Below are 72,089 nucleotides of genomic sequence, written 5' to 3' on the forward strand. Positions count from 1 at the left end.
GATAAGATTACCTGTAATGGTGCAGTTGAAATAACATGCAAGCTGTGAACCCTGGTCTCCAGGAGCTGGTGACTCTGGGTACGTCTGCACACAGTGGTTGCACAACACCAATCCTTAGGACATGTTCTGCTTGGTTTTTACATCAAGATGCTGTTGGGTGCTTTTTTTCTTTTCTTTTTTTGATAAATGTTCTCAGGTTTGGTCAAAAAGGAAAATGTTATCCAGTATAATTATACTTATTACAGTTACAGGTCTAACTGTAAAAGTGTAAACAAGTGTAAGCATAAACATGCAGTAAATAAGTAAATAAAAACAATAAAAAAAGAAACAAGGTCACTTTTTTTGGATTCCGGCCTGAGACTGCTGCCCCTTCACACATCACTGTGCTGATGAAGCTGGAATAAAGTAATGATTCACTGAAATAGGAAGCTGCTCACGTCCACAAATATAGCATTACTAATCTTATCTCTTTAGTTTATTTTATCATGACACAATTGCTTTAGCACTAAGATAATATCTTTTATTTAACAATAATCATTTAAAGGGAATAGTATGGATTCAGGATAAGAGGAAAAAACAGCTCTTTCCCAGTGCACTCAAACACGTTCAGGCCAATCCATTCTGGCAAAAAGTCTGTGAGAAAAATGTAACTTTGGGTGAGAAATGCAATAGCTCAGAGCAAAGTGAAGACGAGTCCTGGCTTGTCCTCTCTCTGCAGGAACAAAGTAGCTGACCTCTCTCACAAATACTTAGCATGGCATAAAAGAATAAACAGTGACTATAAAAGTTGAAAGTGGCCTAAAAGTCATTTTTACAATGATTTCGTTTTGAGTCTTATTGAGCAGTAAGTCTACAGAGGCTGTTATTATGTATAGAAATGTTCAGCTAGTAAAAAAGACTAGACTTTAGACTTTTTTATTGTAAAAAAAAAAGGAATAGTAATAATGGATTAGTGTGTAGTGTTTTAATCAGCATATTTTAGGAAGATGGACAACATTCTCTGCTCTACCACTGACATGTCTTTTTGATCGTTAGGCTTTCCTTGAAAACTATTATATGACAACATCAGACAAGAATTAACAAGCATATTAAATACTTCCGACTGATGTCACTGAGAACTCCCGACTTGGAAAATCTTCCCGGCTTGACAGTTTCCATTCCTGACAAATTTTGTCAAAAAATCAGGAAATGCAGTAACATACAAACCACTTTTTAGAGGTTGAGAAACGTTTCTCAGAAGGTTCTTGCGAAATATAAAGTGCACATTCCTCAACCTGTTGTCTAATTGTCTGCGAATCATCAAATCATATCAATTCATAATGTGTCGTTTCTTTGACCTATGACCTTTAAAGTATTTGACAGCTCATCATGTTCCCACACAATACATATATAGGAGGTGTGTGTATATACATATATGTGTGTGTGTGTGTGTGTGTGTGTGTGTGTGTGTGTGTGTGTGTGTGTGTGAGTGTGTGTGTGTGTGTGTGTGTGTGTGTGTGTGTGTGTGTGTGTGTGTGTGTGTGTATAAATGCATATTCTTGTTATATAGTCTATTACTAGATTAGCAACACCAGTTGTTTTATCTGCAGTTGAATGAAGAGGCACTGGAATATATCCCTTCTCCCTTTAATCTCAGGCAATGATAAGACCCATCTGGACATTGTCCTGCTTAACCCTCAAGTATATGGAGGTACTAGAACAACCTTACAAGAACTTACAAGTTTAGTGAAGCATTTGGAGCTACTGACAACGTGACTGACTTTTAAACCGTATTGAAATCACCAGAGAAATCTCTCTGGTTCCTTAAGGAGACACATGTTTGCTTCAAAACACTGTTATCTGTTATCAGGACCTGGGACAATACCACTCACATCCTTCAGGTCACAAGTCACCGGTCTCCCCCCGGTCTCCCCTGGTCTCTTAGGTTTATCTGCTCATTCCATCGGAGACTGTACCCAGACTGATTATTTTCTTTTACACGCTTTACAACTGTATCAAGTCTCAGGTTAGTCTAATTTGTTCGGTCTAATTTGTTCAGACAATTTACACAATGTGTAAACCAGTGGTGTTGGGGAGGGACACGCAGGGCGTGCATTCAGGGTGTGGGAGGTGCCCCGGGAGGTGAAATTATAAAATAATGCTAAAAGTTTAAAACAGACCTCCACCCCTTCCATTAGGACAACAGTATGTTGAACTACGTTAACATTATTTCATACTTACACTGCATTTGAATCTGATTTTTTAAAATAGAATTTGAATGAGTAGAGACTACATGATATGCTTCACTATATATAATTAGCCTATAATTAGCACTTATTGTAATTGGTAGGAAAAATAGTAACGCGAGTCAAATTTGAGCAAATTTCAGTAATTCTACAATCATTATAATGGCACTGTCCTGAAACTTTGCCTGAAATTTTGTGCAACTGCGCAACCTCAGGAGAGGTGCAGAGGAAAAGCATAATCTGGCCTGATGCCAGTGGTAAATACACATCCGGATGGCACTTAGCGTGGTACTACGGGCTCTGATAAGAGTCTATTAGACACAGACGGGCAGAACCGGTAGAATACAGCTGCGATACAGTATACGTTATTAAAAAAACAAAGACTAACCAGAAACACGGCGACAATGAACCTGGTATTTAGAACTTGGGAGAGAAGACGCAAACACCAGCAAACCCAAACAACAACAGCCAAAAGAAAAATGCGGAAAGGAATGAACCCCATTGATACTGGCAGTCCTAATTACGGACTGGGTTAGTCCTCCAGTAAAGCGTCTGGACTCATGGAGTAAGATCGTTGTGAAAAAAAGTGGTGAATTAACTCATACAAAGTTAAAGTGAATAATTTTTAACCTTGTATAAGTTAATTTAAAACAGGAAGTTTTACTGTGTAAAAGAAAACCGAAAAGGATTTTCCCTGCTGGGCGATATCATCTGTGGGATACTTTGTGGGATCAGGTTTCAGAATATTTTAGTAGAAAGGGTTACTCTGCGGTTTATACCCACGAATTCGCTGCAGTACGGTTGGTAACATCAGTAAGAGAAAGGCTATGGGAAAGGAATCTGTAGAATGTCTTACAAAGGCACAAAATCGTTACGTGGTAAAGTCGTATAAATGTGGCATTCGTATAAACATCCCCTAAAAGAATAAGGTCTGATGATGAAACTAATAACCGTTTGATGAGTGAACTGAAGCAAACCATAATTATCATAATTAGTGCAACTGCCACGCTCCAGTTTGTCGGCGCAGTTGTCATATTGATCCTGATGTGTAAGGCGCGTTGCATTTACGGATGCTGTGCACGTGTCAATGCATGCCATCACACAGCAAATGGCCTACAGTGCTAAATTCTTACACGGTTCGTGTGTATCCAGCTGGACTTATATAAACACAGCAGATTCAGATCGGCATTCCGTGTCGCAAATATCAATCCATCTCTTGGACGTGCATGAGAAGCCCACTGAGTGACGTGTATGAGAAGTATGGATGGTAGAGGACTTCGACCCCTGAGCCACAGAGGGGAATTCCTTGGGCGCACACGTGTGCCTCTTCGCCTGGCGCACTGAACGTAGCCCTTAGTTTTACTGTAAAAGATTGTCTCTCCGTTGAGTTAATACGTACACTGATCAGTGAACCATTTAGTAATTACGCTGGTACATACCACGACCCTGCCTTTTGCGTTTCATATTTACGTTTTACGTTTATGTATTGAGTTAAATAATAGTGTCCTTCCCGCTTTGATACGTTTTGTTTCCTGTGGGATAATTATTTTTGAACTCTTCACAAGAGTTGTATTTTTTAACCTTAATGTGCATTAAAATATGTTTATTCAACACGATCCCTTTCCACGCGAGGAATGCGTTTCCTGTGCCGTTTCCTGGAGTATCCAGAACACTTCTTTTCCTCAGCGCTGTTATACATTCACCTGCGACGCTTAGGCAATGCTTATATCCCAGGCCTAGTGCATCGGGACGCATAATCTCAGATGCATAACACAAGTAGCGTAGTTTTCAGTTAAAAAGCTGAATTATTAACTATCATGAATTAAATGATTAACAAAAGCTCAATTTTTAATTCGTTAAAACAAATGGTAAGCTAATGACAATTTTCCTGATCTATTCGTCTTACATGATCATGATGCTATTCGAATAGCGATACCAGCTCTCGAGAGTTCGCCGGGTGGACATGGGTCAGAGTCGCAGGGTCCAAATTCACCAGCTACCAACTGTAACACAGTATTATGAAAAATAGTATTTTATTGAGAAAAAAAACAAATCATTTGTTCGTAACTGATATTAACAAACGTTTTAAGTTCTGTAAAACTAGTTTCTTACTCCTGTTGCCATGGCACGTGTGACTACTAAACCATGACCAATTTACTCGTGAGCTCTACATTTTGCTAAAAGCTATTATCAGATGATTGTTTAATCAAAACAATGAAATGGTTCATGACACTGTAAAAACCGGTAGACAAACTGGTCTTATAGGTAGCACAGTTCTGAGCTTGAAGAATCCCTTCTACAATAAGTGTCTTCCCCGAAGGAGGAATAAAAGCAGTCTGAGGCGCCGTACGATGCGTGCTCGGAGGCCGGCACGCCATCCTGCAGACTGGCCCAGTCAGACAGGCAGAGGCAGTGCTGGAAGCTGCAGTGCTGGTAGTGGTTGTGCTCTGGACCAAAACTAGAGCTCATGTCCATCCGCGTGGGAGAACTGTAGCATGATGAGGAGGACGAGTGGGAATCGGGGGACGAGTAACTGTTGTAGTCGACTGGACTGGGTAGACTGAAGGAAGGCGGTGGGGATCTTGAAGTCTGGAAAAAATGACGGTTTAGCTGAGGAGTCATGGAACTGACATAATAAACATCACTGTATCAAACGACGAAACAGCATCTGGTTAAATCAAACCCAGCTCAAAGTTTAGCGGTTTAGTAGTTTTAGAAATACGTACAAAGGTGTTGTTGTAATAATCCGTGCACGAGGGGATACATTCGTGCGGCCACTGCGCGGAGGCGGCCGGACACGCCATGTCGCCGCACAGGTTCTCAGGCGCTATCATGTTCTCAGGCGCTATCATCAAAAGTTGATTATCAAATGTGTCTTCCATCGAGATATGTACACTGTCAGAAAGCTGCCGAGGCTGGAAATAGAAGTCTTGCGCCGACCTCCCGGATAAAATATCTAGATGGGCCGCTGGAAAAATGGAGAGAAAACAGATAAGCATAGGAGGGTATTTAAATTGGGCTTGTAAAGACTTGAGATGATGTCACGAGTCCAACAGCCAACAGCTAAATCACATTTGAATAGAAGTTTATAAAAGGAGTCCATACAGATTTTAAGGAACCTTGTATAGTGTATGATATCTTTTTTTTCAACTGAGGTGTAATACAGCTGTTCTGCGTGACGATCGATGAAATTGATTTCATTTGGGGGTTAGTAACTAATCACATTTTGCTTTGATTGATAATCAGATATCTTTATAAGAATTTTTGATCAATAGTGTATAATTACTATATTTAATGGTACTTGATTTTTCAAAAATGTTTTTGCTTTTAGCTTTGTTAAGCAAAAATGTCTGTGTCACAGTACTAAGATCGAATGAGCGCTAATGATTTGTAGTGGTATTTTGTTGGTTTGTTTGTGGGGGTTTTTTGATGCAAAGAATATATTGGGCTGAGAAGCTGCATGTCTATTTCCTAGTGTTTGGACGTCGGTTAATTCGTTGATAAACCTACCAGTCAACGGCGCAGGACAGATGTCGTGAGGGAGCACAATGGCTTGGGGATTCTTTATGGACAGGATCCGTCAATAAGAGGGGGAGGGCATAGGAGAGAGAGAGAGAGAGAGAGAGAGAGAGAGAGAGAGAGAGAGAGAGAGAGAGAGAGAGTGATTAGTGTCTTTGACTTTTAACATGCGTAATGCCTATTACACTGTAAATAAATGTCAGCTAAGATCATTCTTTTCTCATCCTGCCCCTCGTGGGGCGGGGCAACGTTACGCTATAATTCTGTGCAGCTGCAGATTGAACGTTCCTGTCTGAGTGTATTATGGAATATGTAATATGCGCGAGAATTGACAGCTGCGCGCAACCGCGTGCGATTTCTTGTAAAAACGTGTCTCACTCTCAATTCTGCCGCCTGAAGGGCTCTGCGCTTCTGAAGTAATTCTTTGACAGTGGTCTTCACCCGAACTCCCTGGTACACTTTAGGTTTGTCTGGAGGGAAAATGTCAACATAATCGCAATATTTAGTGAAGATACGCATGTTTATTTGTTTGTAAACATGCTTGTTTTATTATTTATTTATTGGGGGATTGCATTAATGACAATTTAGTAGTTTTTTTCCGTAATGTTAAAACAAGAAATACCATTGATATTGCACACCTCATATTTGAAAACATACAATTATACAAGTGAGTCAAATATCCAAAATCCTAAACAATACATTGTTGCGAAAGTGCGGTTCAACCCCCTGTGGCATTCATGAGGGAACAAGTTCCCTGCGTGGCCGGCAACGAACGGGTTAGCGTTCCGCATTACAATAGGCGACGAAGAAATGCGAGGAGAAAGATGCGAGGAGAAAGATGCGAGGAGAAAGCTTTGTCCGCTTGGTGCAAAGCGACGTGAGACCTAATTCCGTTGTAGAATACCCAGTTTACACGAAAATAGCCTAGAATGCAAGAGAGCCGAGTTCGCCCTCAGCTCGGACAGTCGCCTACACTGCGAGGAAGGTTGCACGGTTCCTGTGCGTGTGCGAGCGTTTAGGGGGAGCACTACACACACCCAGGAAACAAAGCAAAATAGAATTCGTGTAGAATGGAAAGCAGGAGAAATCGGAAGCGCTGTCTGTAGAAATCTCATCACGTTACGACAGTAAGTAGCATGCACTTTCGCACGCGCTGTAAAATGCATCCGAAACAGTGTGAGCAGTTGCGTGAGATGTGTCTGACTTCACGCGAGCCTGTTTAGCTGTGCTCTGCCGGTCCGTTCTGTGGCCAGACTAGGCGTCAAAACCAAACGGGTTTATTCCCGCTCGCCTGATAAAACAGCTACCTGTTTATGTTGTTTAAGCGTGAGAATCGTAACATATCTATAGAAAAACATTCACCAACATTGGCTAAAATCGCTGTAAACGTTGTACACGTCTGGAATAGTTTAGTTGTTTGAAAAGCCCTATTCATAACAAGTCTTGTAGTTTTCAGTTGTTGAGATTCAGCTCGTGGGCGGCTTCTTGATATATATATATATATATATATATATATATATATATATATATATATATATATATATATATATATATATATATATATATATATATATGTATGTATGTATGTATGTATGTATGTATGTATGTATGTATGTATGTATATATATATATATATATATATATATCCGAACGACTGAAAAGCTCCCGTAAAAGGCCTGTAATAAAACAACGCCACGCCATGGCGGAGGTGATAGGCGCTCCAGGAGTGGCGAATTGGCACTGATGTTGATAAGATTGCGACAGGTCCTTCGGCGGAGTTTGGTGGGCTCGGTTAACTGCCACAGCGATCCTCAGAACTGCTCATAAGGCTTAATGGGATCTCAAATCCTACTAATTTACGTTTAAAGTACTCTGATTAACCTGCGCTCAGAACACAGGCAGGTATTCAGAAAAGTCATTTGTCATAAATGAACACATCGAACCAATTAAATAGCAAACTAAGAACTGACACTTTCATCTAAACCATTAATACACAAGTAAATGGAGGCAGCGTGTTTTAGGCTTAAAAACGTCTTTAAAAACGCCTGTTTGAACTCGATATACTGATCCCCCCAGTTTAGTTGTCATTATCAAGTGCAACATCCGTGCTCCTTAAAACATACTAAATACTTTGCTAATATTGAACGTTAACTCCCGAAAACGGATGTCTGCTTTTGAAGCAGTCTGTTGTCAGAGGCAGGCTACGGGTTTAGTCAAATGGTAAATCGTTCCTGTTATATCATCGTTTATAATTAAATCTCTATTTTCCATGTTTTTCAGGTCACTCAAGATAAGAACAAATCAGAAAAAGGAAAAGATTATTCACTCACCAGACATATTGGCGTGAAGAGGAAAAAGGACTACAATGAAACACCCAATGTCTGTTCTTGGCTCTGTTGTATGGGCAAGAACGAATTATTCATAAAAGTATCACAAAGTCTCAATAAAGAACTCTCACAACACTCTCACTATATACAATTATATAGTAATATAGCTAGGGATGTATTAGTTTGGGTTTATATGTCCTCATCCCTACTATTTAAATCCCCAAGAACTCAATGATTTGACAATGATTTGATTGCGCGATACTTTCAATTTGAATATTCAAAGACTTCGTAAAAATACTTATTTCTTAGTGATTTTCGCTATTCTATTGCATGTATTAACATCTCTTTTAATAGAATATTACACCATTTCACACTTTGATTAAAAACAAAAATATATTTTTAACATTTTATCATCCTTTTGATATTGGTGGCAGGAGCTTTCCTGTGAAGCTCTCATTCCACTTCACAATAAAGTAGGTGAGATTAATGTAATCCCACACAACACATTATGTCAAATATATATTCTACAATTGATAATCATTTTTAAAAACGTAAATATAATGTTGTGTGGCCTGGTTTAAACTCTTTTTCAGTAATATAGGAATGGTGGGCGTGGCATATGGTAGCAGCCATTTTTGCCGTCAGAGGCTGTGGCGTTGTGTTCCTGATCCCAGACACTACACGTGCAAAACAGCCACTGCGCAGCACATGTATGCCTCATACTCATACTCAATGACCAATTTTATTTTCTTTGCAATATTTAGTAAAAGTGTTCTTTATTGCTCATTTACTGATCAGGTGTGCGTTGTAATATTCAGATTTTGTCCACCCAGTAAATGAGTGCGTTGTTCAATTTTTTTTTAATCACTCCACGGGAGCCAATTTATATAAGAAGGAAGTTGAATATAATGTTAGGAAAAGAACTGAGCAATAATATCAAAGTTTGGTCACGGTTTATTCTACTTTTTGCTATTGAAAATAAAATGAAAATGTGTTATTTTACGTAATGTAGGTTACACACACACACAGACAGATATATATATATATATATATATATATATATATATATATATATATATATATATATATATATATATATATATATATATATATATATATATATATATATATATCTTGTGTGTATGTATGTCTACATTTATACATTTATACAGCTTTTTGTTTCTAAGTTTCTGTCCAGAGATTCGACAGGTAACTTTAGATAAACCTTATATATGTGCTTTAATTTGTCGTTATATATATATATATATATATATATATATATATATATATATATATATATATATATATATATATATATATATATATATATATACATACACACACACACACACACACACACAGACACACACACACACACACACACACACACACACACACATATGTACATATAACACATACGCATGCACATTTTTTAGGCGCATTTGCGCTCGAGATTTAAGGTTCTGATCAGCGGGGAATTAAGATTATTTGAAATCCACATCCGTATATTCATAAATATAAGTATATTCAATTTGAAGATTTTACATTATGACTTTATTGACTTACGAGGCGTAAACCAATATCGTAATTCTACGACCCCGGAAACAAAAGTGACAAGGAAGCCCTCTCGTTACCAAATAAGTTTAAGTATATACGTTTATGCGCTTTCAATAGTTCTTTGAGCGTTTGAAATCGTTAGCTAGTATGGTTGTGCTCTGGCGTTATGTCTCCACCGCGTGGTTGAAATGTGACCTGCAGGTCAACCGCGAGTAACAGCGACATACCTTAGTGAAATGGCACCAAACTCTGCTTTACTTAGAGAGCAAATGAGTTATAAAGTTACAGCGTTACTCATAATTTCAACAAGGCCAGATTACACTTTGCCCTTTAATAAAACTACTCTAAATGAAACATAATTATGAGAGTGAAATGTACTGAAATAGAGAGATGTATCCTCTTTATTTGTCATGCAGACAGTGGTGCCATAACTGACTCAATAGTATGCACTGGCATTTAAACCACAGATAAGTGTACACATCAAAATATTTCATTATAATTCTCTGCTGAAAAAAAAGGAAACTACAAGAGATTGCAAAGCAAAATCTAGTCATCTTGATAATGTAACTAATATATTATTAGGGTATAAAATATAAATTATTGTCATCGTCATTTAAAATTGCAATGAAAACCTAAAATGTACAAATGGAACACGTTCTGTCCCTTCTATATTAGACATTCAGCGAACAACGACAATACAACTAACAATAAAATAAGCAGTTTAGTTTGTATAGTGCGTTTCACTAACCCAAGGACGCTTTGCATTGGGAGGAGGAAACACCCAGAAAGAACAAACAGCAGTAAAGAGGGAATGTTTAAGTTGATTTCTAAAGGAAGACAGAAAAGAACAGTGGTGGGGAGACCATGGCAGAGTTCCACACTTCAGGAGCAGCAGTACTGCAGGATCTGCCACCCACGAGTGTGAATCGACTCTGTGGGACAGCAGTAAGACCAGAGCCCAAGGAAGGATGAGGGACAGCATGCAGGACTGAGTTCAAAGAGAGAAGTAGAAGCCAGACCAGGAAGAACATGGAGGTTAGAAAGAAGATTTTATACATAATCCCGTAGATAACAGGGAGGCAGTGCAGCTACTTAAGGACAGGTGTGATCTGTGATCTGACAGGTGTGATCTGTGATCTGACAGGTGCAATATGTGATCTGACAGGTGTGATCTGTGATCTGACAGGTGTGATCTGTGATCTGACAGGTGCAATATGTGATCTGACAGGTGTGATCTGTGATCTGACAGGTGCAATATGTGATCTGACAGGTGTGATCTGTGATCTGACAGGTGCAATATGTGATCTGACAGGTGTGACCCATGATCAGACAGGTATGATCCATGATCTGTGATCAGACAGGTGTGATCAGTGATCTGACAGGTGTGATCTGTCAGGACTCTAGCTGCAACTGTCTGATTAGAAATATGAGCCCAGAGCCTGGAGCAGTTGATAGATTCTTCCAGTCGGAAATGCATCAGAAAGCTCTCCTGATTTCATACTGTGACCAGGGCCCACTGCTGGTGTCCTCCCTGACCCACGGGAATGTGTCACTCAACAGTGGTGGATTCTCAGTCTCAGCTAAGGACAGAGCTGCTGTTTTGGTGGTGGACTGGCCGGAGACTGCCGTGTACGTCGGGTACACGAAGCCACCGGGCGCAGGCTGGAAGGGGGAGGGGTAGTGCCCATCCTCTAGTGGGTGCAGCGGGTAGAACTGAGAAGAGGGTACGACTGATCCCTTGGAGGAGGCCCGGTACTGTCCCGGGCTGTGTAGCTCTGAGCCAGACAGAGAGCCCATAAGCGGAGCTGGAACCAGGCTGTCAGCGCATAAGCCTTCCATGACCTCGGTCGCAGCAGTCTCCCAGGAATCCCTCTGCAGCAAACACAAAACGAGACTCAGATTCCCAGGATCTCATCGGAAAAAAAGGGAACATTTAGCTTGTGATAACAGCTTGATTGTACAAGAATGTCACTAAAGTGCTGAAGAGATTTATCTGGAGCTATGAATAGAATGAAAAGAATGCGGTTTCAAAGAAAAAAGGACATTTTACAGTCATTTTTAATCCCTCTTCAGTTATAAATGAATTAAGCAAAAGAAGACCAGATATTAGTAAAGATTTAATCAAATTGAATACAGATCACGTATAAATATATATATTAAAGACAAGAATGGACTTGTTATTCATGAAAAGTGGAAATTCCTGGCAGTGATATCTTAACGGACATAGTCTGTTGTTAGGGACCTTACCAGCACAAAGTTGGAGGTGTCTGCAGGGAGCGAGGGCAGCAGGGTGGACAAGGTGGATGACGAGAAGATGGTGCTTCCTCCACCCGCAAGGCCAGCACCGCAGTAGTCGCTGAAGGACTCAGTGTAGTATCCATCCAAGAGAGACTGGTACTGGATCGGCACTGGATCACATGACACAGACTTCCCCGTCAGTGCTGATGAGTGAACGTCGGTGGAGAGCTGCTTGCTGGAAGTGGAGAACTCGGCTTCGGAAATGAACGGCCTCCTCATACTGTAGTATCCCGGCAGTGCATGAGAACCTGAACACAGGATTCCTCCTGGGTTACTACTAATCTATCTCTTCCTATATTATTTCTAATCTAGCTCCTCCTGGGTTATTAGTAATTTAATTTCTACTGGGTTGTTGCTAATCTAGCTCCTCCTGGGTTATTACTAATCTAATTTCTACTGGGTTGTTGCTAATCTAGCTCTTCCTAGATTATTGATAATCTAGCTCTTCTTGGGTTATTACTAATCTATCTCCTCCTATATTATTGCTAATCTAGCTCCTCCTGGGTTATTGCTAATCTTGCTTTTATGAGACCTGCACCTTTGTCTCACCGTTGTGGCAAAAACATTCATGGCAACAGTGATGTGTTTGTCTATAAACACCTGTCACAATAAGTATCTTTGCTGTTTTATTTCTTAACACATCCGTCCCTGTGTGTCTGCTGAGGGTTAACAGGTTTGTCAGGAGATCAGGTCTCACCTGTCATTGGTACGAATGGGCTCTGAGGAGCTGAGATCCCCTACAACAAAGAAAAGCTCAGTCAGGGTGTGACAGAGATGCACTCACTGTCCCCCACCACCTCTGATTCTTTCTTTCTGACTCTTTCTCTCTGACTCTAACAGTAATTGCATGTGTGGTACTCACTCTGTAATTATTGGGTGAATTTTCTTTGTAATCTGATAAGAATCTGCAATATATTTACACATCAGAGTATATCTTTCACTCTTGGGTCATGTGAGTAATGGGTATCTTCTGTGAGATGGAGACTTTAAAACTCCAGTGCTATGACTGGAGCAGCAACTCTCATTATGGTTTAAGCAAATACACTACCTTTGACTCCATTGAGGACTAATGACCTAAGAAGGAATAGGAGGCTCATGGTTATCTATGAAACGACTGTCGTCATCACACATCAGCCACTGGCTTCCAACCTTCAAGCAAAGAACAAAGTGCTACACACTCTTGTTTCATTTAGGTATAGTGTACAGGAAAAGGTGTCCAACTGGTAACAAAGGCTTTTAAATTGGACAGAAAATATGAAGTTAGTAAATTAAGAAGCGTCACAGTGATGACGTCAATATAACAGGCAACAGCATGTAAAGGACATGATGTTAGCAAAGTGCTCACGGCCTCTGAAGAGACAGGGCAGAGCACAGAGGGCATTATTAATGCCAGGATGCTTCTCACATATTTGCATATCACAAACATGAAAGAGTTTATATCGATGTAACACAGGCTGGAAGGCACACAAATTTTGAGGCCTGGATTTGAATGTCATTTGCCCATCCCAAGACTTCCCCATAAGTCTCTGTTTCTGGTTGAGTGCATCTCTGAAGGCAGCATAGGGAAATCAGACTGCCATCAGATCACGAGGCACCAGGGCGAGCAGAGCTTGGCTGGGGAGGATGACAAGGTCACAGAGGAGGTGCAGCTTCTCTCACCCTGATCACGCTGCAAACACTTCGTGACCTCCAGTCTTACTGGAAGTGTACCAGTGTTTACAGAAGCATTCCAAGCTTGGACTAATGCCTTTCCATTATGTGGACAATCTGAAAATCAGGATAGTTCCCAGAACATTCACCCACGAGCTGAGGGTTCGCGGTCATTTGCAAATTTTTAAACATTAACAAACCATTCTTTTATGAACCTTAATAAAATATTACATTTAATGTTTCGTGGTTTTTGTGACATTGAAGAGATTATATTTATTATTAATACCTCAATTGTCTTTTGAAAACATATTCTAATTAATTTGTGTAAATTTTGTGAAATGTAAAAATATAAAATGCAGGTAAAGCTGAAATATTTTAAATTAGAGACAGTCATAACCTTAATAATAAAGAGATCGTAACATAATAATAACGCCTTAATGATAAAACAATTTTGTGAGAAATTTTGTGAAATTAGTGAAAACAAAGCTCTCTAACCAAATGAACTCCCTCCACAGTTCTGTGGAACAGGTGTGGTTTGCACACAGCATGGCCATGTTTGCAATGCCTAGTTTCTTTTTTTACATTTGCAGAAAGTCTTTTCAATCACACTCTTCCTTACCGCTGATTGGCTGAAGGCAGAGATCCCACCCTCCCCCACACATCTGGCTCTGCCTTTATAATTCAATACACTGATTATATTTGTTTATATAATAGACACTGCAATGTGTAGCTTCAGCTAAATGCAGGATATTAGCCTTGTAGCTAACATGCTGCTTGCGATGCTTTTTTTGCATGTTTGTTTATCATCACAAGTGTGTGAAATATAAAGCCCCCATAAGACCCTAAAGTCATATAAAGGATATTCTAAAGGATATATAAAGGACATATAACAGTTAATGCATGTCACCCAAAGGTGACTTCAGTTAAGTGAACTGACAACTGGTAAAATGTATTCAAGCACCACAATGAGCTGTAAATACTAGTGAGCGAGGAGCAGGGTTCTCTGCTTCCATACTTCAGTGTGTGGTCCGCAGAGAGGAGAGAATTTCTGAATCCAGTCCACTCAGCCTCACTAACAGTCGGGTGCACTACACGACACAAGTCACACTTTCATAACAAGCGCAGCCGTCGTCTCCTGTACCACATGACATCCTCAGAGAAGATGCACAAATAAAGTCGTTTTTCTTCTTGAGGCAGCACAGTCCCATGGAGAGCTGTCAGGGTCACAGGAAATCACCCATGTGAATGGGCACAAGCTTGGTGTTCATTGAACAGTGGTGCCTGTTTTTACATCCAGCACCTGAGAGCACTGTGGCTGATGAGGAGAGGCCCAGCAAGGAGGCCAGCCACCTCAGAAGGTCAGCAGAGTCATGCCAGGGGGAGGAGAACCTGAGCTCCACTTTACCACTTCAACAAGAAGAGCTTGAAGATACCTCCAGCACCTCCACACCTGTTTACAGCACCTCCGCACACCTGTCCAGCACCTCCACACCTGTTTACAGCACCTCCACACACCTGTCCATCACCTCCACACCTGTTTACAGCACCTCCACACACCTGTCCCGCACCTGCACACCTGTTTACATCACCTCCACACACCTCTCCAGCACCTCCACACCTGTTTACAGTACCTCCACACACCTCTCCAGCACCTCCACACCTGTTTAAAGCACCTCCACACCTGTTTACAGCACCTCCACACACCTCTCCAGCACCTCCACACCTGTTTAAAGTACCTCCACACCTGTTTACAGCACCTCCACACACCTGTCCAGCACCTCCACACCTGTTTACAGCACCTCCACACACCTGTCCAGCACCTCCACACTTGTTTACAGCACCTCCACACACCTGTCCCGCACCTCCACACCTGTTTACAGCACCTCCACACACCTCTCCAGCACCTCCACACCTGTTTACAGCACCTCCACACACCTCTCCAGCACCTCCACACCTGTTTAAAGCAACTCCACACCTGTTTACAGCACCTCCACACACCTCTTCAGCACCTCCACACCTGTTTAAAGCACCTCCACACCTGTTTACAGCACCTCCACACACCTCTCCAGCACCATGGCCCCTAACAGATGATTATGAGCTGGGAAACTCTTAGCGTGTGTCTGTTTTACGGTTTGTTTTTGTTTTCAGTGGCCTACCATGAGCTTCACTTTAAATAAATATCTGTGGTTTAAACTTTAAATATATGCCTTAAATTGTAGTTCTTTCAAACCTAAATGTAAGTAATTTAAGAGAACAATATTCTGCAATACATCCTGTTTATTTATTATTTGAGGTAAAGTGAAAAAAAATGTAATTGTAGCAATGTGACTTCCTTCATCTTCTCCCTTGCACTGGTTATTGTCACATTTATGAAGAAGGCTTGTCTGGGGATGCACAGAAAGAGCAGGAAACATTACAGGGACAGAGTGACAACACTGATCACACATTCAAACTCATTTAGCTTCAGTAAGCAGGCACCACTTTAAGACATTGGGGCATATTCACCGTAAACTTTCACCTCACAGCAAGCCGGTCATGGGCTGTAAGAAGACAACTGCTGCTCATGAAGACATGGAAATGCAAATGTCCTTTCCAACAGAACACCTGTGGTGTGAGTCACTGAAGTGTTTTGGGGTTTTTGTTGTTGTTTTAGTATGTTTGTTTGTTTGTTTTTGTTGTTGTTGTTTATGAGAGCTATGTTTACTGTAAGATATCCCAGCAAAGGGTTATTAAAGGTATGATTTCCTCTGCTTTTAAAACCTTTCAGCTTTTCTTGCAGTTTTTTTGAATTGCTTTTACATTTGAGCTATTTATTTATTTTCTTTATTTAGTATAACCTCATCAAACCTTGGTTTTGATATTGATTTCATAAAAAATATGTTAATTATGTTCATTATATTCATTCCTTCTCTGTCCTTTTATCTTAACCATCAGTCTAAAGGTAAATGATACAACTTCAAGATGCATACATAATGCAATATCTTATTTAAATCACATAGTTATTACATCCAGAAAAAATCCCCTGGCTCACGTTCAGTGTGGATTAGATATGCTTTGATATAAATTGTTATTATACAGGCGGAAAGCCTGAACAGCATCTCCAGTGGTTCTGTGTCGTGTTTTGCCCTGATTCCTGTGTGCCTCTGCGTGTGTGTGCTGGCAGAAGCCTGCTGTCTCTGATCGAAGATTTTTGAAAGTCAGGTATGATTAAAGCATCTTTTGGAATAGTTGCTCTAGATTTGCTCAGTGTGCTCATTACAGCTATTTTTCACCTCACTCTCACATTTCTGTGAGCACAGTGACACTGTGCATGTTTACCAGTCACTAGTGTCTATTCTAGTGTCACTAGTGTTATCACTGATAGAGATTATGTCTTAGGCATTCATATTACATTGTTTTCACAATGACAATAATAATAAAAGTTTGGAAAATGTAATAATAAAAAAAAGTTAGAAAAATCATACATACAAATGTAAATTTCCTATTGAACATATTAACACAATTCTAGCGTTTTACATTTGAAAAGAAACATTTTGCTTTTTGTTTCCACTGATTCACTTTAAGATTCAAAATCAGTGGACAGATATTTTGTCATGCCTATGTAGGATTATGTGTTTCTATTCACAGCTTACTTTCTGCGCAGGTATTTTGTCCCTCCGTTCTTACACTAACTGAATGCCCCCCAGGTTAAGATGGCAAAGCAAACAGGAGAGGCACCCATAAGCAACAATGTGGAGGACTTAACCATAAAGGTCTCTCACTGCTGGCGAGGCAAGATACCTAAAGGCCTCATTTCATCTTGTCTGGGAGAACAATGGAGGACCTGTCTGTGGTCTCCTGGGAGAAGAATAGGAACAGGCAGGTGTGCAAGACACTGACTTTGCATGGCCTGACCACAGAGCCAAAATGGCTGCTCTGCTCGTTGAAGGCCCTGGGGATCGTGGCCAGTGCTATTGATGCTATTGTTAGTGGCTTCACTGTGAATCTGTATGTGATTGCTAGAAGCCTTTCAGCTGCGTAAAGTGTATGTTTAGGTATTTGTGAATGGGGTTTATATTGCCACACGGGAAAGAGAAAGGAACCCAAAAAAAAGCACTATATCGTAACCCAAAAGCCCAGGACTTGTTAGAATGAAACGATAGGCTGATGGGTAAACACAGCACAAAGCCCACACATAAATGTCACCAGATAGCCATGCCGGCTGCTTCTAATTGTCTGTTTACATGCACAAATGAAAGAGCGAAGGAAAGAATGGGGCAGCAGACAGAGCAGCAGGAGACAGAGCAGCAGGAGACAGAGCAGGAGGACACAGAGCAGCAGAAGACAGAGCAGCAGAAGACAGAGCAGCAGGAGACAGAGCAGGAGGACACAGAGCAGGAGGACACAGAGCAGGAGGACACAGAGCAGCAGGAGACAGAGCAGCAGGAGACAGAGCAGGAGGACACAGAGCAGCAGGAGACAGAGCAGCAGAAGACAGAGCAGCAGGAGACAGAGCAGCAGAAGACAGAGCAGGAGGAGACAGAGCAGGAGGAGACAGGAAGAGCGGGCGCATGGAGGTGTCACTCACAGGAAAGTGTGGCACACCGGTTTGCCGTGACCTCTTCTCTGCCAGCAGGTCTTTGACTGTATGCTTGACCCTGACCCCCTGGTACACTCGTTTGGAATACTCTGGTGGGGGAAAGATCATTAATCACAACTTTACACAATGACATATACAGAAAAAAATCAGTAATTATAATAATAGTTATTATTGTTGTTGTTGTTGTTGATATTATTATTATTATTAGTAGTAGTTGTAGTAATACACTTTACATTTGAAACAAATTCCAGTCCTACAATGTAAAAGCATTACTATAAAAGACACAAAACTATTATTAAATATATTTTAAAAACAGTACTTTTGTATTATTCTAATGGATATTACTTTCCTTTCATTGTATCCTTGAAAAATGACTTAAGAAACTAATAAGAGATTCTCCCACATTCACGTTTTCACTTTTCCTCATTCAAGCACTGATAACTCACATAAAGTGTGAAGTTTAAAGAGCACAGACAAACGTTTGTGTCCACTTGAATACAGATGTCAAGACTGGCTTTGTTCTGCTTTCGTCTTTTACTAATTCAGAATTGTTTGCTCACAGTTGCATTGTTGTGGCCCCACAACAATGTGCTCATATGTCAATCACACGCATTTCACTAAATGTCACCTCAACCATTTGTAATACATATGTCATTGAGATGGTTAGGAAAGTCCAGCAGTCGATTTCTGCAAGTATTTGCTATGTTTGCTATTTCCAAATGCACATACTGAAAACATCAAATCAAAGGTGTTATGTATTCCATTCCAAGGTATATGAGGTAAATCCAAAGGTTTGCATTTAAACAACTATCAAGGGGCCACAGTGCAAGCAGACTGCAGGTATATGGAGTGTGTTCAGTCAGGGAATTACATCTGCTTTCATTCCATGGAGGCTGGCTCGCTGTGACTGTGACTCGGCCATAATGACATCAAAGAACGAGTCCTCTGTGTGCCATTTAAAAAAACAAATCACCTGTGTGCCATTTAAAGAACGAGTCACCAGTGAGCCATTTAAAAAAACAAATCACCTGTGTGCCATTTAAAGAATGAGTCATCTGTGTGCCATTTAAAAAACGAGTCACCTGTGTGCCATTTAAAGAATGAGTCATCTGTAAGCCATTTAAAGAACGAATCATCTGTGTGCCATTTAAAGAACAAATCATCTGTGAGCCATTTAAAGAACAAATCATCTGTGAGCCACTTAAAGAACAAATCATCTGTGAGCCATTTAAAGAACGAGTCATATTTGTGCCATTCAGAAAACAAATCACTTGTGTGCCATTTAAAGAATGAGCCATCTGTGTGCCATTTAAAAAATGAGTCACCTCTGTGCCATTTAAAGAACAAATAATCTGTGAGCCATTTAAAGAATGACTCATTTGTGAGCCATTTAAAGAATGAGCCATCTGTGTGCCATTATAAAACGAGTCATCTGTGAGCCATTTAAACAACGAATCATCTGTGTGCCATTTAAAAAACAAATAATCTGTGAGCCATTTAAAGAACGAATCATCTGTGTGCCATTTAAAGAACGAGCCATCTATTAGACATTTAAAGAACGAGTCACCTGTGTGCCATTTAAAGAACGAATCACCTGTGTGCCATTTAAAGAATGAGCCATATTTGTGCCATTTAAAAAACGAGTCACCTGTGTGCCATTTAAAGAATGAGCCATCTTTGTGCCATTTAAAGAACGAGTCATATGTGGGCCATTTAAAGAACGAGTCATCTGTGAGGCATTTAAAGAACGAATCATCTGTGTGCCATTTAAAGAAAGCACATTAGGACCAAAGGGTTGGATAAGCCATTAAAAATATTAATACATGAAATATTTTATTTTCTCCTCTTTGAAATGCCTCTAAAATTAATGAAAATTTGGACTGTATTTTGTGAATGACTATGACTAACATTCTTCATTAGCTCACAGTGTCATATTTGCAATTTAAAATTTTCAGAGATAGGAAATTGTATGCAAAAAGTGTAGTAGGATTATGTAAAAGACCCCAGATTTATGAATGTTGTGCGGGGGAACGGTGAGGGGACTGCCTGCACATGACACAGATTTTTTTAATAAGACAGCCCATAGAGTAATTTACAAAGCTCATCTTTTAAAGTGTGCAGTTCTACAACAAACTGCCTGAAAGTGACAAACACCATGTTTCTGTGTTTAACTTCAAAAACTTCAAAGCTACAACTTCAAGTTTGTGTAACAGAATCATATGATTTCAGTGTTCAGTTTAGCTGTGCTTAACCTAGCTATATAGACTCCATTATAACACAGCAACCTAACATACGCCCCAACTTCAAGATAGCAACGTTCTTAAAAGTCACTCCTGCCAACTGTTATGGTAGAGTACTAAAAACCTGAGCTTACCGGTCTCCATGTTACAGGATAGACTGAGAAAGGTCAGAAAGCCAGTCCCCTATCCCAAAGAGGAGGCAGCACCTGCTCCAGAACTCCAGCCCAGTGTGAGCATCAGGAGATGTTACTACGCTGAAGAGCAATTCCACAGCTGCTGAATGTCAAGGCAGTTTTGAAGTGGCTGTCACCCATTTGTTTAAATGCAAATGTGTGCCAGGACGTTTTTCCAATATTTGCATCTATGTTCTAGATTAGAGAGGAGAGAGCATGAATGACAAAGAAACCTCACGGGTGAATCTTATTCAGCTCTGTTTTCCATTTGTTGTTTTTGTTTTGTTGTTTATTTACATTATTACCGTTATGGGGTATAGCTTCCAAAAAGTTTAGCAGGTAAGGTCTAAAAATGTCATTTGCAGAAGTCTCTAAACATAGAGCCACTGGGATAGATGTGACGTTTATTACTTAGTGTCAACATACTACAAACTAGTACACAATTCTACATACTAGTAGAGAATATTCACATTAAAATGGTCCAGTAGACTGACTATGAAATAACTAGAGCACAAACACACAGGCTACCGGCTTAGTCCGACACATGAGGGTCCATAGTAGTGCCTATTCTTAGATAAATAAATCCCAGATTGTATCATTAAGCAGGACACTGGACATATAGCTAATGGTCCCCTGTAGAGCTCAACTCCAAAGTGTACCGGCATGACAGAGCTTCTATTTGCAGTAAATCCTAATACCACTGATAAATTAAAATATCTATTATAACACTGTTATCTTAGCTCAGTTTTATATTACCCCAGAATAAAACTGACATAAGAGAGAATGTGGTACATTTAAATACTATATGTATAAATGAAAGAATAAGATCAATGTAGCAACTGTGTATACACACAGTGCTAAACTGTGGTTTTATGTTGTTCAAAACCAGCACCCTAGAAAAGAGCCAAATCCTGCGGATAAATTGGACCAAAAAAATGCAATAAGGAGTATCGGGTTTTACTTTAGCACTTAGTCACTTCAGTCATGTCACCGAACAAGTACTTTTAGTTCAACTACATTTCACTTCCCCAGTTTATTTGTGTTGGGGTAAATTCACACCTTGCGGGTCTATGTTCATGGCAAACTATCTCGCATTGCTGTCAGTGATTTACAGTTCAGTAATGAAACGGAGTCGACGGCATTCTTCAATTATGCCATTCTGACCCCTACTGGGCATTCGTAGATTTACACTTCTTTCAATGTAAGTGGACAGCATTCCAATTTTGCCAGAACGTTTGCATAAATTAATTCAACAATGAAACTACTTTTGTTAAAGCACTAGGAGTTTATTCTGCGATGGGGACTTCAAAGAATATATTTTGAAAGTCCTTATGACTATTTCAATGCATTTCATCATGCCTTTTTAGTGTGGAAATTCACCTTCCTTCACTACAACATTTAGGTTTAGAGCATAATATTGCACATTTTGCAACTACAGTACATATTACTTCATGTCACAGCTCACCAAATATGATATACCAACCATCTTTAATCAACCTTGTGGACCTAAGCTGCTCCCCCACTAACTTTATTAAAGATTAACATCAAAGAGAAAAAAAAATAGGAAAACTCTCCAAATTATTAAAAGCAGTGCGTTTCAGGGACCTACAGAGACTTACAAACATGAAGTGTCCAGAGAAGCAACAGTGGCGTCTTGCGGTTTTGACACCAGACTCAGTAATGGACCTTAAATCACAACATAGTCTCCTCCCACATGCAGTCTTCTCTTTAGCAGCAGAAAACAGTTTGTACACACATTCCTTTACTCCATGAGGGAAGCTCATCCTTGGCTTTGGCACTCACACTCTAATTCTCACTGGCCTGCGTGCTCCTCACTTCATATGGACCGGCCTGGACTGTCTTTCTGTGTCAGACGGTGGTGTTATGTAAGATGGTGATGGGGAACCTTACGCAAGGTTTGCAGTAATTCACAGCAAACCTGCACAGTGAAAATGTTACATGAACCTGTTAGACCTCAATCGGTTTTGATTACACAAGACACCAAAGATGGGCACTGCTGTCTCTAGAGAAACACATCTGAATTGTTTCCTGTGGCAGACTGAAATGTCCCCCTGTGCGGCAGGGTTGGCGTTGTGCTGTCAGGGCACGTTGAACTCCTGTATCTCCTCCTCTCCATGTTCCAGCTCACAGCTCTTGGCTTGTGCACGTGGCTTCATTGGCTCTGAATCCTCTGAATCCCTGATCTCCATGACGATCACGCTGCAATAGCTGCACACTGTTCCAGCGCGAGACACACAGGCTACAGGAAGCCTTCCCTCAGACGCACAGCTCCGACGAGTGAAGGCCTCCCCCCTCACCTCCTCCTGTAGCTCTGACATGGGTTCCTTCAGCCACGTTGCTGACCAGTGTTTTACTCATTGGGATTTCAGTTTCAGAACTTCCTTCAATTTCTCAGTGTAGTGCATCTGGGCCTCTGCTCATACCCACTACAGCATGGCTTATTGCAGATCTTGCTGCAAACAGCTTACTAAACAATTCATAGAATAACTAGAACACAGTAATAAAAAAATCTAGTATAAACTCTGATACTTGGAGTTAAGAGACTGTATATTACTGGACGAGCAGTTCTGTCCATGTCCGTTCCTGATGTCTCACTCCTCGTCCATTTCAGGATCTGCTATTTTCACCACTGGCATCAATCCATCCATCCCAACACTATTTCATTTCCAGATGTCTTATGCTCCAACTTATATGGGTACATCACAGCAGGGGTACACATTCTAAACCCCCCCTCACGACTCCCTCATGGCTGCGATTCTCTCCAACTGCAACTTTGATTTCAGAACTGCTTTTTACTTTTGAAAGCACATTTTGAAAAATAACAGATCTGGTTTTAAATATTAAATACATTTTCCTTTAGTTGTTCCTTTAGTGATTGGTCAAATATCTCTCGCTGTTCAACTGTACTCAATTATATTAGATGCAATATTATTCTTTTCACTAAAAACATATTTCAAACTCATCGGGAGCTTTTAGGACCCAAAATGATCATGGGTGTTTCCATAGGTATACCACCCTCCTGCAGTTCCCACAGGGATAACACAGACCTGCAGCTACATAAGCTGCCCCTGGGTATCCACACACATCCCACCATCCCTTCCTTATGTTTTAGAGACAACACACACCGGTTATAAACTGCCACACTAAAATACACAGTAACATAAATGCACATTTCTCATTCCAATAGTTTTATCCCCGGGCGAATAGGGATAGATTTACATGTAAACACAAGCTTGCTAGAATCACTGGTTGCACATTCACATAGAAGAAGCAGGACAATGTCACAGTTGTCAGCGTTTTTAATATCACTAATACAGACTAGAGTTGTCCAGGTTCCAGTTGGTGCCTTGGAAAATGTCTATGAAATAATAGAATACACACTAGATCTGCTATGACAGAATGGAATACACACTAGATCTGCTATGAAATAATAGAATACACACTAGATCTGCTATGAAATAATAGAATACACACTAGATCTGTTATGACAGAATGGAATACACACTAGATCTGCTATGAAATAATAGAATACACACTAGATCTGTTATGACAGAATGGAATACACACTAGATCTGCTATGAAATAATAGAATACACACTAGATCTGCTATGACAGAATGGAATACACACTAGATCTGCTATGACAGAATGGAATACACACTAGATCTGCTATGACAGAATGGAATACACACTAGATCTGCTATGACAGAATGGAATACACACTAGATCTGCTATGAAATAATAGAATACACACTAGATCTACTATGAAATAATAGAATACACATTAGATCTGCTAGGAGAGAATGGAATACACACTAGATCTGCTATGAAATAATAGAATACACACTAGATCTACTACGAAATAATAGAATACACATTAGATCTGCTATGACAGAATGGAATACACACTAGATCTGCTATGAAATAATAGAATACACACTAGATCTACTATGAAATAATAGAATACACATTAGATCTGCTATGACAGAATGGAATACACACTAGATCTCATATGAAATAATAGAATACACACTAGATCTACTATGAAATAATAGAATACACATTAGATCTGCTAGGAGAGAATGGAATACACACTAGATCTGCTATGAAATAATAGAATACACACTAGATCTACTATGAAATAATAGAATACACATTAGATCTGCTAGGAGAGAATGAAATACACACTAGATCTGCTATGAAATAATAGAATACACACTAGATCTACTATGAAATAATAGAATACACATTAGATCTGCTATGACAGAATGGAATACACACTAGATCTCATATGAAATAATAGAATACACACTAGATCTGCTATGAAATGATAGAATACACATTAGATCTGCTAGGAGAGAATGGAATACACACTAGATCTGCTATGACAGAATGGAATACACACTAGATCTGCTATGAAATAATAGAATACACATTAGATCTGCTAGGAGAGAATGGAATACACACTAGATCTGCTATGACAGAATGGAATACACACTAGATCTGCTATGAGAGAATGGAATACACACTAGATCTGCTATGACAGAATGGAATACACACTAGATCTGCTATGAAATAATAGAATACACACTAGATCTACTATGAAATAATGGAATACACATTAGATCTGCTAGGAGAGAATGGAATACACACTAGATCTGCTATGAAATAATAGAATACACACTAGATCTGCTATGACAGAATGGAATACACACTAGATCTGCTATGACAGAATGGAATACACACTAGATCTGCTATGAAATAATAGAATACACACTAGATCTACTATGAAATAATAGAATACACATTAGATCTGCTAGGAGAGAATGAAATACACACTAGATCTGCTAAGAAATAATAGAATACACACTAGATCTACTATGAAATAATAGAATACACATTAGATCTGCTATGACAGAATGGAATACACACTAGATCTGCTATGAAATAATAGAATACACACTAGATCTGCTATGAAATAATAGAATACACATTAGATCTGCTAGGAGAGAATGGAATACACACTAGATCTGCTATGACAGACTGGAATACACACTAGATCTGCTATAAAATAATAGAATACACATTAGATCTGCTAGGAGAGAATAGAATACACACTAGATCTGCTATGACAGAATGGAATACACACTAGATCTGCTATGAAATAATAGAATACACATTAGATCTGCTAGGAGAGAATGGAATACACACTAGATCTGCTATGACAGAATGGAATACACACTAGATCTGCTATGAGAGAATGGAATACACACTAGATCTGCTATGACAGAATGGAATACACACTAGATCTGCTATGAAATAATAGAATACACACTAGATCTACTATGAAATAATAGAATACACATTAGATCTGCTAGGAGAGAATGGAATACACACTAGATCTGCTATGAAATAATAGAATACACACTAGATCTGATATGACAGAATGGAATACACACTAGATCTCATATGAAATAATAGAATACACACTAGATCTGCTATGAAATGATAGAATACACATTAGATCTGCTAGGAGAGAATGGAATACACACTAGATCTGCTATGACAGAATGGAATACACACTAGATCTGCTATGAAATAATAGAATACACATTAGATCTGCTAGGAGAGAATGGAATACACACTAGATCTGCTATGACAGAATGGAATACACACTAGATCTGCTATGAGAGAATGGAATACACACTAGATCTGCTATGACAGAATGGAATACACACTAGATCTGCTATGAAATAATAGAATACACACTAGATCTACTATGAAATAATGGAATACACATTAGATCTGCTAGGAGAGAATGGAATACACACTAGATCTGCTATGAAATAATAGAATACACACTAGATCTGCTATGACAGAATGGAATACACACTAGATCTGCTATGACAGAATAGAATACACACTAGATCTGCTATGAAATAATAGAATACACACTAGATCTACTATGAAATAATAGAATACACATTAGATCTGCTAGGAGAGAATGAAATACACACTAGATCTGCTAAGAAATAATGGAATACACACTAGATCTGATATGACAGAATGGAATACACACTAGATCTCATATGAAATAATAGAATACACACTAGATCTACTATGAAATAATAGAATACACATTAGATCTGCTATGACAGAATGGAATACACACTAGATCTGATATGACAGAATGGAATACACACTAGATCTGCTATGAGAGAATGGAATACACACTAGATCTGCTATGACAGAATGGAATACACACTAGATCTGCTATGAAATAATAGAATACACACTAGATCTACTATGAAATAATGGAATACACATTAGATATGCTAGGAGAGAATGGAATATACACTAGATCTGCTATGAAATAATAGAATACACACTAGATCTGCTATGACAGAATGGAATACACACTAGATCTGCTATGACAGAATGGAATACACACTAGATCTGCTATGAAATATAGAATACACACTAGATCTACTATGAAATAATAGAATACACATTAGATCTGCTAGGAGAGAATGAAATACACACTAGATCTGCTAAGAGATAATAGAATACACACTAGATCTGCTATGAAATAATAGAATACACATTAGATCTGCTAGGAGAGAATGGAATACACACTAGATCTGCTATGACAGACTGGAATACACACTAGATCTGCTATAAAATAATAGAATACACATTAGATCTGCTAGGAGAGAATAGAATACACACTAGATCTGCTATGACAGAATGGAATACACACTAGATCTGCTATGAAATAATAGAATACACATTAGATCTGCTAGGAGAGAATGGAATACACACTAGATCTGCTATGACAGAATGGAATACACACTAGATCTGCTATGAGAGAATGGAATACACACTAGATCTGCTATGACAGAATGGAATACACACTAGATCTGCTATGAAATAATAGAATACACACTAGATCTACTATGAAATAATAGAATACACATTAGATCTGCTAGGAGAGAATGGAATACACACTAGATCTGCTATGAAATAATAGAATACACACTAGATCTGATATGACAGAATGGAATACACACTAGAGCTGCTATGAAATAATAGAATACACATTAGATCTGCTAGGAGAGAATGGAATACACACTAGATCTGCTATGACAGAATGGAATACACACTAGATCTGCTATGAGAGAATGGAATACACACTAGATCTGCTATGACAGAATGGAATACACACTAGATCTGCTATGAAATAATAGAATACACACTAGATCTACTATGAAATAATAGAATACACATTAGATCTGCTAGGAGAGAATGGAATACACACTAGATCTGCTATGAAATAATAGAATACACACTAGATCTACTACGAAATAATAGAATACACATTAGATCTGCTAGGAGAGAATGGAATACACACTAGATCTGCTATGAAATAATAGAATACACACTAGATCTACTATGAAATAATAGAATACACGTTAGATCTGCTAGGAGAGAATGGAATACACACTAGATCTGCTATGACAGAATGGAATACACACTAGATCTGCTATGAAATAATAGAATACACACTAGATCTGCTATGACAGAATGGAATACACACTAGATCTGCTATGACAGAATGGAATACACACTAGATCTGCTATGACAGAATAGAATACACACTAGATCTGCTATGAAATAATAGAATACACACTAGATCTACTATGAAATAATAGAATACACATTAGATCTGCTAGGAGAGAATGGAATACACACTAGATCTGCTATGAAATAATAGAATACACACTAGATCTACTACGAAATAATAGAATACACATTAGATCTGCTAGGAGAGAATGGAATACACACTAGATCTGCTATGAAATAATAGAATACACACTAGATCTACTATGAAATAATAGAATACACATTAGATCTGCTAGGAGAGAATGGAATACACACTAGATCTGCTATGAAATAATAGAATACACACTAGATCTACTATGAAATAATAGAATACACATTAGATCTGCTATGACAGAATGGAATACACACTAGATCTGCTATGAAATAATAGAATACACACTAGATCTGCTATGAAATAATAGAATACACATTAGATCTGCTAGGAGAGAATGGAATACACACTAGATCTGCTATGACAGAATGGAATACACACTAGATCTGCTATGACAGAATGGAATACACACTAGATCTGCTATGACAGAATAGAATACACACTAGATCTGCTATGAAATAATAGAATACACACTAGAGCTACTATGAAATAATAGAATACACATTAGATCTGCTAGGAGAGAATGGAATACACACTAGATCTGCTATGAAATAATAGAATACACACTAGATCTACTATGAAATAATAGAATACACATTAGATCTGCTATGACAGAATGGAATACACACTAGATCTGCTATGAAATAATAGAATACACACTAGATCTACTATGAAATAATAGAATACACATTAGATCTGCTAGGAGAGAATGGAATACACACTAGATCTGCTATGAAATAATAGAATACACACTAGATCTACTATGAAATAATAGAATACACATTAGATCTGCTAGGAGAGAATGGAATACACACTAGATCTGCTATGAAATAATAGAATACACACTAGATCTACTATGAAATAATAGAATACACATTAGATCTGCTAGGAGAGAATGGAATACGCACTAGATCTGCTATGAAATAATAGAATACACACTAGAACTGCTATGACAGAATGGAATACAAACTAGATCTGCTATGAAATAATAGAATACACACTAGATCTGCTATGAAATAATAGAATACACATTAGATCTGCTATGAGAGAATGGAATACACACTAGATCTGCTATGAAATAATAGAATACACATTAGATCTGCTATGAGAGAATGGATTACACACTAGATCTGCTATGACAGAATGGAATACACACTAGATCTGCTATGAGAGAATGGAATACACACTAGATCTGCTATGACAGAATGGAATACACACTAGATCTGCTATGAAATAATAGAATACACACTAGATCTGCTATGAGAGAATGGAATACACACTAGATCTGCTATGACAGAATGGAATACACACTAGATCTGCTATGAAATAATAGAATACACACTAGATCTACTATGAAATAATAGAATACACATTAGATCTGCTAGGAGAGAATGGAATACACACTAGATCTGCTATGAAATAATAGAATACACACTAGATCTGATATGACAGAATGGAATACACACTAGATCTCATATGAAATAATAGAATACACACTAGATCTGCTATGAAATGATAGAATACACATTAGATCTGCTAGGAGAGAATGGAATACACACTAGATCTGCTATGACAGAATGGAATACACACTAGATCTGCTATGAAATAATAGAATACACATTAGATCTGCTAGGAGAGAATGGAATACACACTAGATCTGCTATGACAGAATGGAATACACACTAGATCTGCTATGAGAGAATGGAATACACACTAGATCTGCTATGACAGAATGGAATACACACTAGATCTGCTATGAAATAATAGAATACACACTAGATCTACTATGAAATAATGGAATACACATTAGATCTGCTAGGAGAGAATGGAATACACACTAGATCTGCTATGAAATAATAGAATACACACTAGATCTGCTATGACAGAATGGAATACACACTAGATCTGCTATGACAGAATGGAATACACACTAGATCTGCTATGAAATAATAGAATACACACTAGATCTACTATGAAATAATAGAATACACATTAGATCTGCTAGGAGAGAATGAAATACACACTAGATCTGCTAAGAAATAATGGAATACACACTAGATCTGATATGACAGAATGGAATACACACTAGATCTCATATGAAATAATAGAATACACACTAGATCTACTATGAAATAATAGAATACACATTAGATCTGCTATGACAGAATGGAATACACACTAGATCTGATATGACAGAATGGAATACACACTAGATCTGCTATGAGAGAATGGAATACACACTAGATCTGCTATGACAGAATGGAATACACACTAGATCTGCTATGAAATAATAGAATACACACTAGATCTACTATGAAATAATGGAATACACATTAGATATGCTAGGAGAGAATGGAATATACACTAGATCTGCTATGAAATAATAGAATACACACTAGATCTGCTATGACAGAATGGAATACACACTAGATCTGCTATGACAGAATGGAATACACACTAGATCTGCTATGAAATATAGAATACACACTAGATCTACTATGAAATAATAGAATACACATTAGATCTGCTAGGAGAGAATGAAATACACACTAGATCTGCTAAGAGATAATAGAATACACACTAGATCTGCTATGAAATAATAGAATACACATTAGATCTGCTAGGAGAGAATGGAATACACACTAGATCTGCTATGACAGACTGGAATACACACTAGATCTGCTATAAAATAATAGAATACACATTAGATCTGCTAGGAGAGAATAGAATACACACTAGATCTGCTATGACAGAATGGAATACACACTAGATCTGCTATGAAATAATAGAATACACATTAGATCTGCTAGGAGAGAATGGAATACACACTAGATCTGCTATGACAGAATGGAATACACACTAGATCTGCTATGAGAGAATGGAATACACACTAGATCTGCTATGACAGAATGGAATACACACTAGATCTGCTATGAAATAATAGAATACACACTAGATCTGCTATGAAATAATAGAATACACATTAGATCTGCTAGGAGAGAATGGAATACACACTAGATCTGCTATGAAATAATAGAATACACACTAGATCTGATATGACAGAATGGAATACACACTAGATCTGCTATGAAATAATAGAATACACATTAGATCTGCTAGGAGAGAATGGAATACACACTAGATCTGCTATGACAGAATGGAATACACACTAGATCTGCTATGAGAGAATGGAATACACACTAGATCTGCTATGACAGAATGGAATACACACTAGATCTGCTATGAAATAATAGAATACACACTAGATCTACTATGAAATAATAGAATACACATTAGATCTGCTAGGAGAGAATGGAATACACACTAGATCTGCTATGAAATAATAGAATACACACTAGATCTACTACGAAATAATAGAATACACATTAGATCTGCTAGGAGAGAATGGAATACACACTAGATCTGCTATGAAATAATAGAATACACACTAGATCTACTATGAAATAATAGAATACACGTTAGATCTGCTAGGAGAGAATGGAATACACACTAGATCTGCTATGACAGAATGGAATACACACTAGATCTGCTATGAAATAATAGAATACACACTAGATCTGCTATGACAGAATGGAATACACACTAGATCTGCTATGACAGAATGGAATACACACTAGATCTGCTATGACAGAATAGAATACACACTAGATCTGCTATGAAATAATAGAATACACACTAGATCTACTATGAAATAATAGAATACACATTAGATCTGCTAGGAGAGAATGGAATACACACTAGATCTGCTATGAAATAATAGAATACACACTAGATCTACTACGAAATAATAGAATACACATTAGATCTGCTAGGAGAGAATGGAATACACACTAGATCTGCTATGAAATAATAGAATACACACTAGATCTACTATGAAATAATAGAATACACATTAGATCTGCTAGGAGAGAATGGAATACACACTAGATCTGCTATGAAATAATAGAATACACACTAGATCTACTATGAAATAATAGAATACACATTAGATCTGCTATGACAGAATGGAATACACACTAGATCTGCTATGAAATAATAGAATACACACTAGATCTGCTATGAAATAATAGAATACACATTAGATCTGCTAGGAGAGAATGGAATACACACTAGATCTGCTATGACAGAATGGAATACACACTAGATCTGCTATGACAGAATGGAATACACACTAGATCTGCTATGACAGAATAGAATACACACTAGATCTGCTATGAAATAATAGAATACACACTAGAGCTACTATGAAATAATAGAATACACATTAGATCTGCTAGGAGAGAATGGAATACACACTAGATCTGCTATGAAATAATAGAATACACACTAGATCTACTATGAAATAATAGAATACACATTAGATCTGCTATGACAGAATGGAATACACACTAGATCTGCTATGAAATAATAGAATACACACTAGATCTACTATGAAATAATAGAATACACATTAGATCTGCTAGGAGAGAATGGAATACACACTAGATCTGCTATGAAATAATAGAATACACACTAGATCTACTATGAAATAATAGAATACACATTAGATCTGCTAGGAGAGAATGGAATACACACTAGATCTGCTATGAAATAATAGAATACACACTAGATCTACTATGAAATAATAGAATACACATTAGATCTGCTAGGAGAGAATGGAATACGCACTAGATCTGCTATGAAATAATAGAATACACACTAGAACTGCTATGACAGAATGGAATACAAACTAGATCTGCTATGAAATAATAGAATACACACTAGATCTGCTATGAAATAATAGAATACACATTAGATCTGCTATGAGAGAATGGAATACACACTAGATCTGCTATGAAATAATAGAATACACATTAGATCTGCTATGAGAGAATGGATTACACACTAGATCTGCTATGACAAAATGGAATACACACTAGCTCTGCTATGAAATAATAGAATACACACTAGATCTGCTATGACAGAATGGAATACACACAAGATCTGCTATGAAATAATAGAATACACATTAGATCTGCTATGAGAGAATGGATTACACACTAGATCTGCTATGACAAAATGGAATACACACTAGCTCTGCTATGAAATAATAGAATACACACTAGATCTGCTATGACAGAATGGAATACACACAAGATCTGCTATGAAATAATAGAATACACATTAGATCTGCTATGAGAGAATGGATTACACACTAGATCTGCTATGACAAAATGGAATACACACTAGCTCTGCTATGAAATAATAGAATACACACTAGATCTGCTATGACAGAATGGAATACACACTAGATCTGCTATGAAAAAATAGAATACACACTAGATCTGCTATGAAATAATAGAATACACATTAGACTTGCTATTAAATAATAATAAAATACACACTAGATCTGTTATGACAGAATGGAATACACACTAGATCTGCTATGACAGAATGGAATACATTAGGTTGGAATTTTGAATCCCAGCTTTTTGTGCTGAAATCCAAAGACAACACAAAAACAGATCCAACAATGCGGTACTACACTAAGTTCCTCACCAGAGTACCTAACTTAACTCACTGCTACACATTACCGCCAAACCACAAGAGGCGCTAGCCACCTTCAGCAGAACGGATGGCTGGGAATAGGCATGGATGCAGCTGTATAACTGTCCATTAGAGAAAACACCGGCAGCTCCCACTGCAGTGTAATACATGACACACCCACTGCAATGTAGCAAATGACACTCACGCTGCAGAATAATACACAACACTCACACAGCAGTGTAATACACAACACTCCCGCTGCAGTGTAATACATGACACCCACATTGCAGTGTAATACACAACACTCACACTGCAGTGTAATACACGACACACACACTGCAGTGTAATACACGACACTCACAGTGCAGTGTAAGGTATAACACTCACACTGCAGTGTAATACATGACACACACACTGCAGTGTAATGCACAACACACAGATCTACAGATCTGGTCCATACAAGCCAGCAGCGTTGGGTGAGAGGTAAACATTCATAGCCATTGCTGAAGGTGATTGCACAGTGACAGTAAGCTTCTACCCTTTGAGCTGAGCATGCAAGCACAACATTTCGTGTGTGTGTGTCTGCCTTTGTTTGATCTACCTTTAATGGGCAGAGTTTTGGAATAATATCTACAGACACGGTTAATATATGAGTGTAAATTTGACCTTTAAAAAGCCTTTTTAGACCTGCAAATATGAATTTGTCAATTCAAAGGATTTAAATAATTATTTAAGCAAAACTGCAAAAATGTTCAACAATGTCAAAAATTCAACGTTTCTGCAGGGTCTACATAAAACATGTGTGCAATTTTAACATTTAGCACAGAATAAATCATGGAGCTGGGGGGTTTTCGTGGCTGCCCTGAGCACTTCATCCTGGATTTAAATGGAAAACATCACAAAAGGGCCCCTCAGTTTCAAAAGTGTGCAGTTTCTCAAGCATTCCTTCAATAGCTCCCCAGCACGCAGCATTGTTGAAAAATGATCTTCTTCTTAAGAAACAATGACTAGGACATAAAATAAAGTGCCACGTTATGTAAGAACATTTGCAGATGCATCTCAGTGAGAGCCAAGCGCTCAACCCACCCCAGGACACGTGTCTCCTCAGAGGACGTCACATTTCCCAAAAATTGAACCCTTCACAGATGTCCACTCTTAAGGAGGAACGGTTGTCTGTGAGGTACGGGAGAGCCCAGACAGGGCAGGCTGGGAGACGACTTTATTTGGGCATTTTTCCATCGAGACTATTACAAGTAGGAGGGCCAAAACACAGGCGGACAGGGTCAGTCTAGGAAAATCCATAGTCGCATATCCAGGAACATATCCAAATACACAGCAAAACTAAACAGATCCCAATCTAGAAACACTAGTGCTTAAACAAGATGTAGTAAACCACTGTAGAAATGCAAGGAGAACATACGGTTTATTTTAGCACCACTGTGTACTATCAAAGAGGGCAGCGGGGGGGTCAGGAGGAGGCTGACCTCCGGAGGGGCCGACGAGGGTGAAGCCAGAGCAGAGTTTCCCCAAACAGACACTCCATGACACAGATTTAAATTCGTTTCATTCATCCATTTTACTTATGACAGAAAAACATCTAAAAACAGCAGCATCGGGAATTTTTTGTGTCCATTGTAAATATATAAACCTTAAAAAAAATAAATAGCTTTATTAGGAAGCCATTAGTAAAAAACAACAGAATGGCCCTTCATTGAAGGAATAATGTGGAATGCCATTTCTGTTATACTGTATGTCCAATACATTTAATATACATGTGTAGGAATGATCAATATATGGTTAACTCATGTTCCAACAGTAATGGAGGTCGGTGCTCACCAGTTTAGTCTTATGTGGGCAAATATTTTAAAGAGCTGATTATGTTTACAACCACAATTCTTCACATGTGCAGGAAATGCACCATGTCCCAAACATCACTAAGCAGGAAGTAGCCCATGTCATATCAGGCTGCACTTCCTCACAATTTTCACAGCAAGTCGCACAAGTCTTAACAGCTAACGTGTTTACGCTGAAACTAAACAGTGTTGTGTAGACTACAAACATTAATTCTGGATCAACATCAAAGTCTCTCACTTTATAATAAGTATTCCGAAATGCATTTCACCAAGATAATCACAAACCTTTACAAAATATAGTGTGAACTGTACGACTTGATAAAAATCATTTTGTGGGGTCATAAATGGAAACCAGACAATACAGTAAATGAAAGAACTTTGCACCTTTAGTGGTTAGCAAAAATGAAAGAGTTTGTTTTATAACACACGTAAAAGCTAAAAAAGTAAAAAATATCAGAACATTCATAACCAGTAAATGAAGCCATTAGCACCTTGACAGTATAAGGGGAAACATTATTTCATTTTGTAACATGGTATGATATGAAATTCTAGAAAATAAATATTGTTTTCTCATTAGTAAAATAATATTTAGAATTATGGAACCATGTGAATGTATACATTTATTTTAAAGAAGCTGCAGAAATGATGAGTTATGTAATATGCATCCCAAATACAGTAATGGGTGAATGATTAAATCATATGAGAGAAGCTTCACTGCACTGAAAGGAAGGAGAATTGATGTAAAGCTGATATCCCTGATGAGGTAGATCACTATGAGAAACCAAAACAGTGCTTCTAAAGAAACGCTGTGAAGAGCACTGTGGAGAAACGCTTTGTCTAAACAGGCCATGCTATCCCGACTGGTTTAGTCTTACCCCAGAACTGAGTCGTCTTGCTTTACTTTAATGCCCTGTCAGGATGGTTAGCGGCTCATTGCTGGATGTTCCTACAGAAACTTGTGGACTGGCCATGTTTTTGAAGACCTTACTGGCACTCCTGGTACATACATTCTCCAGATACTGGCATGGGTTGCTTGGTAGGGTCGCACTTCTCCTCCTCAACTGGCTTCCCAGTGTAATCAACGCAGACTGTGCTCCGGCGGCGTTCCCCACGGCCACACGTGCGTGAGCAGGAGGACCAGGGGCCAGTTTGCCACATAGGGCACGGCAGATCTGCACAGGGTCTGATGTCCGCTGGTCTCAGGCCCTTATCACAGACGCTTGAGTAGAAGCCGGCATCGTCCTTGCAGTCCACACTTCTCCTGGACCAGCCCGAGCCACAACTCCGCGAGCACTCGGACCAGTCCCCCAGGACCCATTGTGGGACACCGAAAGGGTGGATGGCATGGACCCACATCTTCCTGTCTTTGGGTCTCCCGAAGGAGACGCCCTTGGGGATGAAGAATGTGTATTTGACCTTGGGCAGGCTGGCCTCCCTGGCGGTGGACAGCAGCTGAACAGTGACGGCCTCGCGGAGCTGCCGAAAGCTCTGAATCCTCTCCAGGGTGGTGTCTGAGCCGCTGTACTTAAGGACAGCACCCCGGGCAGGGATGTCCTGCTCCACGGTGGACACTGAGAAGTTCCCATTCAGTATATACTCGCCGTTCTCACGTTTGACTGCCAGGTAGTTTCCATCGTGTTTTATGCCCTTGTGACTCCGCTGTTTGATGTCAATGTTGGTTGCTCCAAGTGGGATGGTTACAATATCACTGTATCCTTGACTAAAGCAGAAGAGATTAAATCATAGTCATCAAAACCTGAACATATTCCAACAGCACCAATTATGACACAGCAGTAAATGCATGTGCATTAAATGTCCTTTGGGAGACTCACATGACTTTGTTGTATGAGCCAGATATCTTCCTACAGCTAAGGCCATCCCCACCACACACACCGCACTTGTCGAGCTTCTTGCTGGAGCCGATCTGGAGGTCACAGCCAGCTTTGATACACTGGCCCTGGACACAGATTGATGTGGTGTCTGGACTGCATGCTGTTCCATCAATTACCTGGAGATAGATATGTACATTTAAAACCTTTCACAAAGCTAAGACAGCTTTATTGATTAGTACCTTTTATCTAATTAAATGCTAATTTCAGGGGTCATGAAATTAATAACCGAAAGCTTATTAATAACTGAAAGCATACCTTAGCTTGAAATACTTTAAACTCACTGCTGCCTCGTGCTCTGCAGAAGAGTTTGCATCTGTCCCGTGGAGATACTCCAGCGTATTTTGGTATCCATTGCTTGACATTTCCATGGATATCAAAGTGATTGGGATTGTTATACTTCTCGCACTGTTCTTCACGGAAACTCTTCCCTATAATCAACCAGGATTTGATGTAAAATGAGAACTCGAAGAGCAAAACTGTAAAAGCAACACTGTGGAAATATTCCAGTTCACAGCTCAGTAACAGTTATTGTTTTCCCCCAACATGGAATTCCCCTTGGGGGTCCCTGTTCTCGAATTCACCCATTTTAAACTCAGGACTTGTTAATTAGCTGATGAGTTGACACTGGAGTGTTGAGTATATTGAAACACTAAAACTATTCTTAGTATAGGAGTACTGCAGGGGTACTGCAACACTGTTTAGAGGGTAGCTAACCACTGGGGAATCCTTCTCTCTAGAGTGGACCCCAGCACTGAGGAACCCTCGTCTGTAGAGTGGACCCCAGCACTAGGGAACCTTTCTCTGCAGAGTGGACCCCAGCACTGAGGAACCCTCGTCTGTAGAGTGGACCCCAGCACTGAGGAACCCTCGTCTGTAGAGTGGACCCCAGCACTGAGGAACCCTCGTCTGTAGAGTGGACCCCAGCACTGGGGAACCCTTCTCTCTAGAGTGGACCCCAGCACTGGGGAACCCTTCTCTCTAGAGTGGACCCCAGCACTGAGGAACCTTCGTCTGTAGAGTGGACCGCAGCACTGGGGAACCCTCGTCTGTAGAGTGGACCCCAGCACTGGGGAACCCTCATCTGTAGAGTGGACCCCAGCACTGGGGAACCCTCATCTGTAGAGTGGACCGCAGCACTGGGGAACCCTTCTCTCTAGAGTGGACCCTAGCACTGGGGAACCCTCGTCTGTAGAGTGGACCCCAGCACTGGGGAACCCTCATCTGTAGAGTGGACCGCAGCACTGGGGAACCCTTCTCTCTAGAGTGGACCCCAGCACTGGGGAACCCTCGTCTGTAGAGTGGACCCCAGCACTGAGGAACCCTCGTCTGTAGAGTGGACCCCAGCACTGGGGAACCCTCTTCTGTAGAGTGCACCCCAGCACTGGGGAACCCTTCTCTGTACAGTAACTCACCATGTCCACTTTCACAGGCCTGAGTGTTGCAGGAGTGGTATCGTGCCCTCTGTCCCTCGCAGTAGCGTCCTCCGTTTTGAGGAGCTGGCCGGTTGCACTCCCTGTAGGAGAATCTCACCCCGCCTCCACAGGAGCGGGAGCAGGTCTGCCATGCGCCCCAATCCCCCCAGCTGCCATCCACAGGCACCTGCAGCCACAGGACCAGGAATAACGCTCACCTAATTGCGCTAGGACACAATGACTAGTCATGTGTATGCTGTTTAGTTTCAATCCTGCCTTCTGGCGTGTGTTGCAGCCTACTGAGTTGTTTTCATTTTACATTACAGTCTTCACAAAAAATGTCAACATAGTATTAAGTAGCCGTATAGTAAAGTATTACTAGTATCTATGCTAAGAAAGGAAATTTGTTGGAATAACCTATAAATGACAAAACACGCTGATAAAACAATGTTTTCTCTGTAACATCCTGGGTGGTATTTTACCTTAGGCTTCATCACCTCCTCAGAAGCAGTGCACACACTGTCCAGGCAGGTCCTGTCCGGGCCGCAGGGCGTGCCGTCGGCCCACGGCAGACTCCCGTTCCTGGTGGTGCACGTAGCCTGGCCTGCCCGCTGGCACCAGAGCTGGGTGCATGCCTCATCAGCCGAGGCATTACGGCAGGACAAGTAGCCCTCCCCGAAGGCCTGCCGGCACTGGCGGTCCAGGCCGTATGCCAAACCGGGCAGTTCCATAGGTAAAGGCACAGTGTTCTCAGGGGCATCCAGCAGACAGTCCCCTGATTTGAAATCACGAGAGAGAGAGTATGGAAATGAAGGCTTTTATTTTGAATGCAAAAATCAATCAATAATTATATAACATATTTTAACCAGCATGGTTCATTATACCCACATTAATATACTATAAGTACGGCTATATTAAGTACGGCTTGGCATGAAACACCATGCTTCAAGACTCATGGAAGACAAGCATGGAGACTATTCTCTGTCCTGGCTCCTAGATTGTGGAACGAACTTCCTCTGGCTGTCTGGACAGCAGAGTCCCTTGCAATCTTCAAATGCAGACTGAATACCATGAGATGACCACTGATACTGCTCCTATGTTGACTAACTAAATCTCTAGTACTTACTGTAAGGTATTGTTTATTATATTTATTGTTGTCTGTTACAGAGCTTATATGTGTTTTGCACTTCTAGGCATCAGCACTGATCCCTGTACTTGAACAGTATTTTAGTTCATTGGTATGTTGGACTCTAACCTACTGTACTGTAGTAGGATGTACTCTATGAGGAAATGACAAAGCATTTTTGTAAGTTGCTCTAGATAAGAGCTAAATGGCATAAATGTAAATGTAAATGCACTATAAACAGAAAGAACTCCCTGTATATAATTTTAATGGTAATACTAACAAACTTATAATAATAATAATAATAATAATAATATAATAATAATAATAATAATTCTACTAATAAAATTAAAAAGGACTGTAAAACTTACAGCAAGCACAAGAAGTTTGAGCAAACACAGGGCTTGCAATCTAACCTCTACAAATATTTTGCAAAGAAAGTCTTGACGAGGTTATAGACTAACATATTCAGTGTTCAGCTGCTGGGTGTGAGTGGTGAGCATACCGTGCCCGTTGTCGAAGAACTCTGTGATGTAGAAAGCACTGCAGGGGGACCAGGGAGAGGACTGATTGAAGCCGACAAACACAGGAGCCATAATGTGATGCAGACGGAGGTGTCCGAAGTGCCTCTCGCAGTTCTTGGAGTCGTCATGAGGCATGCTCAGTACATGTCCTGCCCAAGTGACATCACGTTAGTGCACTCGCGGAAACCTGTGGATGGCTCCACAGCCAAATTCACGGAAACACGATACATCTGTTATTAGGCACTGGGAGGACGCACACCTAGCTCGTGGGCTATCGTAAAGGACGCCTGGAGTCCACTGTCCTCAATCACGAAACAGCTCCTTTTGGGGTCACACACTGTCCCCACATCAGCCACTCCTAGTGTGTCACAACTTTGATGGCCACAGATGTCCTGGGAGACAATAAAATCAAAACGAAATGTGTTCATCTCTCCACATAATGAAGAGAGTGAGCCATTTCTGTCAGTGTTTCCACAATAGATTTCAGACAATCAATATTTCTGGAAGACAGCAAGCATATCAAGTGACAGTGGTGTCTGGGACATTGGGCCTTGCATGGCTCTCAGTCGCCAGAAGTTATACAGCCCCACATGATTTCGATCATAAGCTGGACAGGGTGCAGATAGTGAATCACACTCGTGTGTGTGTGTGTGTGTGTGTGTGTGTGTGTGTGTGTGTGTGTGTGTGTGTGTGTGTGCACCTTACGTGGGACCACCACAGCTGCACAGACTGCACAGAGGGCATTCAGGGCAGGATGAAGCCGACCTGGCCCCTCACCTCTCTGGTGAGCAGCAGAGCCGTGTCATAGTGCTCCGGGTGCCAATGGCTGGAGGGGTTGAACAGCTGCTGCCAGGAGCAGAAGCTGCGTAGGGTCAAGCCTCCGTTGCTGGAGACGGATGGTCCAAGCTCTTCATCTTCTACGATCATCATCTTCACCACCACCACATTCAGAGAGTTTTTGATGCTGGAGTGTTTGTAGATCTGAGCAGCGACCGACACCAGGGTCAACACGTAGAGCTGGTAGAAGTGAGAAGGTCATACGTGTTACTCCTCAACTCCTTAAGAAGGTCATATGTATTACTCTGTACTCAAGGTAATTGACTAATAATCAGAAGGTTGCCAGTTCAATTCCCACCACCACCAAATTCCCACTGTTGGGCTCCTGAGTAAGACCCTTAACCCTCAATTACTGAAGTAGTACTTAGACATAATTGTAAGTTGCTCTGGATAAAAGTGTCAGCTAAATGTTATAAATGTAAACAATATTAGCTTACATAATTATGGGAGCACATTAGCTATCTGAGAGCAAAATAAAGCAGAAGAAGCCAGAGTTGGATTTATCACAATAATCACATGCATTTATTACATTGGGGAGCAGTGTGCTGAATTCACATAACCCTCTTTGCTTAAACCAGAAGTTGCAACTAGACTGTCAGTGGCACATGAGGTCAGAGTTGTACCACACCAATACTTTAGCACATTAATGTTATTGTTGGAAAATACACAATGAGGAATCCATTAGCGCATGCAGTTCTGTGACTTCGTATTCGCAAAAAAACACAAAGAAAAAACAAAGAAAACAAAGAAAATCGATGTTTTCCTCTGTCCAAATGCTGCGTGTATTTACACATATCCCTATTATTCATGTTCTGTGAAAACTTAAAACCCATAACGTAAATGCATAAATGTGTCCGTCTGAAATCAAGGATTGATTGATTGATTGATTGATTGATTAGCAGAACGAAACCTGTTGAAACAGAGGTATATCCGGTTAGTATTTGACATTATTGAAGTGTTTCCAAACGTATCTTAAACATATATCGTTAAATATATTAGTATTGTTTGTAAAGGACGCGTTACCCAAGATCAAAATGACCAAGGTTATTCAAAGTTAGAAAATAAGTATGCGTATCTTCTTGAGGTATGTCTTCTGACAAACTGTTTGCATGTCTTCTGGATTAGCAAAAAGGAAACGGTTACTCGCCTTTATCTCGTCTCCATAAAATCTTAACATGGAAGCGTCCGCGACCACCAACGTTTCAATAAATCTTGGCGCGGACACAAAGCGTCTGCGCCTGGGCGACATTTGGCTAACCAGGGCTTCATTAATTACAGACGGTCCGAGATAAGGGCCATCCTCTGTTCGACCGAACGACGGGCTTGTTTCCATAAAGGTTTTTTTATTTCTTTTTCTCTTGATGAGATGCAGCTGTTCAATGGAACTCTCGTTTATTTCCGAGCCAAAATGTCTTGGTTCAATCTGATACTCTTCACCGTCTAAAATAAATGATCCCCAAATCCCGTGACAAAGGCTTACAGCAACGACAGAATCCTTTCTGAAGTCGACAGTCCCGGTAAAGAAACAGCCTCTCAGTTCCACATCGTCCTCTGCAGTTTTATTCATGCTCTTATGGACAGCCGTCCATCTGCTGGCATACACCTGTCTGTCAGCCTTCCCCGGAGTTTCCGAGGTGCCATCTGTCTTGATGCGATAAACCTTCAGTGTGGGAGAGATGAAGCTGTTATCCGGAGTTAAATTTAGTGTAAAGTCCCGACCAAAAGCTGTAAGCCTGAAACGTGAATGTTTTCCGCTCTTCGTTCCTGCTCCCGTCAACCGAACGGGAACAATTTCCTCAGCTTCAAACAACTGGGACAAGCAAATGTTGACCAGACAGCCCGCCAACAAGAACCCCCACGGCGAGCGCATTTTACTAAACAGGTGCACCTTTGTTGCGCATCCGCTTGGGGAATAGTTTTTGCCAGTCACTATTGTACAGCTGTGTTTTAACTTCTCTAAAGCCGCTGGTAATTCCTCACAGCGCGTGACAGCCTTGCTCTAAAAAGAATTCCAATTACTGACGCAGAGCCTGATTACGGAGCGCGTGCCCTCGTCATTGGACGTCCCGGGGTTCACTGCGCTCGCGGGTAAAGCTCGTCCTGGGGTCGCGCAACACCCTGGCGCTCCTCACACTCTGCCGACAGCGACGCTAGCATTTATACCTTCGCATCCTCCTGAAAATGAAGGGCTTTGCGCTGTTTTTAATATCCAGCGCAGCAATATTCTCTCCTCCCACTAGTAACTGAGCGAAAAAAGTCTGGCTCACGCTAGTCCAATGAAAGCGGAGGGCATTCCCTCTTCCCAAACAGCCAAGTGGAGGAGCTATTATTAGTCTGTTTAGAAGTTACTCTTCAAAAGCAGTGATATGTTTCACCGGTGTCCAAAGCCACTATCTACTCGGATAATATTTCTGGGCCTACAGTCAGAAGGTGCGTCTCAAATAGATTAGAGCCAATATAAATGTAAAACGATTAGTCAAAAATAATCAGCTGCAGATTTCCATACGGAGTTCATACGGATAACTGGTGGAATCTAAACGTGATTGTGTCGCAGAGATTTAAGAGGAGCGCCCAGCGCCATCTGTGTAGAAGTAACATACTTCCACAAGGGGGCAGTATGGTGTTTTACACGCACTACACAACGTTGAGCGCTTCAATGTAGCTATTTTAAAAGTTTCTGTTTCGATTGTTTTTAATCAGCTCATATTTCGTTGATGAGACTAAATTTAGTTGATGAGACTAAATTTAGTTAGGTTAGAAACGGCTTGAAGTGTTTTGTAGACCAATAGAAACAACAGCGTCTCTGTTGTAGGAGATGCGCATCGTAGTGCAGAGAAAAGAGTTTTAAAAGAAGGAGAGGCGAAAAGAGCAAAAAAAATAGTGCAAAATGTCAGTTATGTTGTGTGAATGCGTGAGGGTGCACACACACTATCGGATCATTCATGGCACTTGGGACGTGACTTTGAGTAGGAGCCTTATCGATAAACGATTTACACGTATTGGTTTGTAACAAATAAATAACATAAGTAAGATGATGCACAATAACATACAAAATGTCTTCTCCAGTTTTGGTACGGTAATTGCAATCTCAATTTATTGAATTTATCCTGACAACTACAGATCGATCGATCTATCTATCTATCTATCTATCTATCTATCTATCTATCTATCTATCTATCTATCTATCTATCTATCTATCTATCTATCCATCCATCCATCCATCCATCCATCCATCCATCCATCCATCCATCCATCCATCCATCCATCTAATCACACACACACACACACACACAACTTCGCAGTGATATAGCATGTAGGCTAAATTAACCCTGATGCCTTTTCAGTTTTTCCATGAGTCAACGCCACGCCCAAGCCCTGCACTCCTCGTGAGGCGCACGTGCTTGAAGTTAACGTCTGGGTAGCGACAAGTGGCCAAGGTTTCAAATGAACCACGCGCCACGTCCAGTGAACTTTCTCCTGTACCTCCCAAAACTCTGTTCACAATGTATGATGTTTAGAAATGGCACAGAGGAGTAAACCTGGCAGAGGACGGAAGTGTCTTCACAGGCTAATGCACCATGGATTATTTACGGAGATACGTCTGTGCACAGATATAAAGGAATGCAATTAGAGTACCACATTTTCTTAAATTGTATTTTTGAAGGACAGCTGCGTAGGAATAACAATGTTCGTCGGTTTTCTGTTTTTCCTTTTGAATATCCCGCTTTTTGCTCATTTATACTTCTGTATGGAAATCGATTTTTGTGAGCCTGTGCAACTTGACCATGAAAACGCGTCATCTCAGAGTGACGGCATAAGAAATCACATTGTATTTAAAATAAGCGCTTTTAAACAGGATTTCTATCTAAACGTATTACCGGACTCCAGCTTTCTTGCACCTGATGTCACGCATGAAAATCATCTCTCCACAACAGCTACTTCAGTGTCTGATCTACGGCGATGCTTTTACTCTGGAGACGTTAATTCAGACGCCTCTTCCTTTACAAGCATCAGTGTGTGCAGAGGTGTCCAGGGAGCTTTCTTTTACAAAGGCATGGAGTATCATTTCTGGTACAGAGGGAACGAAACGGCAGAAGCACTTATGCCAAGTGCAGAAAAGACACACATGATACGCCGGCAAAGGCGCGCGGTTAACCCCGACGCATCTTCCCGATGTGGAGTGTCTTCTGATGTCAACCGTCCTCTCGTGAAGTCGCTGGAGAAATACTGGCATACGAAGGGGCACGCGAAAAACCCAACAGAGTGTGTGCTGAAAGGCAGGGCGAGATCTAAGAGGTTTGCGTCTCTATCTAGATATATCGAGGTCTTGATCGTTGCCGATGAATCCATGGCGAAGTTCCATGGCGAAGACCTCGAGCATTACCTTCTGACCCTTATGTCAGTAGCCGCAACGCTGTACAAGCACCCCAGCATTTTAAATGACATTAACATTGTGGTGGTGAAGTTCTTGGTGATTGAGGAGCCCGAGGAAGGGCCTAAAATCTCCAGCAACGCGGCACTGTCGCTGCGTAACTTCTGCACATGGCAAAAGAAGTTCAACAGGATGAACGACAAACACCCCGAGCACTGGGACACGGCCATCTTATTCACTAAACAGGTAGGCGGCTCTGACGCTCTAGCTCGAGAGGGCTCTGCCCTGACGGCTCTCATTAGTGATACCGTGTACGCCTACACATTATACGGCAGGTGCACTGACACTCAGGCCAGCGAAAATTAGCATTAAAAAGTATATTAAAACATTCAGCTTCAGGATTTCATTTACGGTTAAAAAAATTAAAAATAAAAAAATTATAAAATAATTATACCGCATTATACATGGGTTATAACAAAAGCCTGAGAGAATACTGTAAACGATCGTAGAAAAGTCATAGAACCTGGCTCCACTGGTCGAGGGGCCACGTGATCGCTGCTTTCTCTTTGAACAAGGCATGAGGCACAAAAATATAAATTAACTGCAACAGGCTGATTTATGTGGTTCGCTTGATGTGCAGTTGGTTACATTAGTTATTAAAACTAACACAGTTTAATATACCAGCAAATAAATGAAATGCATGCATGGTCTACAATATTATCACAAGTCAATTTATGCTACTGTTGAAATAAAAAGAAATATTAAAATCCAGAAAGAAACAAAACCTCATAAATGTATGGTTGTTGCAGACAATGATCACAAGCGCCAAACAAGGTTTTTATAAACTATATGATTAAGGGAAAGCTATGAAATTCGTCTCTGTGTGTTTCTTTGTGTGTGTGCATGTGTGTGTGTGTGTGTGTGTGTGTGTGTGTGTGTGTGTGTGTGTGTGTGTGTGTGTGTGTGTGTGTGCGCGTGTGTGTGTGTGCGCATGTGTGTGTGTATGCATGTGTGTGTGTGCGTGCGTGCAAGCGTGTGTGTGTGTGTGTGCGCGCGTGACTGCATGCATGTGTGTGTATATATGTGTGTGTCAGTGTTTACGTACTAGGGAGAAACAGGTGGACTTACACTGATCGTTTCTCTGTGGCCATGTCTATCCTAACTAAACAATGTTTATAGACATTCTAGACCACCCTCGCTGGTTACTGCAGAACTGTTCTTCCTGTTATTTAGTCCGACATTAAAATTTCACACTTGTCTAGAACCGATCCTTCACACCACACATCACCAGACAGATCCGTCACACCACACATCACCAGACAGAGCCTTCAGATCACACATCACCAGACAGATCCTTCACACCACACATCACCAGACAGATCCCTTACACCACACATCAATGTGCTTCACTCTGTCTGTGGTGTAACTCAATACATCTCTCACATTAGTGTATTAACCCTTTCAGTTGGACGAACGCACATGCTCAAAACATTAACACATGAATCATATCCTCTATTGAAACACATCACTGGGTACAGTTCATGTTCTTTCCTTGAATTCTAACAGGACTTGTGTGGGGCTACCACCTGTGACACTCTGGGCATGGCCGATGTTGGGACCATGTGTGATCCCAAAAGAAGCTGTTCGGTCATCGAGGATGACGGTCTCCCCTCAGCCTTCACCACGGCACACGAGCTAGGTAAGCCCATCGCCTTACTACCTTATAAGGGCATCTGTAGGTATTCATATGCGCTGAGATGAAACGTGGCCCACGGGCTCCTACTGGTGATGGAGATGGGAGGAAAATGACAGGCTTTGACCTTAAATGAACCCTGTGTTCTCAAAGCCACTATACTTGGTGCAATGAAATCAAACTCAGCACTCAAGGGTTCAGTGTTGTCTTAGTTCGACAGCTTACTCTGTTAAAATCAGGTCCCAGAAACCTACAGTCGTGCACTTGTTACTAATGACAAAATACAGTTATACAGATAACACGAAGGGGAAACATAAAAACTCTTAAAACAGTAAAAATAATGCACTCATCCCAGTCACCGCTGTGATGTCTCTTGTCCAGGGCATGTCCTCAGTATGCCCCATGACAACGTGAAGGCGTGTGAAGAGGTGTTTGGAACACTGAAGGACAACCACATGATGTCTCCTACCCTCACCCATGTTGACCGCAGCAATCCCTGGTCCGTCTGCAGCGCCGCCATCGTCACAGATTTCCTGGACAGCGGCCACGGTCAGTGCGCACAGCCTGCAGCCATCATTAACCCTGCCGCACAGTATTGTGGGTCTCTGATGACATGCAAGCTATGCTAACACACACTTCCCAATTTCCTACTAAAACAAAAGGAGCTGGACAATGTCATGTGACTTCAGCTGCAAAGCTGATTGGAGAAGGCAACAGGATGAGGGCAGCTGCCTTTTGCTGTCTCAAAACTATTACTGCATGCCACAGTCAAAATGGACCTAGCTTAAAACAGCAAATGTTTATTGTTCCCATTTATTGTCGTTTATTGTTCTCTGACATGTAGTTATTCCACTGAGAAAAATCAAAAGGCAACACTCTTATAAAGCAATCTACAATTACCAGTGAATGTTGCATCATGTGGGCAAATTCTTGTTTCAAAGACAGAATTTGTATAATGTCATCTACAAAAAGGTTACATTTAATTTAATTTTAACTGTAGTGTAATATGTACTAACACGGCCCTGGCCTATGTCTATAAGCTGACTGTCTACTGGACCAGCCCCAGAAACTGCTGCCTCTACCAGAAGACCCTCCAGGACTGGCTTACAGCCTCAGCCGCCAGTGCGAGTTGGCCTTTGGCTCTGGGTCCAAGCCCTGCCCTTACATGCAGGCATGCGCCAAGCTGTGGTGCACAGGAAAGACCAGGGGACATCTGGTGTGCCAGACGCGCCACTTCCCCTGGGCCGACGGCACCAGCTGTGCTAACAACAAGATATGCTACAGAGGAGCTTGTGCTGACAGAAGCGTCACCACCACATCCAAGGTGAGAGTGCCAGTATGGCCTGATCGAATCATCTGAACAGGATTCTGTTGTCTGATACAAGTCTTTTTCTAAACCAAATACATAAAATATTAAAGATCCTTGACATGAAGTATTGAGGTAATAATACAGATCAGCTAATGTTTCTTCTCAACAGCGTGGATAGTTTCCAGATCAGACAGGATGCACAGGCTATGCATGTTTTGGTTTCACAGGTGGATGGGCAGTGGGGTAAGTGGAGGCCATATGGATTGTGTTCGCGATCGTGTGGAGGAGGAGTCCAGCTGGCCAAGAGGGATTGCAACAGCCCTGTTCCTGAACACGGGGGTAACTACTGCCAAGGCCAGCGTGTGAAGTTTCGCTCCTGCCGTCTGGAGCCGTGTCCAGCTTCAGGTACGCCGGCTCTAATTCTTTTAGACGTTTTTCACATGCACAAAGGGCAGACTGATTTGCATAAGTTTCTATTTGTTTGTGACACGGAGAGGTTGAATGTGTACATATGTGATGTTGTACCACTGTTGGCAGGGAAGAGTTTTCGTGAGGAGCAGTGTGAGAGCTTCAGTGGCTTCAGTCTCAACACCAACAGGCTCAGCTCCTCCGTTACCTGGGTGCCTAAATACTCCGGAATCTCCCTGAAGGACAGGTGCAAGCTTATCTGCAGAGCCAATGGAACAGGGTACTTCTATATGCTTTCCCCGAAGGTATGGAAGCCCCTATTTCTGCGAGTTCTACCTGAAATAGCATAGAAAACAGCCATGTTTCAGAGGAAATGAGGAAGCCTAATTAGAAATGGTGGGATATCTGTCTGGATTAGAAATGAACATGTGGTTTGAGAGGGAGCAGAGCTGGTCAGGTCATTAACACTGTGGTGGGAGAGGAGAGAGAGAAAGAAGTCCCATAGAGTGTTATACAGCTGTAGTTTATCAGACCACAGTGTTTACACGACCAGCGCAGAATAAACCAATCACAGGCTGCGATAGTGCCTCTGGTTGAGTAGCTGGTGTGTTATGTTCAAGCTACTACCTTCAGAAAAAATCTGTATAAGTAAAGCGCTTTTGGCTGTATATGTGACTGTTGGACTGGTCTCTGCTAGCAAGCTGAAAATGCATTAGCCATCTTAGTGGAGTGTGTGACTGTGTTTCATCGGCATAAACAGGTCGTGGACGGAACACTCTGCTCGCCCGACACCTCGGCCGTCTGCGTTCAGGGGAAGTGCATCAAGGCAGGTTGTGATGGCAAGCTGAGCTCCAACGTGAAGTTTGACAAGTGTGGAGTGTGTGGAGGAGATGAGCAGAACTGCAGAAAGGTGTCTGGAGTGTTCACCAAACCCATGTAAGCTTCGTGCTCAGCATCTATGCAGTGAGAATATGGAGGGAGTCAGTTGATCTCAAGCAAACCAATGATTTCTGACCCAAGACCATTGTTTTCCAGACATGGATATAACTTTGTGGTGACCATACCTGTTGGAGCCTCAAATGTGGACATCAGACAACGTGGCTACCGGGGTTTGGTAAATGACGACAACTACTTAGCTATCAAGAACGTCCACGGTGAGTATCTCCTCAATGGGAACTATGTGGTGTCCGCAGTGGAGAGGGACATCATTGTGAAGGGCAGCCTGCTTCGCTACAGTGGGACGTCCACAGCGGTGGAGACACTGCAGGCTGCCAGACCACTGCTGGAGCCCCTGACTGTGGAGGTGCTGTCAGTGGGCAAAATGACACCTCCTCGAGTACGATACTCCTACTACCTGACCAAGGATAGCAAGGAGGAGAAGCTCCCAAAGAAGGGAGAGAGAATCCATGACCAGAAAAGCATCCTCGTAGAAAGGTGGAGAAAGGTGGAGACAAAGAAGCCAGCCTATCAGAAGCCCTCCAGTCAGTGGGTGACTGGTGACTGGGAAGAATGTTCTGTGAGCTGTGGAAACGGCTTCCAGAAAAGACTTGTCCAGTGTCTGGACAGAGAAGGGAAAGTTGCCGCATACTGTGACAGTGTCCAACGGCCCAGTGCCATCAGGGTGTGTGGTGACCCCTGCCCCATCTGGAGTATTGGCGAATGGTCCGCTTGCTCCAAAAGCTGCGGAAAAGGCTTCAGGAAACGGATTCTGCGCTGCATCACTCCAGGTGGTCTGCTCCTTCCCAGACACCACTGCTCTGGCCAGAGGAAGCCCCAGGAGCTAGACTTCTGCACTGTTCGAGCCTGCCAGTGATTTGGTGTGACTCCTTAGGAACCCATTCAAGTGTTAAGTTGCAGGCACATACTATGGGACCAAATCTTTCTTGATTTGCTTCAATTGTTGTTCCCGGAGCCTCGTGGTGCCTCACGTTTAGAACACAAGCAAGGTGACAAATGGGACAGACAAGGAAGTGATCGGAGAGTCGGAGAAACAGCTCTGGTGTCTTTTATGTGATGATTTGAAGTCACACACAGGCTACCTCTAAATGTATCTGAACTGCAGAATACAAGTTATACAAAGATCAAAAAAGTAGCAAAGCTCATGTGATAAAATACCCTCTTAATGTAAAAAAGTCCCCAAAACACAGAAATCCATATTACACAGAACACAATGTCTTCATTAGGGATAGTGTCTATATATGCTTAGGTCTATATATAGATTTGAATTCATATAATTTCTATGAGGTAAATGTGAAGCAAATTGTATGCAAAATATGCAAATGTATACAAAATATGCAAACGGTATGTCAAATATAGGGCTGTGTGGTACTTGCACTACAGAATATTTTTGTATTTGCAAATCAAGATTAGTTAAAGATAGTTATATGGTTGTACCTCTTTATGTACAACTATATATATATATATATATATATATATATATATATATATATATATATATATATATATATATATATATTTAAAGCATTTCAAATCATTGTAAGTAATATTTGTTACTGTATTTAAACTTCAAAGCACACATTGTAGTACTTAAAATCTCATTGACTGAGCATTTCAAAGTTGTGTTACGATATGGCTCTACCAGTCAGTAAACACTATACCTGTGCCCGAAATAGTCATGATGGCGATATTACACTTGTCTCATAGAGGAAACTGAAATAATACCTGTGAATCCTGTAGAGAAACATCTTGCATAATTATGTTTAACCAAATGGCCTCAAGTGGTAACATTTAGAGCAGTAAGGTACAAAATGTACCTATTAGCGGTAGTATTTGGGAACCAGTGATGACATGTGTAATGACATGTGTAATGACATGTGTAATGACGTGTGGTAACATGTGTAATAACGTGTGACGACGTGTAATGACGTGTAATAACATGATGACATTAATGACGTGTGATGACATGTGTAATGACATGTGTAATGACGTGTGGTAACATGTGTAATGACGTGTGACGACGTGTAATGACGTGTAATAACGTGATGACATGTAATGACGTGTAATGACATGTGTAATGTTCAGCTGTTTGCTGATATAGGTTGTGGCACTTAAAAGTACTGCAGAATGCAAACCGTCTTTGTGTTTCCCATGACAGTGAACTGGGCCAAATTTAACAGGCAGAAGTTTCAGGAAGTATATTCTCACAATTCTCTCTGCTCTTTTGGGGCTGTTCTTCCCTGTACTCTGACTGTGTAACTCCTGTGTAAGACTATATGGCAGAAACAGTCTTACATAAACACTTCAAACATTACATTTATTGATAGTTTTCTTAAATAGTAAAATATTCCTCTTTAAAATTGTCAGTTGCTGTGTTTTCACTCCGACTGATTGGACCGCATCTCATAGCAGCTACATTCATCATGAGCGCCTTTGCTAAGTCATCCAGTTCTTTTTTTCCATGCATCTGAACCACTGAACAGTGTTCTTGTGTGTGTGTGTCTCTGTGTGTCTCTCTGTGTGTGCATCTCTGTGTGTGTGTGTCTGTGTGTGTGTATGTGTGTACTAGATCAGATCTCTGCTGTACCTGAGATGATATTTACTGTCTAGTGTAGGTAAGACTTATTCACAGTGGTTGCTGTTTTATGACTTCTGTTAAGTCTTTCTTTTGCAGTCTGGCTCTTTTTTGAGAAATTATGCAACAATTCATACCCAATGTTCATACAGCAAGATGCACTTCAGTTTTCTTACTGATGTCCTCCTTTGTATACTGTGTATACATTCATCTAACTGTGCATAAATAAACTTACATTTAAATGACATATCTGAGCTTGCATATGGATGCATCTGACGTAAGGTGCATCACCATGTGTGTCTCAGTGCTGTTCTACGGGCTGGATCATTTAGCTGGGCTGAGGTCCCTAAGCTCCCTGACAAACAGAAGAGACTTCCTCCTCAGTTAGTCACACTAGAATTCTGTCGAAGCATCTGTCTCTGCTAAAACCAGCTCCAGCCAAGCTACCTCATGCTGAATAATCCCCATTCCATTGTCAGTGAGAGCTGGACCCTTCCCCGTGTTTTATACATCTCACTGCACGTGGAGCTGGAATCTGGGCTGCTAGCTGCTTGAGCCTGAAACAACGCAAACAAGCATCCAGAAGGAGCCCTTGGTCCACCATTCACAGAACCCAATGCACAAATGCAGATTTAGAAACATGAAAGGTGGATAAGGACATTTCTTATTCACAGGCATCAAATGCACGGACTCAATAAGGGGTCAGTTCTGAGATATGTAATGTTTGTAATATTAGCCCTTCAGAGTGATGTGTGTTGCAGTAATAATTAGTGCCATGATCTCTGACAGCTATCCAGCATTCCTTTAGGTCAGTCTCTGTGCGTTAGTGCTTTTCTAATAAGGTTTCCCTCTGATGGTGGTCAGCTGTCTGTTAATTCCTTGCTTCCACAGGTCCAAAGTCTGTTGTCCAGTTTGACAAGATAAAATGATGATTGTAAGGAAATGATTTAAAATACAAAGCGCACAGACTAAAGAAATCCCAGTGCAAAATAACATTTTTTATTTCCAAAAAATTAAAAGTAACTGTTATCTTTATGCTTGTGAAAACACAGCCGATCTACACAGGACTGCAAAAGGTGCTTTGAGTTCTGATAGTGATAAGACTGTGGTGACATTCAGGTGCATGGAAACAAACCCAGAAGCCTTTTTCATTGCTATTAAACCAGTGCATCACTGAGGGGAGACGGGGCTTTCATTAGGAGAGGTCAACCACACACAGGGTGAGGTCAGCTCTGTTACCTCGTGACAAACCACACACAGGACAAGGTTATGGCTTCAACACGCAAGAAGGACCTAATATCTTGATTTCATGATTACATGCAAACAATAATGTTTTAATATAATTCTGAAATAACATTTTGGACACATGAAGCACACTTGGGATACTACTGTTGAATGCTATGTCCTGTTACTGATCAGTCATGTAAAAGCATTTGTTACTGAAGCTGAAACAACCCACAAGGTAGACTAAAGAAGGTGAACACTGGCTTGTAACCTGCATCAAACATTTCTCCCCCAGCCGGCCTCTGCTTCCCAACCTTTCACCCTTTGTAAAAGCCAACGCTGCCTCTCTTTTCCCAGCAGACATCACATGGTCACACTAAATATTTTCCGGGGCTTCGAGTCCATTGTGCTGTCGAGCTGACCGAACCCACTCTTCAGCCCTGCACACACCCAGAAACAAATCTACGTGACCACCGTTACAGATGCCAATGCAGACAGATGGTCATAGTAGAGGCTTCTGTAGGAGGCTGAAGTTTAGATACATCATGGAAGATATTGTGTGTGCGTGTGTGTGTGTGTGTGTGTGTGTGTGTGTGTGTGTGTGTGTGTGTGTGTGTGTGTGTGTGTGTGTGTGTGTGTGTGTGTGTGTGTGTGTCTTTTGAGGGGGGAATACAAGGAGATAGGTTTCTGGGGAAGGCTTCATGTTGCTGTATGCTATTAGACATGAATTCATATTTGTAACTTTGCCAGTGTGGTAGTAAAGAGCACAGCCTCCCACATTCTTGGTGCCGCCAGTCCACTTTGAGGCAGCAGGAGGGTTAAGGTTGCCTCATTGTAGGTTTTCAACTCTTTGTTATCCAGTAATTCTTTGTTTAGACCACCACGGAATTCAAAAGCCAAGCGTGAAGGCAGCTCTCCTCAGTCTTAGGGACAGAGGAGAAGAAAGATGATTCCCTTTATTCTGGGTGGCAGCGTTGCATGAGGTACAGCGTCCTGAAGGGCCCCTCGAGGGGCCAGGTTTAAGGCGTAAGACAGGGAGTTCTGTTGGAAGGTTCAGTCCTGTTAAAAAGGTCTCACATAATAATGAAAGCCTATGGACTCCCCAAGAAGCAGGTTAACGCTGAGCAGGGCAACTCTCCAGAGCAGAACAGCTACCCTTTGGCTCAGAGCCTGGGGGCCAGTAAAGGGCTAACATGGAGACGTCAGTGGAACCGCTGCGGCCTGAAGCCGTGATCATTTATTTGTTCATAATTGGGATCTTGAAGTCTTCCCACAAATACACAGAGATCAAAAGGAAAATGAACAACACCAGGTTCATCTGGCTGGCACCCGAGTCACACCAACATGGTGTGAGACTTTGAAAAAGATCCCAGTTGCCATATGCCATGTTCCAACTGTAGGGAGGGATTGTATAACGGCCTCAAAATACACTGCTTGTTGTATATATTCCCATCTTTGTCATGGAACGCTCCCCCCCACAAGTCACATGGTACGACCTGTCACATGCAGGGGGTTCATTTGTTTGTAGCCACACCCTCTGTGAGGGTACACACCTGTACAGGGTTTAGACGTTAAGTGTTTGTATGTCTATTTAAACCGCTGTCAGTGTGCACCTCGTCGTTGGTCATTGTTCGTGTTGATGCGTATCCATGTTAAACGTCTAGTTTCGTGTCGCCTTGTTAATATCCACATCATATGAGATAGTTATATGTTCACTGATTACATTATGTGTTCTTTCTGCATTATATGTAAATAAACATCTGTCTGCGTCGAAGGAGTCTGTGTGTCCTGCTCCGCACCCTGCAGCATTCGGGGTGTTACAATCATGTTTTCAAAAAAAGAGAAGATTATATTTTATGATACATTTATGTTACATTTGCACTAATATAAAAGGTCTCTACTACAGACTTAGCCTTGTTTGGACAGTACAGCGGACTGGTGGTTAGCACAGTCTTGGGTTCGAGTCTGGGTGGAGTTTCCATGTTCTCCTTGTGCATGCCGAGCTCTGGGTGGTGCTCTGTCCTGGGTGGTGTCCTCAATCCCCTCCCTGCACCTGATTCAGTGCCCCAGGGGGCTGAGGTCGCATTACAATGAGAGTGTGGAGAGTGTGGAGCAGTGATGGGGAGATTGAGGTAAAGACTTCAATAGTTTGGGGCCATGACTATAAAGGATCTGCCTCCTACAGACACCAGTCTAAACTTGAGGATGGAGAGGAGACCTGCATTAGAGGACCGATGTGTAGGGGTGGGGCAGTAAGAGTGTCAGAGTTGAGCTAGACAGGGAGGTGCAAGATCGTGCAGAGCTTTGGATGTAAGGAGGAGGATTTTGAACTGAATGCGTTCAGGGACGGGGAGCCAGTGTAGCTGATGTGGACTAGGAGTGATGTGGACTGATTTGCTTATATGAAGGAGGATTCTTGCAGCCGAGTTTTGGGCATATTGAAGTGAGAGGATGGTTTTGTTAGGGATGCCAATGAGGAGAGAGTTAGAGTAATCAAGACGATAGGTGATGAAGGCGTGACCCGAGCTCTCAGCGTCGTGTGTGGGGAGCGTGGGCCTAAGCCTAGCAATATTACGGAGGTGAAAAAAGGCATTTTTGACCGAAGACTTGTCGTGGGGTTCAAAAGAGAGAGAGATCAGAACTGAGGAGAATAAAACAGGAGGTGGTAGGGTAGTGTTAGCTTTGGTGTTAATGTAGATCTGAGTGTCATCCGCGTAACAGTGGAAATGAAGACCATGCCTGCGGAAAATCTGGCCGAGGGAAGGGGTAGCATAGATAAAGAACAGTAGAGGGCCAAGGACTGATCCCTGGGGAACACCTTGACTGATGGTAGCAGTGTGCGTTTACCTAAAACAAGATAATGTATTCTATTAGAAATATAGGACAAGAACCATTCAAGAACCGCATTAGTAATGCCAGTGGTTGAGAGGCAGGTGATGTGTGTGTTATGCTTAATGGTGTCTCCTTAAATCTAGAAGGAGAAAAATACTCGGTCACCAGAATCTGTAGGTTGCCAGTTCAAGCTTCCCCACTGCAGAGTTCCCACTATTGTCAAATTCTGCACGGCAAATGAATGGTGCTGATGGCAGCTTAGGACAAAAGATAGCAGTTTTCACTTGAGATATATTTTCTGTGCGAACTAAATTGTCAGACCCCTTAATCGCTAGCTCTCTGAATCATTTTGATAAATATGCTCAATCCCACAGTGAGGTGTGTTCAGAAGTTTAAAGAAGTCTTTAAATCACTGCATAGATTTGGCACTGAACACATTTGTGATACAAACCCAGGGTATCCATGAATACAGGTCAGCTCAGAATTCAAACTAAACAACGGTACAGCCACTTTTAGATGCAGTCCTTCACCATGAGGTACTCAGATGTGCCCCAAGCATTGTTTTTTTTTTTAAATCCAGGTTAAAAACATTTCTAGTCTCTTGTGCCTAGTTGAGGTCCCACACTTTATTTCTTCAGCAATATTTTAGCATTGCAATTTAAACTTTTAATCCATGTAATTTATAGAATTGAAATAATTTTCATTATTTTGTTAATTAAATTAATTTGTAGAGTATAATTTCTATTTAAAATCATTTAAAATAATTAACGCTGCATTGTTTCACATTGTTTCTCAGTTTCACAGTTTCCAGAGTCATTACAGTGCATTCAGATATACACCAAAATAGCTGCCAAAAGCAAGTCTTTATTCTGTACACTTTTCTAATCCTGACTGTGTCATTCATGAAGTCTCTTTAAAATGACTGAACTGAGCTCATGAGAATTATGTGGTATATATTTCAAACTCTTTACAGAACTAGGCTTAGGAGTTATTTGCATTCAACAACAACATCTCCAGCCCGCTAGCCATCATGTGGCCACGGCGTTTGCCCACGCTTTTACCCGTCAGACCCTCCTTGATCGGCCCTTTTAATCCAACACCAGGTCCTGATTATGCGACTTGAAGTCTGCTTTTAATTACATGCACAGTATTCAAGTCAAGGCGCAGCAGTGAGCTGGTTTCCGGCCCGAGCTCTGCCTCAGGACAGCTAGCGCTCATGGCCGTTCCACAGCCGGGTGACTCTGAAGGGAAGGGCCTGTGGAGAGAGTGTCCTGCTGAAGCCGCCAACCGAACGTTCACATCACCATGACTGCATGAAAGCTATGGAGTCTTTACTGACTTCAGTAGTACTGACTTCAGTAGTACTGACTTCAGTAGTACTGTCAGATTTCAACAGTACTGTCTAATTAGTGTCGTGGGGACACTGAACTATTTTGGGTTAAACTGCAGAAATGAACAAATTTCCAGTGAACAAATTTCTGATATGCTTTTGTTGTGCAACAGTGTGATGATGAATTTGAAGATCATGATACTGTTCTCTCAAGATTTTGATCTGTGTGGCATAAAATTCCTGTGGCAATTAATTCCAAAAGCCATTGCCAAAACGCAAAAAACCTGAACCAGTCATGACTGAATACAGTGTCTGCATAGAACGTACGCTGCTTGATGACAGCACAGGAGTGTAATGTTTGACCAGTGTAGTCAGATCTCCGTCACAGAGACTGCTCACAAGCTCGCCACTCTCCAAAATATTCATGAATTTCAGATGACCTCATATCCAAAGTGAAACAACCTGTGAGCAACAGACTATTTAACATTCATTCTCCTTCCTTACAACAGGGCACTGGGTGCAATTGCAAATGCTCACAGTTCATATGTAGGCAAAAGTCCACTTATTTCAAAACACTTTTGCGGTCATGAACCAAACCATTCAACAAAAAGGTCAGATTCTTGTCATAATTCATCAGCTAACTATAAGACATAAAAGGAGTGTCTCCTATGTGGGATTATCATCTTACAATTTAAAGTCTGCAAGAGGAGACCTCGCCTCAATAGATTACAATCTGTGTCAGGCATCTGTTGTAAATACAGACAGCCCTGCATACTCTTTATGAATCTCGTCATCACTCCCTCAGAACGGTCTGAGGTAATGGCCCCTCAGGGCCCCGGGGCCTCATTTGTTCACTTCCTCCTATCTCCTACACAACAGCTCCACTGATCCTGGTCAGCGTCAGCCTCTCCAACCTTTATGTAGTGTTCTTACAGCAGCTCCTGGGAGGAGGGCTATGAGTGTGTTATGTGCTCCCGCCAGAGCAATGAAAGCTTTCAGAGGCTATACAAAAGTAACCTGTGTGGCACGCTTTCAAGAAGGTGCATGGTTCTGGGCTCCATTTGGCTGTGCATCACTGGGCCCATTCAAACCGTATTAACGGCTGTATTTCAGGCAGAAAGCTGAAATGGCCAGACAGCACCATTTTGCTGGGATTTATTGTTCTGATGCTGACTGTAAGTCTTGAGCAATATACAGAGTCCGAGTACCTGCCAGCTGCCTGCATGTTTATGGCACTGCTGGACGGGGCAAACTTACAATAAACAAAATCATGAAACTTGATGTTGCAGACTATGAGTTACATCAACATAAAATGCATGTTTGCAGTCCATGCTGTCATGTGCCAGGTGAAGAGCTGGTCACGGCTATTCGACAGTAAGTCAAGGCATTCTCCAGCTACGTTCATCACAAGCCGTCAGCCCAAGCATAGGCCCCACGGCTCAGTCTTCTGTTGCCTCACTCAGCTGCTGCCTGAACAGCCTGACGTGGCTGTCAGCACCAACAGGAAGAGCCTCGCTCCCCTTATCTTTCTGAAGGCTATTGGCCCACTTGTCTGGATGATGGATTCTTATCTTTGCGTAATCTCCTGAACTCCTGCGCTTTTTAACGCGTATGCCACAGAGTCAATCAGACACTGCTAATCTCAGAGTCAATCGGCTGTCTGAACTTATCAACAGTTCAGCACGTTCAAACACCAGTGATGACTGTGCCACTATTAGGTGTTCATGACTGAAGGAAAATGGCTCATAGAATTCTATTAAACATTCCATACAATTCTATTGAATAAATGTATTTATTTGTTGAATTTTTTTGCTTGCTTTCCAATGGTTGCTGATGCTGAAGCCCCACCCCCACCAACAAAAAAGGGAAAGAATGTTTTTACTTTTTTTTTCTCCATTACATGGCTGTACATTTCTCCCTGTTGTCCAATCAACAGTTTTCCACAAGAGCCTTTATCCAGTCACCTTCTACATAGATACTTATGAGCAATTTGATACCCCTAGCTTATCCTTAACCCTGCCCCAGGTTTTAGAAATACTACTCATAGTTTTAAAAACGGGGGAAACACATTCAGTTGTTTCAGCAAAAGAAAATGAGATTTTCCTCCACCTAATGTTATTACCAGTGAAACAACAGTGAGAACTAAATAACGGTGAGCACTAAACAACAGTGAGCACTAAACAACAGTGAGCAATAAACAACAACAAGCACTAAACAACGGTGAGCACTAAACAACAACAAGCACTAAACAACAGTGAGCAATAAACAACAACAAGCACTAAACAACAATGAGCACTAAACAACAACGAGCACTAAACAACAGTGAGCACTAAACAATAGTGAGGCATAAACAACAACAAGCACTAAACAACAGTGAGCACTAACCAACTGAACAGAGACACCTCAACTCCAGCTAAACAGGGGACCTCTACAGGAAAATGACCAAATTTTGTGTGTTGTCTTCAGTTACAGACATCCAAAAATGCATATTAGTATGTAGTTTTGCTTTAAGATATCTCGTTTAAATTTACATTTAAAAATGTATTCTGTGTCCGAGTCTCTGTATTCTCTCTGCATGTTGCAGTACAGATTTAGTATTTGATTGTTCAAGATTATATTAGCAATATGTGGTCATTTAAGTTACCAGCCCAGAGCAGAGACAATCTGGCTAAATGTACTATTACACAATATCTCAGAGATTTCTGTTTATTATCATTATAGGTTATGCTTCAGGGATTTTGTTAAATAAACATTAAAATGATCCATTCAGCTAAAAACAAAACAAAACATAAGGTAAACATGCACTGTATATGCACCCATCTTTAACCCTTCTGGGTCAGCACAGGCAGAAGCTGAAACAGGAAGTGTCTTCTCTCCAGAGAGGTGGCTTGTTTTTGTACCCTCTTCACAGAGGGCTCGGCTGGCTCCTCAGAGCCTCCTGCCCCTGCGTATTAACCATCCAAACAGCCGGCTGGGCTTTTGTTCCAACATCTCTACTGATGTCATCTCCATAACAACATGTGGAGCGGGCTGGGGTGCTCATTTGCAAATGTAAGGAGGAATGTCACTGCTGGTAACTCGAAGAATTGCTGTTTCATTGTGGTTAGTAAAAAAAATTGAGATGATTCAAAAGGGTTAACGCCTAGTATGACAACTATGCTTAGCATAAGGAGAAGTAAAACTATGGTGAAATTTCAGAAAACCCTGACAGGACAGAGGGGCTTTTAGAAGGAGCTGTCTTCTGAATGACCTTAGTGGCAGAGAGCTTTTAAGAAGTTCACCCCAGGGCATGGTTGAAAGGATACAAAAGAAAACATACCTAAAGAAAACATACCGCCTCAAAGCAAGTTCACTGGAACCGAACAAAACATTCTTCTCTAAGAAACGACTTCTAAACTTAAAGTACTTATATACATAAAATACTCAACAGTATATTGACAGTATACCTGACGGCAGCATGTAATATGTCTCACTAAAGACAGCAGATGGATTGTTTTTTAATAATCAAATAAACTATGATAATAAATGCACAAAAACCCTAAGTGTATTCAAATAAAATAATTTAAAATATTTCAGAAGAGCTACAAGTATTAGAATACAATATTTATCACTACTCAACTTGGGTTTCAGTTACCTTTTATGGGTTGGTGGCATTCATTATGGTACAACCTAAGGCACAGATAGTTCTTACATATGGAAAAGAACATGTCTCTTCTTGTATTCTGTACCACAGGGATACAAGACTGTAATCAACCTCCAAAGACCACTTATGAGTGCAGAGACAACCCACTTAGAAAACTCTGAGCAGTAACCTACATTGTTTTTTGTTTGTTAGTTTTTGTCACTAGCATTTGAGATCATTAGTGTTGTTGTGTGAATGACTGATAAGATAGCTGGATGGCCCCTACTTCAAGTAATTAGCTGAATGCCAGTAGAATAAAACAAAACTTGATCCTGCTATGGAAAAGCCTTATTTTTCCTCCTAGTAAAAGTGACATGGTTTTGTTACTCAACTGCACCTGCTGAGTCTTTTCAGCTCTTGGTGGGAAAAATGCTCTTATAGCTTTTCTGGGTCTTTGGGGATTATGGGAGTCATTAGTGACTGTTATGCTATAGCTTTTGGGTCACTTGAATTGCTCATGAGACCCACTTAACCAACGGAAGGCCATGCTTCAGATGGGGGCTTTTAAAATTTGCTCCGGGTATAAAAATATGAGCATGAAACCACTAAGTGAGGACAAATTTATGGGAGTTTAGTGATTTGTCAAGACTACGTTTAAACATCTGTGTTGACTAATGATTCCTCAAAAGAATTTTATATATATATATATATTGTTCATTAACCAGACAGGTAGCATTAAGAACCTTACCTATGAGACTACATTAGAGACACCATATTCAGGACTCAGACCCCAAACATCTGTATCAAAATCTGTGGCATTACCCCCTGAGATCTACAAGCTAGACAGACTACAAAGACCAAGTGAAGTACCTGAAAGGCTAGTGGGAGATGTGACTGCAGCACTACAGACAGTCCTTACTGTGACCATCACTGAAACCAACAAGGTGATATATGCCACAGAAACAGTGATACTGGAAATGCTTGGCTACAAATGAACATCATCAAGGAGCAGTATCCTCCACTGAGAAGGACACTGGAGGCCAAGATAAAAGCCACATGAAAAAAAGTCAGCCAGATATCAGAAATGCATAAAGACACAATAAGGCACCTGAAGGTACCTGAGAAGTACAACAAGCTGTCCATACCTGTCCATACCTTAGGCCTTGGGGACTGCCAAGCAATGATTAACAGCTCTGGCTGCCTGCTTGAAGAGGTATAAGAGAGAAGTAGAAGCCAGCAGAATAAACAGCATGATCTTTCATGAGTGTACCCTGTGTACTCACGGTGGCAGGGTAATTTCATAAGAACAGACCCATCAAAGCTGGAAACAGAACAATCCTGGAAAGTCATATGGGTGAAGGAGGCATCACACAACAACAATGCAGAGTGGTTAGAGAACCTGAGAGCAGACCACAGCAACCTCCATGAAAAGGATCCAGTAACCATCAAATTAGCAGATGTCCAAGAAAGAGTCTCAAGTATGAAGAGCTGGACCGAGCCAGGCCCTGACATGGTCCATGCGTACTGACTGAAGAAGCTGACTGCTCTCCATGATCACCTGGCAGCACAAATGAACCAGTTGCTAATGGATGGAACCCACCCTGAATGGTTAACTGAAGGCTGGACAGTTTTGATCTTGAAGGACGCCCAGAAAGGGGATGTTTGATCCAACTACTAGCCGATAACCTGCCTCTGCACAATATGGAAGCTCCTGTCAGGTATCATTGGACCTAAGACGAGTAGGCACATGGTTCAATACATGATCAGGGCCCAGAAAGGCACTGTCAAGAACACCAGAGTAGCCAAGCACCAGCTACTGGTGAATATAACTTGATACTCTAAGACCAGACAGACCAACCTCTGCACTGCCTGGACTGAGTACAAGAAATCCTATGATTCAATGTCCCGCATATGGATCCTGGGATGCTTTAGTCTGTATAACATCAACAGATCTCTAAGAGCCTTTATCCAGAACTCGATGGGGCTGTGGAAGATGACCCTAGAAGCCAACTTCAAACCAATAGAATGTGTCACCATCAAATGAGGGATTTACCAAGGAGACATCCTGTCCCTGCTGCTGTTCTGCATAGGTCTGAACCCCCTCTGTGAAATCATTACCAAATGTAGCTAAGAATACCAGCTACAGAATGGAGCAACCGTCAGCCACCTCCTCTACATGGATGACATCAAGCTGTAGGCCAGCCGTGAAGGAGACATTGACTCACTAATCCATCTCACCAGGATATACAGCAAAGACACTGCAATGTCAATTGGACTAGATAAGTGAGGTCAGAAGAAGGTTACAAGAAGAGGATAGGCAGCTAGAACAGAGGGGAACATATTACCAGAAGGTAACATAACAGACGTTACCTCAGAATCCCACAGGCAAATGAGAATCATGAAGAAGCCAGAAGGAAAGCAGCTACAGACAAACACCTACAAAGAGTGAGACACGTCCTGAGAAGTCAGCTGAATGGGAGAAACAAGATCTGAACTATCAATACTTACACTCTACCAGCCATCAGAAACCACGCTGGCATAATAAGTTGATCTAAGGAAGAGATAGAAGCCACTGACATTAAGACAAGGACACTCCTCACAATGCACGAAGGGTTTCATCCCAAATCCAGCACTCTGAGACTGTACACTAAGCAGAAAGAGGGGTACCGAGGAATAGCGAGCATCAGAGCCACCATCCAGGACAACAGGATGATGTGATGAAGAACTTAGCGAGACAACAGACAACAGAAACCCGAGGAGGATGGAAATGAGGAGGAACAGGGACCATCATGGGAGGATAAAGCCCTGCACGGTATGCACCACCAGCAGATAGTGGAAATGATATGGAGAAATCCTACCAATGGCTGGCAAAGGCTGGAGTGAAAGACAGCACAGAGGCACTGATCATGGCAGCGCAGGAACAAGCTCTGAATCAAAGATCAGTAGGGGCTGGATCTGCCACACCAGTCAGGACCCCAGATACAGGCTGTGCAAATAATTATCAGTGCAAAATCAATTAAGTAATCACAAAACCTAATCCTTTTAATTAGCAAATCAAGATTTATATGACGGAACACAAATATCCATACTGGCCTTTTTAACCTTAATAAATAAAAAGATATAGTGATTTTCCGATAATATTTCCTCAAAAAAGGTGTGATTCTATAGATTAACCAACTGAACAGAAATATCTGTTATCACATCACATAGTTAGCTAATGCCGTAATGCTGTTTCTCTAAAACAACACCGCCCTCTGACATATATTTGGCAAGAAGCTGGGTGACTTAGGGGTGGAGTTATTTTTCAGGCTGACTGATTGGATTGTGCAGTGCTGCTATAGAAGAGAGGCGGGGCACATGTATGAATGTCTTGCAGCACTGGCGTAATGATATGTTAGTGGAGCCCTGGGCCAAGAAGCTTTTTGACGTCTCTCTTCATATTCAGCAGGAAACGCTGTAAGATATAATTATTACACATGAGAAATGATTGTGTTCAGATGACTTACATCTTCTGGCACTTTATTATGCATTAGCGCCACACCAGTGTGCTGGTCCCAGAGTCTTCCCAGAGTCTTGCTTCATATGTCAGAGAGTCTTCCCACGCACAGGAAACAAACAGAACAGCAGAAACTCAGCTGTTTCACTACACAAGTATGAAATGTTGTTCTGACCTGATACAGGGAGGTTTTCATAAAAAGAATTGACAGTTAATTTGTTCATTCGTTAGCTGTTTAGCAGTGCACTATTAGACAGTATAAGTTTTAATAAAGCGGTTTACTACAACTGTGCATCTTACATGTACTGGCCCTTAACCCATGTCAGGTCAGTGCGAGGAAACAGGTGTGAGCTGTTGCTTTTAGGTAGAGGCTTGGTTCTGCTGGAGTGGGACCTGAGCCATGAGCTCCTACTGCCATCACCCGCCAGCCAGCCCTCCCGCATAGCACTCTCAGGGGCATGCTGGGCTGTGGGACCCCTGCTTCCCCTGGACACACACACCACTGATCTCACCCCTCATGACATCATGGGAGAGGCTGGGACTGGTTCCGTGGAAACGGTGGCCTGGTTTGCACAGCTGCTCAGGCACACACAAGCTAAAACACACCCAAAAACGTCTGTCAAACCATGACTTAAACTACATGCACTTTTTGGTAGGCGTAAGAAGTCTCCGGTCGTACAGTCACTGTGAGGTTGAAATATATGATTGCTTGTCCAAAATCAAGCTGTATATCTCTGCAAGTGTGCACAATTTTTATTTGTAAATAAATATATTCTCAGGGAGTTGAAAGAAAAATTCGGATTGAGTCAGAGGCATATGAGGGCCAGCCTATTTCAATATTAGATCACTTCTCATCCTTGTCTGAGTGACGATGATATTTGTAGGCATGGCTCCTTGTAAGCATGGTATGTGAGAGTTTTCAGGTATAGGGCATGAGTTAAGAGCAGTCTGATTGCTGATAGTTGGGTTATAGAATGCAAATGCCTAGAAAGTTGGCTGTGTCAACAGAGGGGTGTTGAGTCAAAAAGGGGCATTGGGTAAACATTGTTCACAAGACTAATGGCCTGCAGAGGAGAACTGTTTCGTAGTCTATTGGTCCTTGACTTCACTCCTGGATCGTGTGCCAGATGTTAGGACAGTGAATAGGCTGTGTTAGGCTGTGTTAGGCTGTGTTAGGGGTGGGTCTAATCCTGGATAATGTTATGGAGCCCTCTTGCGACCCTGGTCCTTTAGTGGTGTTAGGCCCAGATATGAGTTTTAGATGCTTTAGATGCCTGTTGTCTTGAGCAGGGCGGTTTCCAGACCAGATCATGATGTACTGGTTAGAATGCTCTCAATATTGCACATGTACACAGATGCACCAGTGGTCCAGTGGTCCATGGGCAGTGGTAGGTTAGTGGTTAAGGTACTCGACTTGTAATCAGAAGGTTGCCAGTTCAAGTTGCCACTGTTGGACCCCTGACTAATACTCTCAACTACTCAGATTGTGTTCAGTCTTAATTGTGACTTTGGATAAAAGTGTCAAATAAATAATGTAAATGTAATATTATAGAACAGCTCAGACACAGCTATGAGCTGATATGGCTAAGTAATGTATATAAACACAAATCCAAGACTAGACTAGAAGATGAGAGTGAATATACAGAGACTAATGATTACTTGTAGGGAACCAGCAGGAGATGATTGGGTGCAGCCAGGACCAGGGTGTAAAGTATGAGAGGGACCTTCCTCACCCTGAAAAGCACAACTCCAAAGGGCATAGTACTGAAAGGCATAACTCCAAAGGGCATTAGTACTGAAAGGCACAACCCCAAAGGGCATTAGTACTGAAAGGCATAACTCCAAAGGGCATTAGTACTGAAATGCACAACTCCAAAGGGCATTAGTACTGAAAGGCATAACTCCAAAGGGCATTAGTACTGAAATGCACAACTCCAAAGGGCATTAGTACTGAAAGGCACAGCTCTTGAGCTGTGCAACAGAATTAGAAGCTGTGGAATTTTAAAGAATGCCCACTATAACATAACAGACTTTAAAACTAATGTTTGTCCCCTGTTGGGCTGTCTGCACACGTGCAATAACAACAAAAAGAAGACGTTAGAAGTAAACCTTAATTTCACTATTTTCAATGGTGTCATTCACACACACACAGTTGGATAGTGACTAACACAGGTAACAGGGGTTACAGAGGTTCTCAATAGACAGACCAGATTCTCAATCCTCTTCACCTCTTAACATGCCTAAACCTGCAAGCGCTACAAAATTCTTGATAACGTCGAGCTCAAATGTGTTGGGAAATTAGAAGAGAACAAATACATTGTCCGGTCTAAACAGAATGAAGTAAAAAAAAAAAAATCCCTGGACTAAAACCATGCAATGTTTAATATACTTCAGTGTAGAATAATAAATAACAAAGCATAAATATGATATGCAGTCTATATGAAAAATGTAAACGTGGAATTAGATCAAGTCAGCAAAATATATAGAGGCATACTTCTATAAGATAATATAATGTGTGAGCATGGATGACAAAAATAAAAACTCTGAAGAGTTCTTGTGACAACCCCAAGACTGGCTGCGCTCACACGTTACTGTATCCTTCAGCTCACCATGCTTTTCAAATCACACTTAGATTTCACTCATTCAACCTCCTACACTTTGACTGCTTCTGGAGCAAATGTGATTCTCTGCACTATAAAACTATCAGCGCAACTCCACCATCGTAGAATACCAAGCAAATATAGATGCCTGATATTCTTAATAATATTCCTTTGTTTTGGAATAATCATAAAAAGTGCACAACATTCCAGCTCAACAAAGTGTTTGTTGTTATTCTCATAACATTAAGAGTGATACATTTGGGAATTAAACCAGTGGAGGACCTAACAACAATGGCCATTTATTTCCTTTCACACAGAAATGACCTAATGGGTAATGTGTCAGGATTTAAGCTGCTGTCTGATGAAAGCAGTGAGTTAAAAGACAGGTGTGCATGGCAGCTGACCTCCTATGCATGCATTCATCTCCCTCCCTCTCCCCTCAAACAGAGTGTTGAAATAGTAGGTTGCCATGACAATGGAAACAGTCCAGCCCTGTTTAAGCGCGAGTCCCCTCTTTACTGCGCAGGGTTCAGGCCCCATTCTCTCTGCATTCTCTCTGCATTCCTCTAACAGTTGCTCCATTTGTGGCATCAGTGCCGTGGAGACACTCAGTTTCTCCATATGTTGGAGACGAGATAGTGGCCAGGCACTGTCAGATTCAAAAGAACATATCAAACTCTTACGTGGAGTAAACGACTTTGCAGCTTCATTGATTTATTCATTCATTTTGAGTGTTGTTTTGTTTTTTGTCTAGGAAAAACACTGACATTGAGGAAGCACCAGTGTCTGTCACATAAACAAATTCCTGTCTGCTTCTGTAAAAAAATTATGAATATTAATTTGTGTATGGTACTAGTAACAGAGCGATTATTATCATACACTACTGTTTATATTTTATACATAATACATATAATACAAACAAATCCAAAAATTATTCTGCAGTTTGGTGTCAAAATGAAATGGAAGTGTTCTGTCCACCATGGTACAGTACATATCTGGACCAAGCTCATTACCCTGACCTTCAGCAGGTACAGAGCTGTAGCCCCCTCATTGGCTGTGTTGGCTGGGAGCGCTACAGATGGTGCTGGTTGGCCATGTGACCTCTCTCATGCTCAGCCCTGTGGTGCTTTTAAATGAGTCTTATCAGACGAACCAATCAAAACATGAGAAGTTCTTCAAGACTAAATCCCCCCTACAATACAATGGAAGAAAGATCAATATCTCAAATGCACATCGAAGTATGTAGGACTTTTCTGCCCCAAAAAATGACAGAAACACGTCCAGGTTTTTTCAGTGAAGTTTTCACTTTAGCCAAAGCCTGATCAAAAGACAACACAAACTTCAGAAAACAACAGAAATGCTGATCTCAAATGTGCAGGAAGGTCTTTTAATTGATAATTAGGTGGGTTGGGAAGCTATAATTAGATGTCTGAAATATCAGAGACGTTATACAATGACTGTATCATTTCTTCATCTGTGCAATCCAGATTCCAAGTACTGTGCACAGTTACTATTACATGTTCTGTCCTTATCTACCTGAAGTACGATCATGTAATATCGAACCATTTCATTGTGTGCTCACAGGTGCATTGGCTGTTTTATACTATAAAGTACATGAGATTTTCTCTTAATAATAACACTGGAGGACTCAGCCTTTACAATCTGACATGACTGATATATCTAGTTCAGTTCAAATCTTAACATACATGCAATATGTTACCTCTTAAAAGAAAAGGCTTGAAATGTACTGCTGGAGCACTGCATGAGTTGATGTTTCTGAACGTCCAGGCAGTTCCTGTGGAATGTCTAGATATGCGATTCTGCCATCTGATTTTAGTTCTCCAGTTTGCAAGTGATTTGTGTCCTACACAACCTGTAGAGTCTGGTTTCAATTTAGAGAGAAAACATGTTTATAAAGGGACTACTCTAACTGGAAGGGTTTCTATGTTCCTTCAATAGACAGTAATGACCTTGAGGAGGCAATACATACTGCATGCATGAGGTAATGCACTCAACGTTTATACTCTGCTAGGAATTATACTCTCTCTCTCTCTCTCTCTCTCTCTCTCTCTCTCTCTCTCTCTCTATATATATATATATATATATATATATATATATATATATATATATATATATATATATATATATATATGAAAACTTATGAATATGAACATATGAAAACAGTCAAAGACAGAGGGCTGAAAAGGGGTTATGTAGGTTGTCATCGCCTGAGAAACTGCTGATCTTTTTTTCTAAGTTAAAGACTTTATGTAATTAGTGACCTTGAGAAGCTAGGCTACCCACCTGTGTTAGCATGGTTGTTTGGACAGCTTTGAAAACATCTGTGATTATAATGTTTTAAAGTGTTTGCCATTGTGTGGGAGCAGCATGGTACTAAAGGCACTCCGATACTCCTCAAACCACACACTGAAATGACTGTTCATGACCAGCTAGCTTTGAACCTTTCTACCTGACCCTTAATTAACACACAAACTACAAACTACATCTCAACACTCTGTATCTTCAGCATGTCCTAAAGGTTCTGTAGTGTAGTGCATAATGATATAGTTATGTGTCCCATAGCTGACTAATATGTCTTGTCTCATGCATTTACCGTTATGTATATTGTATATTTGCACACTGGAGTTTGGAGAAATGTAATCTCGTTAAGCTGTGCACTACTGGTTGTAGAGTCTGAATGACAATTAAGCTGACTTTGACTTCGAATTTGATTTATGCAACAAAGTGCTAACTGTTTTTGAAAATACTTATATATAATTATATATAATGGTTATAAGTTGGATAATGTTTTGCTTGCACAGCTGATGAAGGACCTCTGTCTGAAATGTTGTTTCTCTGTCAGCCATGTGTGCTACACCGTAATTTTGACTAACTCTACACATTTATTACACCACACTGCACTTCTTCTCTCCCAGTTTAGAGATGACGGCTGGTATACTTAAATGAAAATGGCAATCTACCTGTTTTCTGATCCCCACTGCTTGATATGTCACTGTTGAGACCATTTTTTGATTAGGTTGCTGTGTTGCTCCAGTCAGGATTTATGACTGGCTCCCGTCACATCAGAGAGGAAGCTTTCACAGTTCTAATCAGTGTTTGTATAAAGATCATCCAGATGCTGGCAGAACTGAAGGACAGTGATTTAGATTAAAAAAAACAAAACTGGGAGATGTTTTTTCATTGGCTAAAACTGAAAAAAAAAACTGCATGTGCTAGCTGAACATGTTATTTTGTGTTCCTGCAGTGCAGGCAGAATGCCGAAACTATGACTAAGACCTGAGCGTGTGTGCTTACCACAAACATACACGCTGTAAGCAGCTGGCCATGTTCTGCTTCTGTTGGGAAACAGTACAAGAGTGACACAGGTGTGATTCTTTAACCTTCTAATAATGTTAACATTACTAATTATTAGCTTAGTTATGTAAATGACATCCAAACTAAACAGCAGGTTTTTATTTAATTACCCTGTTTTCCAGTATATCTGCATGGAGGAATAAACCATGCAGGAATAAATTTGATTATAAATAGTATAGTTTGATTAACAGTAGATGATGGTAAAATATCTCTCAGATATAGAACCCTGGCAGTTATTGCAGTTAGATTATGCATATCTTGGCCTCACGGCCCACACTCACACTGTGCTCTTTCACCAAAACAGAAACGAAAGCTTTGCAAAATCCTAAATCTTTGACATAATCCTAAATCTTTGACATGATCTTAAATCTTTGACATAATCTTTCCCATCGGTTCCAGTACCCATGTCGTTCAGAACAGTCCTCACATATACATTTGGATATATTAGAGCTGGACATGTCTGAGCTGGACCCATTGGAGCTGGACCCATTAGAGCTGGACAGGTTTGAGCTGGACACATTTGAGCTGGACATATTTGAACTGGACACATTTCAACTGAATACATTCGAGCTGGACAAATTTGAACTGGACAGGTTTGAGCTGGACACATTAGAGCTGGACATATTTGAACTGGACAGGTTTGAGCTGGACACATTTGAGCTGGACATATTTGAACTGGACACGTTTCAACTGAATACATTTGAGCTGGACAAATTTTCAACAGTGAATATAATTTTAGTGGACAA

At 40.9% G+C, this 72,089-nt stretch overlaps 4 protein-coding genes across 4 annotated transcripts; 1 reads left to right on the forward strand and 3 right to left on the reverse strand.

Moving 5' to 3' along the window:
* Positions 1–4,247: 4,247 nt before the first annotated feature.
* colca2 (colorectal cancer associated 2) lies at positions 4,248–8,082 on the reverse strand. Its single transcript, XM_027021264.2, has 5 exons — positions 8,075–8,082; positions 6,123–6,214; positions 5,736–5,787; positions 4,952–5,193; positions 4,248–4,814 (listed from the first exon to the last, which is right to left on the reverse strand). The coding sequence occupies exons 1-5, from the start codon at positions 8,079–8,081 to the stop codon at positions 4,485–4,487; spliced, it is 723 nt and encodes a 240-aa protein (XP_026877065.2). The 5' UTR covers position 8,082; the 3' UTR covers positions 4,248–4,484.
* Positions 8,083–11,084: 3,002 nt separating this feature from the next.
* On the reverse strand, positions 11,085–36,715 carry si:ch211-213d14.1 (uncharacterized protein C11orf53 homolog). The gene is made up of 5 exons (XM_027021262.2): positions 36,638–36,715; positions 18,144–18,244; positions 12,624–12,663; positions 11,876–12,174; positions 11,085–11,500 (listed from the first exon to the last, which is right to left on the reverse strand). The coding sequence occupies exons 3-5, from the start codon at positions 12,628–12,630 to the stop codon at positions 11,105–11,107; spliced, it is 702 nt and encodes a 233-aa protein (XP_026877063.2). The 5' UTR covers positions 12,631–12,663; positions 18,144–18,244; positions 36,638–36,715; the 3' UTR covers positions 11,085–11,104.
* Positions 35,467–43,699, reverse strand: LOC113584384 (A disintegrin and metalloproteinase with thrombospondin motifs 8). Its single transcript, XM_027021258.2, has 9 exons — positions 42,698–43,699; positions 41,491–41,730; positions 40,973–41,105; positions 40,695–40,862; positions 39,549–39,841; positions 39,067–39,253; positions 37,910–38,082; positions 37,595–37,770; positions 35,467–37,482 (listed from the first exon to the last, which is right to left on the reverse strand). Exons 1-9 carry the CDS (start codon positions 43,418–43,420, stop codon positions 36,747–36,749), a joined length of 2,829 nt encoding a protein of 942 aa, XP_026877059.2. The 5' UTR covers positions 43,421–43,699; the 3' UTR covers positions 35,467–36,746.
* Positions 43,700–45,009: 1,310 nt separating this feature from the next.
* Positions 45,010–51,702, forward strand: LOC113584366 (A disintegrin and metalloproteinase with thrombospondin motifs 15). Its single transcript, XM_027021207.2, has 8 exons — positions 45,010–46,168; positions 47,489–47,621; positions 47,997–48,164; positions 48,656–48,939; positions 49,152–49,329; positions 49,462–49,637; positions 50,093–50,268; positions 50,368–51,702. Exons 1-8 carry the CDS (start codon positions 45,236–45,238, stop codon positions 51,143–51,145), a joined length of 2,826 nt encoding a protein of 941 aa, XP_026877008.2. The 5' UTR covers positions 45,010–45,235; the 3' UTR covers positions 51,146–51,702.
* The last annotated feature ends 20,387 nt before the right edge of the window (positions 51,703–72,089 follow it).

This window comes from Electrophorus electricus, chromosome 15 (genome assembly GCF_013358815.1).
Source record: "Electrophorus electricus isolate fEleEle1 chromosome 15, fEleEle1.pri, whole genome shotgun sequence".
NCBI classification, from domain to species: Eukaryota; Metazoa; Chordata; class Actinopteri; order Gymnotiformes; family Gymnotidae; genus Electrophorus; species Electrophorus electricus.

What these genes read in the sequence shown, in the direction of transcription:
- colca2 (XM_027021264.2), bottom strand. An exon ending in TTCAGGCGGCAGAATTGAGA is followed by an intron (nt 5,788 to 6,122) that starts GTGAGACACGTT and finishes CTGTCCATAAAG; the next exon opens with AATCCCCAAGCCATTGTGCT. An exon ending in CTGTCCTGCGCCGTTGACTG is followed by an intron (nt 5,194 to 5,735) that starts GTAGGTTTATCA and finishes CCATTTTTCCAG; the next exon opens with CGGCCCATCTAGATATTTTA.
- si:ch211-213d14.1 (XM_027021262.2), bottom strand. An exon ending in ACACCTCCAACTTTGTGCTG is followed by an intron (nt 11,501 to 11,875) that starts GTAAGGTCCCTA and finishes TGTTTGCTGCAG; the next exon opens with AGGGATTCCTGGGAGACTGC.
- LOC113584384 (XM_027021258.2), bottom strand. Translation starts at nt 43,420, where the DNA reads ATGCGCTCGCCGTGGGGGTTCTTGTTGGCGGGCTGTCTGGTCAACATT. An exon ending in TTTATGGAGACGAGATAAAG is followed by an intron (nt 41,731 to 42,697) that starts GCGAGTAACCGT and finishes CACTTCTACCAG; the next exon opens with CTCTACGTGTTGACCCTGGT. An exon ending in TTAAAGTATTTCAAGCTAAG is followed by an intron (nt 37,771 to 37,909) that starts GTATGCTTTCAG and finishes ATCTATCTCCAG; the next exon opens with GTAATTGATGGAACAGCATG.
- LOC113584366 (XM_027021207.2), top strand. Translation starts at nt 45,236, where the DNA reads ATGTTCGTCGGTTTTCTGTTTTTCCTTTTGAATATCCCGCTTTTTGCT. An exon ending in GCGTCACCACCACATCCAAG is followed by an intron (nt 48,940 to 49,151) that starts GTGAGAGTGCCA and finishes TTGGTTTCACAG; the next exon opens with GTGGATGGGCAGTGGGGTAA. An exon ending in GGAGTGTTCACCAAACCCAT is followed by an intron (nt 50,269 to 50,367) that starts GTAAGCTTCGTG and finishes ATTGTTTTCCAG; the next exon opens with ACATGGATATAACTTTGTGG.